Source organism: Salvia miltiorrhiza, chromosome 1, assembly GCF_028751815.1.
Source record: "Salvia miltiorrhiza cultivar Shanhuang (shh) chromosome 1, IMPLAD_Smil_shh, whole genome shotgun sequence".
Lineage (NCBI taxonomy): Eukaryota > Viridiplantae > Streptophyta > Magnoliopsida > Lamiales > Lamiaceae > Salvia > Salvia miltiorrhiza.
Genome location: NC_080387.1, coordinates 73,430,676 through 73,502,764, shown reverse-complemented (window position 1 = coordinate 73,502,764; position 72,089 = coordinate 73,430,676). Strand labels below are relative to the sequence as shown.

The following is a 72,089-nucleotide window of genomic DNA, read 5'->3' as shown; positions in this document are numbered from 1 at the left end:
AGTTAGTGGTGTGCTTTTCTAATCATATGGGCTAATTTGTAAACAATTCCATTTAATAAGATCGATGTAAACCTAGTCAAGTATAGAAAAAGAGAGAGAAATAATAATAATAATAATAATAATAATAATAATAATAATAATAATAATAATAATAATAAGAGCCCACCGTAGTAATCATGAGCAATATATCTTGTGATATGGGCTAAGTAATATCAATTAAGTTTTGTGGGCCCTCTAATATTTACAAATTGGTATTAAGTTGTTAAAATAAAATTAAAATGTCATTTTTTTTAATCAAAGCATATTGCAAAAAGATTAATGTGCAAGAATTTATATCTAATAAATTCAAAGTCATATATAGTCATGCAAAGTTATAAGTATATAGTTAATTTCATAACGAAGCGTGACTCAATTGGTAAAGTTCTCCGCTTCCAATTAATAGATTAGGGATTTGAATCACTATTGGGAAAATGAAAAATCGTTACTAATCTTTTTTTTAATAAAAAAGAGAGTAATAGTTGATTTAAAATATGCCTAGAATTTTGGAGACTAGAAGCCTACAAATGCCCTTTATTTTCAAATCTAAAACTGTTCTTGTGAGCCTAGAATTTTTGCAGACTAGCTTACTCCGACCCATAAGAGTGTGCATTGTCATTTTTGGACACTACTACACCACTAATTTTTTATTTCTTATTCTAATTTTTTAATAAAATCAATCACTTTTTCAACTCTCAATACAATTATTTAACATTTTATTAAAACTCGTGCTACAAAAAATGATGCACATTTTTATGGAACGGATAAAGTATTAATTTACAAGACAACTCAATTTGCAAGTCATTATTTGACTTATGTGACAATGCCGCGTGGAAGTCAAATCATTGAGCCACAAATTTTGACTTCTACTCAAATAACTATTAATTCATCAAAAATATTATAAAAACTTATTTTTGAGGATTAGTTTAGATGGATAAAAGTAAATGTTAATAGATAAAAATGCCCACTTTGTTAATTTTTTTATGAAAGGGTCTTCTTCAATAAAAACATGTATTCTATTGATTCTTAGATAAAATATCATTCAATCAAAAATAGTTTTTATAAAAAATATAGACAACCCAAAATTCTTTTCCATATTTTTGAATTATTTCAAAAACTAAATTATTATTCCAATCAAGTCAATAAAGCATAATTAAAAAAATGGCATAACAAGGTAGTGAAAGCATGAAATTGAATGACATTATCAACTAATTTCTAAAAAAAAATCATGAACGTCAAAGTTGTAAAATTTCTTTGGAATAATATAATTTATTAAAAATGGACATGTAGCAATAATAAACTAAGTAAAGATCTCCTATATTTCTTATAGAAAAGTCGGGATATCACACGAGCTGATAGGATTGCCATATAAATAAATATATTCTATTAACAACAAATTAAAAATAGATGGAGGAAATAGTGCCATGAAAAGAGTTTCCATTTATATCAAGATATATAAATCTATTTCATATTGCACATGGAGTGACAAAGGAATTAGACAAATCGCATATCTTATATGAACACACGTATAGACAAATTTCCTTGCAATTTATTAACACTCAAATTGTTAGACTCAAAAATACACCCTCTCATAAATATTGATGGAATGGGGCCACTAAAGTGATTTGCATTTAGATGAAATATGTCCAAAGATTTCCAAACTGTTATTTGAGAAAATAAGAATTTAAAGGGATGTCATGTTGCACACGGAGAATGGAAGCTCACCATTTAATTTGTTGGAAGGGAGGTCTAGCCACTGCAAATTTGATAGATTCCCAATGGTGGATGGTATTGGACCTAAAAATTGGATAACCCTTCATATAAATCACTTTAAAGATAACACAAATTAGCTAAGTCATACAATTCGAAAAAAAGTGTTTTCTATTTTTTTTTTTTTTTTTTTTAAATATCATTCGTGTTCTATTTCATATTGTGCATGCATTGGCAAAGGAATTAGACAAATCGCATATCTTACTTTGACAGATAATTTGAAATATCTTTTCAACAAATGCATCTAAAACCAACAAATTAGGAAATGGATGACAAATAATTTATGTAATGTTCCGTCTAATTTTTTTTACCACTAAACTGATTTATAATTGAACGATAGATGGCTAAAGATTTGCTAAAGTTTTCATAGCATTGTGGAATTTCTTATTCCCAAGATATACATAATCAATCTCTTTTGGAATATCACCTCCACAATTGCCAAATCGTAAAATAAATTGATTTGATTATTATAACACGACCACAAAAATAATAAGTATTAGAACACTATATTTAATGGTTCGTTTTTGTTAGTTCGAATACATTATTAAGGGAATATTAAATGGTATTTGTCGAATCCACTTAATTTTTACTCGGTTCAATTTATTCTTGGCAATGAATCAATTAAATGGGCCTTCTGATATTTACAAATTGGTTTTCAGTTGTTAAAATAAAATTAAAAAGTCATTTTTTTTTAATCAAAGCATATAGTTTATTGCTAAAACATTAATGTACAAGTTGATTTCCACCAAAGTTGTTGTCTGTCAAGTAAATACTCTCAAGTTGTGTACATTGACCCAAACTCAACGGTATATCTCCCTCCAATTTGTTCGACCACAGGCTAAGTAGTTTGAGTCTTTGAAGGTTGTTATGCGAGCAAATGTCTTTTGGTAGGCGGCTTGATAAAGTATTATGGTATAAAATACACCCTCCGTATGCAAAAATATATACCTAAATAGCTTTGGCACAGATTTTAAGAATTTTGTTAAGTGTATTGTGACCAAATTTTACAAACTCCAGATCATATAATCTCACAAATCAGCTTAGATAATAGCATTATACGAAAAATAATACTATAACTTAATTTAAATTACAATTTAAAATAATTCCAAGTCGAAATACTCACTAGCTTTTTTATATTTGGAGACTATAATACATCAAATCTAGATTTAGGTGCATGCCCGGTTTTGTTGTTAGATCGAAATACTCACTAGCTTTTTAATATTGTAACTTTATAAAAGCAAATAATAATAATAATAATTAAATTTCTTAACTATAAAAAAATTATTGGGGAGCCCTATGGCATCTTCTATATGGAAAATTTCTTTTAATTATTTTCCTTGGACGTGATGATTTTCAAAAATCGATTGAAAGGGAAATATAATATTCATCTCATACACGATGGGCAATAGATTTTGACTTAAGCATAAAACTAAATGTGTATCACGTATTTTTATAATTCCCATGGTTAGTTATGTACGATATATAGTTGTTTTTAAAATTTTGGCTTAAAGAGTAGTGCAGACATACCATTTAAAGAGGCGTCGCTGAGGTATAGTAGACGGAGACTTGTGATGTTCAAGATTTGTCTTGGAAATGGTCCACTAAGATTGTTGAAACTCATGTCTAACATCTCTAGATTATTAAGATTACCAATCTCTTTCGGAATACCACCTGTGAAATTGTTTCAAATCATGATAACTCGATTTGAATCGGGTGTAATAATATGTTACAAATAGTATGAACTGCAAATTAAATCATAAGTATTAGAAAAATAGTTAGTGAAGTGCTTTTCCTAATTAAATGAAAGTGAATATATATCATATGGGATAAATTGTAAACAATTCCATTTAGATCGATGCAAATTGAGTCAATAATAGAGAGAGAGAGACAGAAAGAGATAATAATAATAATAATAATAATAATAATAATAATAATAATAATAATAATAATAATAAAGTCCACCTGTGAAATTGAGCCCACCAACAGTAATGCATGAGCAATATATCTTGTGATATGGGCTAAGTTGTAAACAATTCGGTTTAGAGTCTACTAAAGTAATCATGAGCAATAGTATTAATTAAGTTAAGTGGTCTCTCTGATATTTACGAATTGGTTATAAGTTGTTAACATAAAATTAAAAAGTCATTTATTTAATTTATTGCTAAGGTTAATCCTTTGTTCAACTGTAAACCGAGTCAAAGCAGTAATATACAATGTTCAAAGAACAGAAAATAGGACAGAAAAGTGACGATAAATATGATTAACAATTGGCTTATTAGAAATAACAATAAAGGTGGTTAATGCCTCAGTAAAAAAAATAGCAGAAAGAGTAATGACATACCAATTAAAGAGATGTGGGCAATGTTTAATCCACGAAGAGTCGTGACATTCAAGTCTAATACTTCTAAGTAATTAAGATAACAGATCTCTTTCGGAATATCACCTGTGAAATAATGTCAAATCTAGATTTAGGTGCATGCCCGGTTTTATTGTTAGATTGAGCATCTGAATAAAGAATCAGTATTAATAAAGTTGAAAGTAAAATGAGAAAATAATAATTAAATTGCTTAGCTATATATACATCACGTTAATGAGGAACCGAAAAATATCATTAGAGGCAAGAGCCGAAGTTTTGCCATTTTCACAAAAATCTACGTTTAAACTGAATGGCATTATCAACCAATTTCTAGATTATCAGTAGAAATGAAATAGTAAGGTATCAATCTATTTAAATTTTCTCAGTATAGAGATAAGAACATATATACCTCTCAGTATAAATTCCCCAAAAAATTATTATTATTTCACCTCTTTTGACGCTTGTATGTTCGATTTTCGGTGCTATATCTTGCAATAAGTAATCGGATCTCTCAGGCTCATGGAATGAAAAAAGAATAATTAAATTTCTTAACTATAAACAAATTATTGGGGAGCCCAGTGACATGCATCTTCGATATGGAAAATTGCTTTCAATTGTTTTTCTTGGATGCAATAATTTTCAAAAATCGATTGAGAGGGAAATATAATCATCTCTTACACGACGGGCAATAGACTTTGACTTAAGCATAAGACTAAATTTTATTTTTATTTTAAAAAATAAGTTAAATAAATTAATATTTTTTCTATTCAAGTTAAATTATTAGTATAAAGACAAGAGCATACCTTTCAAATTGTTCCACCTAAGGCGTAATTCCTTAAGCTTTGTGATGTTCCCAATTTCTCGAGGGACATTTCCACCAAAGTTGTTCCATGACAAGTTAATACTCTCAAGTTGTGTACATTGACCCAAACTCAATGGTATATCTCCCTCCAATTTGTTCAACCGCAGGCTAAGTAGTTTGAGTCTTTGAAGGTTGTTATGCGAGCAAATGTCTTTTGGTAGGCGGCCTGATAAAGTATTATGATATAAAATACACCCTCCGTACGCAAAAAAAATATATACTAAATAGCTTCAGCACAAATTTTAAGAATTTTGTTAAGTTTTTGTTAAGTGTATTGTGACCAAATTTTACAAACTCCAGACCATATAATCTCACAAATCAACTTAGATAATAGCATTACGAAAAATAATACTATAACTTAATTTAAATTACAATTTAAAATAATTCTACGTCAAAATACTCACTAGTTTTTTATATTTGGAGACTATAATATATCAAATCTAGATTTAGGTGTATGCCCGATTTTATTGTTAGATTGAGCATCTGAATAAAGAATTAGTATTAATAAAGTTGAAAGTAAAATGAGAAAAGAATAAATAAATTGCTTAGCTATGTATTCATCATGTTACTGAGGAACTGCAGAATATCATTAGATGCAAGAGCCGTAGCTTTGCCATTTACCCCAAAATCTACGTTTAAACTGAATGACATTATCAACCAATTTCTGGATTGTCAATAGAAATGAAATAGTAAGGCATCAAACTAGTTAAGTTCTCAGTATAGAGATAAGAACATACCTATCAAATTGTTGCGTGACAAGTCAATACTCTCAAGTTGTGGACATTGGTACAAACTTGACGGTATATCTCCTTGCAATTTGTTAGACGACAAGTCAAGTAGTTTGAGTCTTTGAAGGTTATTGTGACTGCAAATGTCCTTTGGTAGCCGACCTGATAGAGTTACCGTATAAATAAATAGATTCTACTAACTACAAATTTAAAAATGGATAGAGAAGAATACAACCATGAAAAGAGTTTCCACTCATATCAAGATAAGCGAGGGAAGAAAGATTTCCAATTTCCTGTGAAATGCTTCCTTCGAGTCCCATATCAGAGATATTTAATTTAGTGACCCTGCTACGACGTGAATCACAAGTAACTCCTATCCACGTGCAAAACGAGGTTCCACTGGTCCAATTATTTTTCAACATATTGTGAGGATCAGAAGTGATGTGGGATTTTAAAGCAAGAAGTATGGATTCATCACTTTTGATTTGAGTTATGTTCTGTGCAGCAGAAAGGCTAAGACATGAAAACAATAAGAGTAGCGAAAGAAGGAAAAATGTGGAAAATGTATCCATATTGTGAGTGCTAATTGTGTGAGAAAACAAAAAGCCTACCAATTGACATTTATATTCAAATCTAAAATAATTGTAGCAGAGTCTATTTACAAGTCAAGTCTAAGTCAACTGGAATGCAAATTTTTCACATTTTTGTGGAAATATGAGGGAAGCTTCTCTAATCAATTTTAACTTTATTTTCTTGAGAAATACATTATTTGTCACCATCGTCTACGTTTCATATGAAATTCTCAAAGCTTGAAATGAATTTTTTATATTTGGATACCATAGTGCATCAAATCTAGATTTAGGTGTATGATAGGTTTGATACAATATACTCCCTCTCCCTTATAAGGCCTTTTAAGGGAGGAATGAGCCCAATATCCATTTCTAACAATATTGAATTCTGAGGCGAAAGCAACAGACACTATTTGCGGCGTTTTTGTTTTCCCATTGGAAAATGAGACGAAGCTTTTCTTAACTTATCTACTTTATTTACTAGTCAATGCAAAATACAAGTTTGAAATGAGTTTCTTGATTTTTGGGAAATGATGAATTAATTCACCCTTTTTGAACTAAACATTTATCCATCAGGGCTAATCCTCAACTTACTGGTTTGATTGGTTTAAATGTGAACTGAACATTTGAATATCATGAATTACGTTAGTTGAATTGAAAATATTAGGTTAACAATGGAGTTTTTTTTTTGGTTGCTAAAGGGCGACATATCTTTGATTCTTCTCACTTTTATTTTCTCTCTCTCCTCCACCCTCGGCTCCATACTTGCCGCCGTTTGTGGCGGGAGCGGCGTTGGCTGCGGCAGTGCAAATGGAAGAATAAGAATGTCCGCCAACAATTCGACAGAATGTCTCAGCGAAGAAATCTGCAATTTGAGTGTTGGTATAAGCAAGCTATGTGATTTTTGTATAACAAGTGTTGTTTTGTTATCTCGTTCATCAACCGACATCTAAATTTAACATTTAAATATAACTTTATTTTGGTAATAAAATGTGATTTAATCGAGTGTGTATTGCTATTGTTCTCAATTTCACGATGAATTCACAACTCGGATATAGGTTGTGAATTCAAATTTTAAAGTTAGAATTCACAATTAAAAATAACCATAGTCGCGAATTTGAGTTTAAAACCTAAAATCACCCAAACCTATAATCAATTATGCAACCTGCATGCAAGCGGGACCTCACCACCACCCAAACGATGGGAAAACATCACCACACGCAAGCAAGAAACGCCATGCGTGTGAGGCCTCAGCACCAAACAATACAACACCACCTAAAGTGGGAAAACATCACCACACGCAGATCATAGGTTAGTAGTGAATTGTAAAAAATAAACTAGTAAATGTGATTATTTTTTAAATTTATGATTTTACTGGATTATTTATATTTTTATTATTTTAATTTGATCATTCTTAAATTCTATTCTTATTTTTATTTCAAAATTCTCAAATACACTGCCAACATATAATTGTGCGCCACGTGTACGGCAAAGAAGACCTCAAACCCGTCACGTTTTCTATTTATCATATTATTAATTGCAAAACAACTTTCTTGGTGATAACCCTTTTTTTTTCTTTATAAAAAGTTGTTGTCTGCAACGGTGGGCCTTTGCATAGAGTAGACATTGATTTTGTTATGATCAATGTGCATCTTACTTGGCTTTAGTATATTCAAGAGAAAATGCTTAAGGTGTTACAAATCACATGCTTCAATTTAATTTGGGTGTGTTTACTTTGATAGAAAATGTTAGAAAAAGTATATTTTCCATCATTTTCACATGTTTCCTATGATAGATAATTTTCTCTGGTCAGGCTGGAAAATTTATTCGGGCAGCCCTTTTTCACTCATTTTTTCACAAATGTTGGATACTATTATCCTATTGGGAGGGTGTGAAAATATTTTCCAACATTTCAATTTATTTATTCATCTATTTCTAACAAAGTAAACACATAATAAAAAAAGGAGAAAAATATAATATTATCTTACCTTTTCTTATCCATCATTTTCAAATGAAAATTTTACTACTAAAATAAACACACCCTAAAGCGATATAAAATGCACCCAAATCAAAGTATGTGATTGGCTCTCATACCAAATGTTACAACACCCTAGATAAAATTCATCGTTAAAAGTCGGGCTATTAAAACGAGGGTCTTAAGATATTATAAACCACACGTTTCGGTCTTTATTAAAGCGAGGTGGAATGCAAAAGTAGACGTGTGAATGTTGAGTGGTGTGTGATTATTTGCAAAAGTAGACGTGTGGAAATTAAGACAGCACAGAGCTCAGTTTTTTGGTAATAATTGGAGAGAAAATTATTTCTACCAACTTCTTTTCTTCTCTGTTAGGATGATAATTGATCATGTACAAATATCTAGTTCTAAGAGGGAGCGACACAAATTTTAATAAAATTGGTCAAATATGTTTATAAAGTATGTTATGAGTGGCGAAAGGTTCATATCATAAAAATAGTATTAATAATAATATTTTTTTGATAAATTACATAATTAAATAAAGAAATTCAAAGATCGCGCGATGGAGTACTCGGAACCCAGGATCTCAGGTCTTGGACATTAACCTCCTACCGCTAGGCCAACACCCACACTATTAATAATAATAATAATATTAATTAATTATATTATGAATGGAGAAAGAGTCCCATCATATGACAGAATAGGTAAATAAATTAATATATAGAGGGAAATTTATTGTAGGATAGTATCCATAAATAGAATATGACTATTTCTTTAGAACGCTTCAAAAAAAATTATGACTATTTTTTCAAAGATCACGCGACGGAGTACTTGGAACCCAGGATCTCAAGTCTTGGGCATTAACCTCCAACCGCTAGGCCAACACACACACTATTAATAATAATATTAATAATAATTAATTATATTATGAATGGAGAAAGAGTCCGATCATATGACAAAATAGGTAAATAAATTAATATATAGAGGGTAATTTATTGTAGGATAGTATCCATAAATAGAATATGACTATTTTTTTAGAATGCTTCAAAAAAAAATTATGACTATTATTTTACATGATGGAGGGAGTAACATTTACTAACAATTAAAAAGTGATCTATGTAGTCATATACCTAGAAAAATATATTTTATATGAGTTCCACTAATATTTTGTAAGATTTCTTCCATATTTTTTCTTTATTTAATTTCTCGTGTTTTATAGTTTAACTTTCTATTTATTAATTACTTTTTATATTATTCCGTTGGGGGATATAATTAATTAGTTACAAGAATTTTTTTTAGTGGAATTAGTTATTAAAATTGATATAATTAAGCTATGTAGTTTTTTGAACCAATATAATCAATTTTATTTTTAATTGAATTTTTATAATTTAAATTAATAAATTTAATAGTGGGACACGTAAAATATTGCGACATGGCACATCAACTACTTCCTCAATGCAACCATGTTTCTCTATATTTATAATAATAATTTTTCTTTGTTAGACTATCGTAGACCAAATTGAAATAGAGATCAATTCGATAATTTGGTGTAAAATAAAAAAAAATTGTATGTGTTGTAAATATTCGCAGTTGGGCTAAACTCTTACCAAACCATGTCTTGGGCTGAACTCTTACCAAACCATGTCAGCCCGGCCCATAAGGCTCACATAGTCATATTCGGCCATTATTTTTTTTTTTATAGTGCGAAAAAAAATTAGAATGAAAGTTTGGACAATTGATAAGCTTTTTTTTTTTGTGAATTGAAATTCGAACCGAGTGCCTTATTTAGATCATATAATTGGCCCAATTTTATTTTTTTTTACTTTTTAAATAATTTTTTCTTCAATTTTAATTTTATACTTAATTAGGATATATAATTATTTTTAATTATTTAATTTTTTTATTAGTTAATAATTTATTATTATGATGATAATATATTTTAATTTCAATTTTCTGATATAATAGGTAAGTATTATTCACATTATTATACCAAATTTAATTTTCATTATTTCGTATTAACAATAATAGATAATAGTGAGAGTCCGTGGTACACAAAAAATTATGAAACACTGAATCTCATCCGCCAAAAGGAAGCATCCAAATCTGGTCCCGAGTGAGGTGGCTGAGGGGCGACGAGGGCAGGGCGAGTAGGCTGAAAGTGCAGTGGCAGCAGCAATAGAAGGAATCATTTTTCTGGGGATAATACATCCATTTGCTACAACTCATCATTTTAGTTATTCTGGTACCACCAGAAAATGTGAGTTGTTTTCGTTCAAATGTAAATTTTGGAAAGAGATTCAGTTCGATTATCTAGAAAGTTCGATTCTTTGTTCGCCCAACCCAGTCATAGATTAGAAAGTTCTGTTGATTGGGTTGGGCAAACAAAGAACCGCAATAGTAGTATATGACTGAATTGAGCGAACAAAGAACCAAACTTTCTAGGTAATTGAAACTTACGCCTGGTGAGGTGGACGAAAAACATTTCAGCTCATAAAACGTACTAAGTTAACAATGTTGTTATTAAATACATATCATTTTTTTATTTTTACAACTAAATATTTTATGTTAAGTATTGAATTAAAAATACATATGATGAGTAAAACTTTCTAATGTTGAATTTCTAATATTGAATCAAAATACATTTCACAAACTTTTGAAAAAAAATATCTTATTATACTAATTTTCATAAGCAAAGTAATGAAGTTGAAAATCAAATAATTAACAAGAAATTTTATTGTAAAAAAGTAATGAGAAATTTTCATATAATCAAGCGAACACATTTTTCGGGTCAAGCATGTAGGATTTTGGGTTAATTTCGGACCGATCCTATCGGGTGCTGGGCTATTCGGTTACAGGTCAATCGGGTTGAAAATTTTCGACCATAACACTCTTGATCAGCGAATTAATCGGGTCAATCCACGAGTTTGGAGCTGAATTAACATACCCATCTAACATATTATAACTTGACTGGGTCTTTACTAAAGTGGAGGTGGAGTGCAAAAGTAGACGTGTGAATAGTGAGTGGTGTGTGACTATAAGATTGAGATCCAACATTCAATCACATATAAGAATCATATTTTGTTCCCTTTTCAACTGGCATAACCCTTCGGTCACGCCCAACGACTCATATAGTGTTATTTAGTCAAAGATGTTTGAAGAAAAGCTCTTTTCATGACCAGAAAGTTTGAAGAAAGCAAAAAATATGATTAGACATATTGAAATTATTAACTCCCAAAATTGATCACTAATTAATCTCTTTTTGGGTATTTCTCTTTTATGAAATCAACATAATACAACCCAATCAATTATGTATTTCAGTAAAAATTCAGCCTTTACTACTGAAATTTCTACCCAATTCTAATCGCTTTGAAAGCTACGTATCTTAATGAACAATTACATTAATGAATAACAGCAAATTAACAAATTAATTTGTTTCAGAAAATGATAAGTGGACCTAATTTAGATGAAGAAGGGGAAGAAACTAGGCCAATTTATTAATGAACAAAATTTTCAATCTGTAAAAATTGAGTAAGATCTTCATGAATTTAACATTTAAAATGTGTATAATTTTTTTTTTTAAATATTACTTCATCCGCTCACCATAAGTATGGTGTAAATGGAAGAACATTGGTTTAAAGAAAATTTTGAAATATGTGTATAAAGTAGAGAAATATGTGTATAATATTTTCTCCGTCCCGTGAAACTTGAACAGTATTTCTTTTCGGATTGTCACGCGAAGCTTGACTATTTTTCTTATATGGCAAAAGTTTTTTCCCTTTATTCACCTTTTCACTTTTTCACTTTCCACACTCAACATATAAAATACTAATTCATTAAAACATGTGCCAAAAAGAAATTGTCCAAGTTTACGAGACGGAGGGAGTAATAAATAATGTGTAAGATGAATTTGTTGTAATTATTATGTGTGAATGGGATAAAAGTATAAAATTTTATGTCCATGAAAAAACCACACTATTGTGGACAGATAAAAATGACAAAAAGATAGCAGGGATTGAGGGTCGACCCAACTCGAAAAGTAAACCCACCAACCAAGCTCCGCCCAGTAATCACTATAATATTGTAAATGACACTGTGTATAATTAAAACATACTCCTATATTAATTAACTTCAAATTTAATAATAAAAACATACTCCTATATAATTATATATCATGTGTCAATAATCAAGCACGACCACATAAGTAGCAATAAATACAAAAAAAGAAAAAGAAAAAGAAAGAAAGAGAGAAACAATTGAAGCACAAACACTTACAACAAACTGAAGAAAAAGTGTGATACAAAGATCAAAATAACTCGAACAAGCTTTTAAATTTTTCATGTTGTATCAACTTCTCCTCTGTGTTGGTGTTGCTGTGTTGCGTCTCTTCTTCTTCTTCTTCTTCTTATTATATCCAACACCAAAAAAGAATTCCACTAACCATCTTGGCCTTGCTTTTCTAATGATAATGTAACCAATTCCAATTCCAACTATGAATCCACTTCCATATCCCATCACCACACTTCTCCATCCAAATCCATCTATAAATCCATACTCATCATCTTCTTCTTCTTCTTCTGGCTGCTTCCGCTGCTCATTCTCCTCGTTGCATTTTCTCGTCAACGGAACTCCACACAATCTCAAGTTTCCAATGTATGAATCATTCTCAAATGTGGAAAACTGAGTAGATTGTGGTATTTGCCCCACCAGATCATTCATTGAAAGGTTTAATTTCGCAAGAAATGTCAAGCTTGTCAGTTCACTTGGAATTCCTCCATCCAATTTGTTCGATGACAAGTCCAATGATTCAAGCACACTTATATTTCCAAGAGATGCAGGAATGAGTCCCATGAGATTATTGTGCGACAAATTCAAGTATCTCAAAGAATTCATATTACCTATGGAATGTGGAATAGTACCAGAGAATTTATTAGAGGATAAGTCAATGATTGTAAAGTCTTCCAACAATCTCTTCAATAACTGATCCAAACCTTTCAAGGTGATTATCATCTCCACGTAAATTGAAAAATAGTCATAATCACCATCTGTTTGATTTTCCTTCATATCCATCATTGCTCTGAAATTCTTGAAATATTTTTGAGGTAAAGACCCCACAAATTTGTTCTCTGATATATCTAAAACTTGCAACTTAGGAAATGGAAGGTTGCTTCGTGAAGCCAACGACATGTTACCATCAAACTTGTTAGACTTCAAGACGAGCACTCGAAGCTCAGGAAGAGCTTCCATCCAAAACGGAAATTCATCTTGTATTCTATTATTTCCAACATCGAGGCCCCTCAGACTTTTGCAATTGATTAAGGATTTAGGTAATCTTCCTTGCAATTTATTACCACTCAAATTGATGGACTCAAGACTACACCCTTTGATAAATATTGATGGAATGGGGCCACTAAAGTTATTTTCATTTAAATGAAATATGGACAACGATTTGCTCAAGTTTCGAAAGCATTGTGGAACTGTCCCTTCCAAATTGTTATTTGAGAGCAGAAGAAACTGAAGGGATGTCAAGTTGCAGATGCAGAATGGAAGCTCACCATTTAATTTGTTGGAAGAAAGGAATAAAGACTCCAAATTTGATGGATTCCCAATGGTGGATGGTATTGGACCTGGAAGTTTGAGAAGTCAACGGAGATATATATTGCTTTAGAGACAATCTGGATACATAAAGAAACATGGCAATGAAGAAATACATTTTATGCACGTGAAGTATTTTGATGGAAATTAAATTACCTCTTCTATTCTTATATCACCCATGCATGTTTCATATATTCAATGGCATCTTAATTTAATATAGCATTTGTTTACATTGATCCTTAAAATTAATAGAGTTACAATATGGTTGGAAACAACAAATCCAACTATTGTTAAAGTATTTAGTTAATTAAGCACGAGCTAATTAAATGAGAACAACCTAGCAAGTTGAGAAATCAAAGATTCAAAATTAATTAGATAAGTCATTCTTTTCTATTTCATATGTGGAGTAACAAAGGAATTAGACAAATCGCATATCTTATATGAACACACGTATAGACAAATTTCCTTGCAATTTATTAACACTCAAATTGTTAGACTAAAAAATAGACCCTCTCATAAATATTGATGGAATGGGGCCACTAAAGTGATTTGCATTTAGATGAAATATGTCCAAAGATTTTCAAACTGTTATTTGAGAAAATGAGAATTTGAAGGGATGTCATGTTGCACAGAATGGAAGCTCATCATTTAATTTGTTGGAAGAGAGCCTTAAATACCCCAAATTTGATAGATTTCCAATGGTGGATGGTATTGGAAAATTGGAAAACCCTTCATATAAATCACTTTAAAGATAGAGATGTAAAGCACTCAGATTTTTTGACACAAATTAGCTAAGTCATACAATTCGAAAAAAAGTGTTTTCTATTTTCACTACAAGAGAAAGGAGCTTTAGTGACGAAAAAATTAGTTATGGGATTTTTACCCTCACTAATTGTGTAATTTAACATATTATTAGTGAGAGTAATAATAGTTCTCTAATTAAAGGTCAGAATTATTTCTAAGGAACAATTCCACCGTCATTAAAAGTGGAAACTAATATTTCTTTTTTTATTTTTTGGGGAGAAAAATCATATTTCTAATTAATAGATAAGAATTGATTAATTAATAACAAAAATTCTCTCAAACTTACTCATGCGCCACTCTCTCTCTCTCTCTTCTCTCTCTCTCTCTCTCTCTCTAGCTAGTGAATTCTCCAATTTTCGATAATTCTTCATCCCCAATTCAATTCACCACATATCAACCAATTGAATTTCAATCCAACAATGAGATTAGCTCCATTTTCAATTTCACCTATTTCATACGGGGATTTGGCTTGAGGTTCAATTTCATTTGAGCATATGTGGGTGATACACATCTTAGATTCTTAATTGAAGAGCTTATATGTTGTTTTGCGCCAAATCTGAGCTCTTATGCAGGCGAACTTTTTGTTTTTTCACTAGTTTTCGATAAGCTGATTTTTGCATTGCTGCTGCTTTTAATTGATGACCAGCTTTGTTTACTTCCGGTTTATTGCTTTGTTTACTTCCGGTTTATTGATTTAGATTTAATTAATTACGTTTTAAAGATCTTCCGTGCTAGCTATTTTGATTTTGCAATTTTTTCTTCCAAATTGGGTTTAGTGCGTATTAGGATATGTCAATTAGGTATATGGCTCCCCCAATTTGATTGCCTAGATCAGGTTTAACAACATTTGTTTTTTCGGTGGTAACCGCCTCGCCGCCTTCCCCACCGCCTGCGCTCTTGAAATGGTATGTTTTTTTATAATATTGATGCGAATTTTCTGCTTTTCGTTTTTGCATTTTTTTCTTCAATCTTGTTCAAGTCTTCTATGTTCTCAGATTCTGAATCAGCTAATGCTACTTACGAGCTGTAGTTAGAAACTTTTAGCTATAAAAAGTATTTGTAGCTATACAGGAATCTGTCAAAGATAATAATAACATTTTCTAATTTGAAATTTCTACAAATTGTAAAATTGTTAGGTTTATATCGTTCTAATTTAGAAATCAATACTGCCTTATGCTTATTGGGGCATCTTTGTTGACTTAAATCACATGTCATTGTGTCTTGAATTTTTTTATATATATAAATTAGAGCAAATCCATAAACTAGGAGATGTGAGGATAGGTACCTTGAATCAAACAGACTGCAGATGGGAGCATAATTGATTATTGTTATTCATTGTTGGATAGTATACTTATTTCTTAAGATGAGTTGATAGTTTGCTACAACGGTATGATATAGTATTATACTAACCATGTATTCCACCCTTTAAATCTTGAAATTTGGACTCAGCAGTCTGCACAATTTCATTATGTATTCCCCCAATTTTTATTTATTTATTTAAGGATGATTTTGGTGCTATGTTGATGTTATATTTGTATGAGGTGGACGATTATATATATTCCTCGTTGAGATTGGTTCCATTTACCTCTCGAAAATGCAAAATGCTAAGGGTGTGTTTCCTTGATGAGCTTCAGATGAAAAATATGCTTTTGGTTTTCTTAAGGAATGCTGATGTGCGAGCAAGTAATAACATGATCCTTCTTTTTTTTATGTCTACAGACAACAGTATCATGTGAAATCATCGTAAACACACGCAATCAGACAGTTACTCACCAAAATTGCTACCCGGAGGTAATGCTCTATTCTCCTGTTAATCGTCATTCTTGTTGCTATTGTAGAGCAAATTAGGAAAGTGTAGAAGGGTGCTTGGGATGAGAATTTGGAACCACAATGTTTTTACCCAAACCAAAACCGGCATCTGTTTCCTACCATTTTCTTTCCCTCTCTTTTCATAAAGTAAATTTGGACCAAATGGTGCAACTCGTCAAAACATAGTTAGCATTCTTATAACTAATTTGAATAATTTATATTCTTAAATCTTAACAGTGATGAAGAGATTGGCTCTGCACAGGTGTGAGGACTTAGAGAGCAAGGCAATTTCTCCAGCATCTAAGATCACCAAATAGAAGCGAACCATGTAAATATTCCAACTATACTATCTTCATGTATGTACATGATTCTGTCATGATGCACGGGTTAGTGTTCATATCAATGTATTGTTGCATAGCCTGTCTCATTTGGATCTAAGATGAAGGAACCTCCACCTACTCTGTTGCTATTTTACTTAAAACTCTATTTTTTTTTTCTCCTTTATATTTGTAGCTTAAGGATTCAAAGATATCGAAGGTAGAAGCATTTAAAGTTTCGGGAAAAAGCTGCAATAATTTCCTCTTGAGACAGGTATGCTTCTCCATCATTGCTCGTACTTTATGTGAATATATATTTGCTCTTTTCTAGAAACATCAATAGCCAAGAGGAAAAGAAATGAATGAACCACAGAGTTACACTAGATTTTCTCTTTTCTTTTTAACATTGTTTGATTTTCTTTTAAACATTATTCTGATGTTGCTAATTATCTTACATGATTGTTTTTTAACACGAATTGTCAGGTCAAGCTATGAATGCACCATTTAACAAAGGAATGAGCCACAAAAATAGAAAATTTACAACACCTCGTTTGTCAAAGAAATTACATGAACATGGAAAAAAATATGCTGGTAAGGATACTTTAGTTTCTTCAATAATGTTTCTGAGTTGTTGAAAGTAGTTTTGATATTTGTTTGCTCTTTTAGGAAATGACAAGTTAACAACTCCATCAATTTCTCAAGGCAGAACAGAGCAAGAACCTGAGGCCACATTCAAGTGTAACAGAGTAACTCTTAGACAGGTTTCTTTCTTTCTATTGTATTTTCTCTTTAATTAGATCATATTTGTTTTCAATTTTGGTTAACTTCTCTTTATATGATATTAGAAAACTGAGAAGCAATTGTCTTATACATTCGAATAGACTCTTAGAAAACTTAACTCTGTTTGCAGGTTTTACTTTTCTACTATCCATTTATGTCGTTGAAACCTTGATCGAAGCTTGGGCAGGAAAAGAAAAAACGAAGTGATATCTTAGCTTGAGATAGAGATCTTCATTCTGCTGGCTAATATGTAGGCTTAATAAATGTTTTATTTTCCTGAAGTAGACCCTGTGTAGTTGGAATCTGTTTATATTCTTAACAAGTGATATCTTTCACGTTCACTTTTGTATATCCAACATCTAGTTTTGTATATTTCAACTAATTGAAAGCTGCAAAATCAAAGTGAATAATAAAATTTATGTTTTGTATATCCAACATCATGTTGTTATAAATTCGCATATATACAGACACGATGCAAGAAAAAAAAGAGCATGAAAGTGTAGTCTAGGAACTTGTAATGATATATTAATGACAGTATAAATGTTTTAGTGACGGTAAATTTACTCTCACTAAATACTTATTAGTGACGGTGAAATTACTCTCACTAAATACTTATTAGTGACAGGATGATATCCCGTCATTATTGACCTCTAACTAGAGAGGCAGTAACGAGAGGCCATGACGGGCAAATTCCCGTCACTAATAGTTATTAGTGAGAGTATTTGCACTTTTAGCCACGGTTTTTACCGTCACTAAAACTACTTTTTCTTGTAGTGTTTTTCTTTTTATTATTAATATCATTCGTGTTCTATTTCATATTGTGCATGCATTGGCAAAGGAATTAGACGAATTGCATATCTTATCTTACCAAATGTAAAATATGAAAAAGACTAGTTCAAACAAAAATGGCCAAAGATCCGATCAAGTTTGTAAAGATGTTATGTCAAGCTGAAGATGGAGAATGGAAGCTCACCATTTAATTTGTTGGAAGATAGTTCTAGCCAGGTCAAATTTCTTAGATTCCCAATGGTGGATGGTATTGGACCTAAAAATTGAAGAACCCTTCATTTCAATCACTTTAAAGATGGAGCACAATAAGAAAGACATTTTCTTTTGTACTTGAAAACATACACTGAAACATTATTATTTGCTAAATGCCTTTAAATTATAAATCAATTAGCAATGCACGCAAGATATTTTGTTACACATCTTATATTCCCTATATCACGAAGACATCATAATTTAACAAATCATCTGTTAACACAAATCCAACTGCTGTTAGAGTATTTAACTAAGCATAAATTAGTTATATGAGAAGAAGCCAGCAAGCTAAGAAAACAAAATAAGCTAAAGATCTGATCAAATTTTCCAAGCGTTTCTGCCAAGTTGCAGATAGCAAGGGATGTCAAGTTGTAGATGGAGTGGAAGCTCACCATTTACTTTGGCAGATAATTTGAAATATCTTTTCAACAAATGTATCTAAAACCAACAAATTAGGAAATGGACGACAGATAATTTATGTAATGTTCCGTCCATTTTTTATTTCTTACTTTTATTTTTTAATAAAGTCAATCATTTTTTCAACTCCCAATACACTTATTTAACATTTTATTAAAACTCGTGCTACAAAAAATGATGCACACTTTTATGGAACGGATAAAGTGTTAATTTACAAGGCAACTCAATTTGCAAGTCATTATTTGACTTATGTGAGAATGCCGCGTGGAAGTCAAATCATTGAGCCACAAATTTTGACTTCTACTCAAATAACTATTAATTCATCAAAAATATTATAAAAACTTATTTTTGAGGATTAGTTTAGATGGATAAAATTAAGTGTTAATAGATAAAAATGTCTACTTTCTTAATTTTTTTATGAAAGGGCCTTCTTCAATAAAAACATGTATTCTATTGATTCTAAGATAAAAATATCATTCAATCAAAAATAGTTTTTATAAAAAATTTAGACAACCCAAAATTATTTTCCATATTTTTGAATTATTTAAAAAACTAAATTATTATTCCAATCAAGTCAATAAAGCATAATTAAAAAAAATGGCATAACAAGGTAGTGAAAGCATGAAATTGAATGACATTATCAACTAATTGAATGACGTTTGAAGGGATGTCATGTTGCACATGGAGAATGGAAGCTCACCATTTAATTTGTTGGAAGAGAGCTCTAAATACTGCAAATTTGATAGATTCCCAATGGTGGATGGTATTGGACCTAAAAATTGGATAACCCTTCATATAAATCACTTTAAAGATAGAGATGTAAAGCACTCAGATCATTTGACACAAATTAGCTAAGTCATACAATTCGAAAAAAAGTGTTTTCTATTTTTTTTCTTCTTTTTTTTAAATATCATTCGTGTTCTATTTCATATTGTGCATGCATTGGCAAAGGAATTAGACAAATCACATATCTTACTTTGGCAGATAATTTGAAATATCTTTTCAACAAATGTATCTAAAACCAACAAATTAGGAAATGGACGACAAATAATTTATGTAATGTTCGGTCCAATTTTTTTACCACCAAACTGATTTATAATTGAACGAAAGATGGCCAAAGATTTGCTAAAGTTTTCATAGCATTGTGGAATTTCTTATTCCCAAGATATACATAATCAATCTCTTTTGGAATATCACCTCCACAATTGCCAAGTCGTAAAATAAATTGATTTGATTATTATAACACGACCACAAAAATAATAAGTATTAGAACACTATATTTAATGGTTCGTTTTTGTTAGTTCGAATACATTATTAAGTGAATATTAAATGGTAATTGTCGAATCCACTTAATTTTGACTCGGTTCAATTTAGTCTTGGCAATGAATCAATTAAATGGGCCCTCTGATATTTACAAATTGGTTTTCAGTTGCTAAAACAAAATTAAAAAGTCATTTTTTTTTATCAAAGCATGCAGTTTATTGCTAAAAGATTAATGTACAAGTTGATTTCCACCAAAGTTGTTGTCTGACAAGTGAATACTCTCAAGTTGTGTACATTGACCCAAACTCAACGGTATATCTCCCTCCAATTTGTTCGACCACGGGCTAAGTAGTTTGAGTCTTTGAAGGTTGTTATGCGAGCAAATGTCTTTAGGTAGGCGGCCTGATAAAGTATTATGGTATAAAATACACCCTCCGTATGCAAAAATATATACCTAAATAGCTTCGGCACAGATTTTAAGAATTTTGTTAAGTGTATTGTGACCAAATTTTACAAACTCCAGACCATATAATCTCACAAATCAGCTTAGACAATAGCATTATACGAAAAATAATACTATAACTTAATTTAAATTACAATTTAAAATAATTCCAAGTCGAAATACTCACTAGCTTTTTATATTTGGAGACTATAATACATCAAATCTAGATTTAGGTGCATGCCCAGTTTTATTGTTAGATTGAGCATCTGAATAAAGAATCAGTATTAATAAAGTTGAAAGTAAAATGAGAAAAGAATAATTAAATTGCTTAGCTATATATACATCACGTTACTGAGGAACCGAAAAATATCATTAGAGGCAAGAGCCGAAGTTTTGCCATTTTCACAAAAATCTACGTTTAAACTGAATGACATTATCAACCAATTTTTGGATTATCAGTAGAAATGAAATAGTAAGGTATCAATCTATTTAAATTCTCAGTATAGAGATAAGAACATATATACCTCTCAGTATAAATTCCCAAAAAAATTATTATTATTTCACCTCTTTTGAAGCTGGTATGTTCGATTTTCGGTGCTATATCTTGCAATAAGTAATCAGATCTCTCAGGCTCATGTAATTAAAAAAGAATAATTAAATTTCTTAACTATAAACAAATTATTGGGGAGCCCAATGACATGCACCTTCTATATGGAAAATTGCTTTCAATTATTTTTCTTGGATGCAATAATTTTCAAAAATCGATTGAGAGGGAAATATAATCATCTCTTACACGACGGGCAATAGACTTTGACTTAAGCATAAGACTAAATGTGTATCACATATTATTTCCAATTCTCAATATACTAAACTCTTTTACTAAAGTTTTGGCTTAAAGAGTAGTGCAAACATACCATTTAAAGAGGCGCCATCAAGGAATAGGTAACGGAGACTTGTGATGTTCAAGATTTGTCTTGGAAATGGTCCACTAAGATTGTTGGAACTCATGGCTAATATCTCTAGATTATTAAGATTACCAATCTCTTTCGGAATACCACCTGTGAAATTGTGTCAAATCATGATAACTATTTTTGAATCGGGTGTAGTAATAATATGTTACAAATAGTATGAACTACAAATTAAATCATAAGTATTAGAAAAATAGTTAGTGATGTGTTTTTCCTAATTATATGAAAGTGAATATATCATATGGGATAAATTGTAAACAATTCCATTTAGATCGATGCAAAGTGCAAACTGTGTCAAGAATAGAGAGAGAGAAATAATAATAATAATAATAATAATAATAATAATAATAATAATAATAATAATAATAATAATAATAATAAAGTCCACCTGTGAAATTGAGCCCACCAACAGTAATGCATGAGCAATATATGATACACTCAGCCCAAGCTCTAGTTTAGTCCACTTATGCTCAGCCCAAAGCCCATTAGGTTATCATTATCAATTATATAAATATTGTAATCTCTTAGTTCACTCAAGAAGAAATGAATATTTTGGTTGATAGTTATCAAACCTCTCTCTTCTCTCTTGATTCTGGAGTTTGAGCTACTCGAATTGCTCTACCATTGATACGGATCGTATCAATTGGTGCTTTCATTGAGAGTTCATCTCTCTTTGATTATCCAAAAAAAAAAAATGTCAAAATCCGATATACTCGCTGCCATTGAAGAATTTCAGACCGCCATCTACAGCTGGCCAACCTCCTTCGACGCCTATTTTCAGGCAGCTCCAGATTCCTCCCTGTTTTCATCTTCTTCCCCACCACCCATTACTCCAGCTCCCTATCCACCACGATCGTTTCCCCCAATCTTACATACAACTCACTCCACATCACATCTTCCCATTCGCCGTCTAAGCCGATCTGAAATCGAAGCTAAAAACGACCTCGGGCTGTGTTACAATTGTGACCAAACTTGGTCCGATACCCACCGATGCCGCAGCAAATATTTGATTCTTTTCGGCACCGATGATGAGGATGACTTTGGAGATCCCAAGTCTCCTTATTCCATGGGTGGAGTTGAAGTTAAAGCGAAGGATGTCTCAAGTCCTTCACCATTCCCAACCACTCACAGCCCCTCTCCGATTTTCTCGCCGTCGGCACCCTCCACCACCACCGTTACTCCAGCAGATCTGCCCTTTATTGATGCTCCACCCCATTTGCCGTCCAAAGCTATCCCACCTCACTCTGTTCTGCATTCGCCCACTCCGCTACCATCGATAGTTCTCCAACCGCCGCCGCCGCCGCCGCCGCCAACACCTCCACCGCCAATACCACCTCCACCCACCGAGCCACCCCCAGCAGACTTTCTGCCTTCACCTGTAATACCACCACCACCACCAATAATTCCTCCAGTGAGTCATCAGCCAACCCCCTCCCCACTCAGTCAGTCACCACCATCTCCGACTCTTCCTTGCCACAACAAAAAGTTACTCCTTCTGGGTTATGGAGACGAAGACCTTGATTCACCGGGCAACCCTACTCCAGCAGTCGACAATGAGATTCCTATTGGGCCCAAGTCTAAGAATGAAGAGCCCAACCCAATCAATATATTTGGGCCCAATATGAGTGGCCCTAAAGCATTGATTGTGGCTGCCCACAGCCCAAGTGCCCAGGCTCGTCTGTCACGACCGGCCTTAATTAAGGATAATTAATCCGGGAAAACCATGACTGGGGAAGGGAAATTACGAAGCGGGTTTAGAAAGGGGCGCATAAAAGAATACTCAAAGAGCTTGAATACGCGTGAAATATTCCTTAAAAGGAAAAAGGCATAGTTCGCAAAAAAAGGGTACTCAAAGAACTTGTATACGCGTTATATTCCTTAAAAGGAAAAAGGCATCGTTAGGGGCTTCGCTAAAACATTATCAGAGTTTGCAACGGAAGGCGTAACTGAAATAATCAGTGTTTACAGCGGAATGCATAACTAAGATACATGTATGAAGACATGTATCCTTTCTGAGCCTACTTTAAGTTCGACAAAAACTCCACTCAGCAACAACACTTCATCGCCCATCACAGCTCAACCTGCACAAACATAAACATACGAAGGGCTGAGTACAAGAGTACTCAGTGGGCAGTGCCAAGCATATAACATAATATCAACAACAAAACACAACTTCGCATAAGAGGCATAAGTTTCTTTCAAATCCTTTGCTCATTAAACATTTCCATATTCATAAACAGCATGAGCGCATTCTTCATCATCAACAATCATAACAAGCATCGTGTCGTGGAGAAGGCCTTCCCAAACGAACACGGGCATCGCGCCGTGAGGGGGAGCCTCCCTCAGCGGTCACGGCATCGTACTATTGAGGGAGGCCTCCCCCAATAGACGCTGTAACACTGGCATATTGGCATACTGGCATCGCGCCGCGAGAGAGGCCTCTCTCAGCGGACACGGGCATCGCGCCGTGAGGAAGGCCCTCCTCAGCGGACACGGCATCGTACTGTTGAGGGAGGCCTCCCCCAACAGACGCAAGCATCAATCACAGGCATAAACTTATCAGCGTAAAGCATTCAAGCGTAAATAAGCGTAATCAAGCGTAAATCATTTAACGTAAAGCATAATAAAGCATACCACACTTGAAGATCCAATTTGCATTTTAAAGCATAACACATACATAGCATTTTATTTACGCGTAAGAAATTGCCCACCTGATAGCAAAGTTTTGCTAAGGTACTCTAACTCCTTGTGTAGTTCTTACTCTCGCGCTTGACCTTAATCACGAGAATATAAAATAAGACATTACCTCGAGGAAAATTCTTAATTAATGAGAAATCGTAATTAACTATGCATGAATCTGGTATGCATGAACTAATCTTCTGAGCGATAATCGGGAATTCTACTATTAATCCTTGTTAATAGATTTAGCTAATTCTCGTCTAGCGCGGTCGAATAAAACTGTGATTATTCCTTCCTCATCGGAATATTCTAGTCGTGAAATAAACCTCGCATTTGTACTTGATTGAAAAAGGACTAACTCGGCTTTAAACGAGGTGTGACCTTGTAGAAATTATCGGGCTTTTCGATAGAAACATCATTACTAGCGTAACCTCAAATAATTAATAGGCTCAAAAGAGAGTAGCCAATTAATTAAATAAACCAGTGGCTTAAATGAAATAAACAATAATGGCTTGCTTTAAAGTCGGAAGTCCAAAAACATTAATTAATAAACTGGGCGGCTCATTACTGATAAATAATTGGGCTCCATCAAAAATTGATACTGCTAGGCTTAGCTCAAAGGAGTAACTTCAGCTCAAGCTTTAAAAGAATTAAAGCCCAACTTAAAAAGTCTTCGACCCAAAACAATTAAAATAGGGGTCCAAATAATAATTAATGTGGACTGAAAAGAATTAATCTTAGCCCAAAAAGGCAATTTAATCGGCCCAAATGATGAATTAAACTGGCCCAACGAAATATAAATAAGACTAGAATAATAGCCCATCATAAAATATGCATCAGCCCAACTCCTTAATTAAATCGAGCCCAATAAAAATAATATAACAAAGGCCCAAAGAAAATAACTAGGAGGTCCAATCGGAATAAAATAACAAAGCCCAATGAATTAATTAAATTAGGCACAATTACAATAAATAATAAAGCCAAAAAAATCAGTTGGCCCAATTCAAATAAATAATAAAGCCCAAAAATCAGATGGCCCAATTTAAATAAATAATAAAGCCCAAAAATCAGTTGGCCCAATTTATTTAAAATAAACAAGCTCACAATTTAGCCCAATTAATTAAAATAGGGGTAAGCCCAACATAGCCCAATCCCTCTCTCTTCTCAAGCTCTCGGCTCTCTTTCTCTCTCAACTCTCAAACGTTTTTCTCTCTCTTTTCTCTCTCTCAAGAACCGACGCTCCCTCTCTTCCTCAAGGCCGGCCGATCGGCCTCTTCTCCTCTCACCGAGATTCCGTTCGGCCACCGCCTGCTCCGACCGGCGTCGTCTTCTTTCTTCCTCAAAATCCAATCTCGCCTTTCTCTCTCTGGAAGAGCCGCTCGTCCCCTTCTCCTCAAACCAGTCGAGCCCTAACTCAAGAAGTCCTCGCCGCTGTCGCTGCTACTCCTTCGCCCGAAATCCGGCGATTCAGCTGGCGCTCTCTCATCCTGTCATCTCAATTCATCGATTCCCCAACATCGAGCCCTGATTCTCAAGAAATTATCGCTGCTGCTACCCTTTCGAAATTGGGCAACCGGTCGCCGTCTGGGAGCGGCGTTGCTCCGGCCTGGAGCCCGTCGGCCTCCTCTCCTTCATGGTTCCAGTCGGCCTCAGTGATTCTCCAGCTCCAACGCCCTGAATTTCTGGCGAGTCGCCGCTGCAGAGCAGCCGCTGCTCGGCTCGGTACCGGTCAAGGCAGTCAGCCTTCCCTTCTCGCCGCGACGTCAACAGAGGCCCCGTCGTCACCACCAGTGGAGGCCGGCGAGTCCGCGAGTCAGTGTTGCCGTTTATACTCCGTTGCAGTTGTCGAGTTCGAGCCACGCCGTTGCTGTTGTTCCCGTTTTACGACGAGGTAGCAGGAGCTTGTCGCCGTTATCTCCGTCGTTGCAGCTGGACTGAACAAGGAAGTCGGCCTCTCTTTTCTTCCATAAGCTAAGTCTTTGTTCTATCTTCCTCTTCTTCTTAATTGCTAAGTTAGTAATACTCTACTGTGAATAGGAAATTCTAGTCTGGCAGTACATAACTCAACTCTCTTAGTTTCTATATTGTCGATTATGCAAGGGATTAATGGCGTGTGGCTTTGAAGTTTGGGATTTCACTGATTTGTCTTAGTCACTCAAATAGAGGTAGTCTAGGAATTCATCCTCTACAATCTTATATTCTTAGGGTGCAAAAGTGCAGCCTGTTCTTGCCTTGCATAAGAGTTGTTTTAAGCACTATTGAGTGCTCATACCTATTGTCATTCACATGAGATCTAGTTGGTGTATTTGCTAAGTTCAAGATGTCTATAAGGTCTTCTATATTTAAAACTGATCATGCTCATGCTTTGATATGAATGCTCACTGGTATGAAAAATAGGATAGCATGATTACCTTGAATATGTTTGAACTGATTGCTTGCTGTTGGTGTTGAAAGAAATGTGTAATAATCTTAATGTTTGGTTGGCTGTTGTTGAGGTACTAGATGAACTGGAATAGCTCTGAAATAATTCAAGATTGCTGTTCTTGTATTAATGCAGGTGGAATATGGAAAAAGGTGAAGAAATTGAACCAAGCTTACCTCTGAAATTTTTGGCAGCAGGGCAATGAATGCAGATTTCTCCTATTATTTGGTGGATTCCCTTGTGAAGATTGGGAGTGAAAATGGTACGCGTGGGCTGAAGATGTAGGCTAAGAAGGAGTAGTGGTGCACTTGGTGGTGCACTTGAGTGTGGTGGGGAAAAAGGAGTGTAGTTGGTGGAGAAAGCAAATGGTGGTGGCGTGGAGTGGAGTTGATGGTCGGCTCTTTCCTCTACATTCTCTACTTTTAAATTTTATCTCTTATTGACTAATGTGCCTACACTTGAGTGAAGGCATTAAGTGAGCCACTTTTTCTTTTCTTTCCACTAACTTTGCAATACTTTCTCTCTTGGAACGTTGGTGCTTATTGAATGAATAATTGAGTGGAGAGCAAAGACGTGTACATCGTTAGCAAAAGATGGAAATAATAACTTTATCTAAACTTTAATTGATTGAAGAGCTTTTGCTTTTGTAATATACTAGACGATTTTCCCCAAGCTGGGAACTAGCCTGTAATCTGTGAACTGTAAATAAATACTGACTTCGATTTTCAATCATCGCATTTCTGTATCCGTTTAGTATCTGCTTCCTTGTTTCCAATATTGAAAAACTATAATATGACTTAAATTAAATCCGTAGATTTAATCTATGTTGCAGTCGGAATAATTCCTCGACTTCTAGTAGCACTAATAAAATATAACTGCTTCTGTTTCTCGATTAATAAATAACATGACTTTGCTAAGTCAGTTATAACTTGGAAATAATAATTATTGAATGGCTCAATAATTCTTGTCACGTTTTTCTCATACATTATAAAAGTATAAAGCTAAAATAATAACTCCGTCTCTGATAAAAAAAATCAGGACCATAAACTGGATTCATTTATAAAAATTTGCATTTACTAGTTTTAATCATAATTAAAATAGCGGGCTACTACATACTACCCCTCTTAACAAAAATTTCGTCCCGAAATTTGCATGTCTCTGCTAAAACAGTTCGGGGTATTTTTCCTTCATCTTATCTTCTAGTTCCCACGTGGCTTCTTCTTGACCGTGATGTCTATATAAGATTTTCTCTGATGTGACTGATTTCGCAAGTGTCCACATATTGCTGGCAAGGGGGTGTGGGTGTTCCCAATTGCTGAACCTTGTTGTCTGTTGGGGCATTGCGTGGAGTAGTGACCCTTTTGGCCACAATTGTAACAACCGTTAGTTCCAGCTCGACAGATACCCCTATGCATCTTACCGCAATTTGGGCAAGGTGAAATTCCTCTCTGACTTTGGCTACCTCCAGTTGACTCGAGGTTAGTCTGTGCCTCGTGCCTTGGTTGAATAAACTGTTCGGCCCGTTCATATTCTTGCCATACTTGCTTATTAATCGAATTGATATTGTCTTCATTGTTGTCCCACTTGCGCTTCCCTTTGAGAGTATGCGAGGCTGCTGGTGGATCGTTTGGCGTTGAGATCAATGGTGGGGTTGACTTGTCCGACGGCATTGCAGCTTCAACGTCAAGTGCCCTGTTCAGAGACTCCGTGTATGAAAGTCCTCCGTGGCTTGCTAGAGCCATCTTAATTTCGTACCGCAGACCGGCACAAAATTTCTCTGCCATCTTCTCATCTGTGTCCACTTGTTGCGGAGCAAACCTAGACAGGTTGCAGAATTCCTTGTCGTATTCAACCACATATTTCTTTCCTTGTTTCAACTCGTAGAACTCAGCTTCTTTCTTCTTCCTATAGCTTTTCGGAATATATTTATCATATAATCCTGTCTTAAAATCTTCCCAAATGTAAATTGCCCATTGTTCTGGTGTCAGAATTTTTCGACGTGCTTCCCACCAGAAGTCAGCCGATCCTGTTAGCTGGAATGAGACGCAAGATAGGCGCTCCTCATCAGTACAACGTAGAAAGTTGAAAATGCGTTCCATTGTACACACCCAAATCTCAGCTTCAGCTGGTTCACTCGTTCCGTCAAACGTAGGTGGATTTTGCCTTAAAAAGAGTTCTTCGACTCTCCTAGTTGGGGGCGGAGGGAATGGGTTATGTCCTCGAGCATCTTGTGGTTCTTCTGGTACAGCGTTACGGTTTCTGCGATTGTTATTGTTTCTCGCAGGGCGTCCTCTCTTAGGCGGCATTCTAGTAGCAAAGATGTGCCAATTAGTACACTCTAGCATAATCTAATACAAGCCTCAAAAGAATTCTTGTACAGGTTAACTTATTCTAACTTGTAAACAAGTCATAACTCCAATGACAACATTGATGTAGTAAGCTCTAAGGGTCCTTAGCATCTCAAATCCATGAGTCATAAAAATTTCTTAAGTATATAATATCACATCATCTAAATTGGATACTTAGGCATAAGTCATGGAGATTCATAGCGGCTATAAAATCATAAGCTTAAAAATTATTCTATACGCATCACTTATCTTGCTGCCTTCACTATAGCCACCAAAAGATACAATCTAATTTCTTCTATGTTTGCTTCTATGTTCTGTCGTAGTGGTGATCTCATATCTTAATAGCTCTACGTTCATAGGGATTCATTCCATAGGCATACTTAATCGTGCTTGCGTAAATCATTTCATTCAATAACAACATAACATAGCTATTAACAGTTACTCACTTTGCTATTACGATAATTCTCACTTTTTGTAAACATTAACTCAAAACTTGGAATATCATTCTGCTTCGTTGAGTGTGATGCGATGAAGTGCTGAGCTTTGTCGATTGAACTCTAGACACTTTAGTGATCCATTCAAAGTTTGGCTTAAATAAACTCTTAGGCTCAGAGCAAACGAACTGCTCTGATACCACTCTGTCACGACCGGCCTTAATTAAGGATAATTAATCCGGGAAAACCATGACTGGGGAAGGGAAATTACGAAGCGGGTTTAGAAAGGGGCGCATAAAAGAATACTCAAAGAGCTTGAATACGCGTGAAATATTCCTTAAAAGGAAAAAGGCATAGTTCGCAAAAAAAGGGTACTCAAAGAACTTGTATACGCGTTATATTCCTTAAAAGGAAAAAGGCATCGTTAGGGGCTTCGCTAAAACATTATCAGAGTTTGCAACGGAAGGCGTAACTGAAATAATCAGTGTTTACAGCGGAATGCATAACTAAGATACATGTATGAAGACATGTATCCTTTCTGAGCCTACTTTAAGTTCGACAAAAACTCCACTCAGCAACAACACTTCATCGCCCATCACAGCTCAACCTGCACAAACATAAACATACGAAGGGCTGAGTACAAGAGTACTCAGTGGGCAGTGCCAAGCATATAACATAATATCAACAACAAAACACAACTTCGCATAAGAGGCATAAGTTTCTTTCAAATCCTTTGCTCATTAAACATTTCCATATTCATAAACAGCATGAGCGCATTCTTCATCATCAACAATCATAACAAGCATCGTGTCGTGGAGAAGGCCTTCCCAAACGAACACGGGCATCGCGCCGTGAGGGGGAGCCTCCCTCAGCGGTCACGGCATCGTACTATTGAGGGAGGCCTCCCCCAATAGACGCTGTAACACTGGCATATTGGCATACTGGCATCGCGCCGCGAGAGAGGCCTCTCTCAGCGGACACGGGCATCGCGCCGTGAGGAAGGCCCTCCTCAGCGGACACGGCATCGTACTGTTGAGGGAGGCCTCCCCCAACAGACGCAAGCATCAATCACAGGCATAAACTTATCAGCGTAAAGCATTCAAGCGTAAATAAGCGTAATCAAGCGTAAATCATTTAACGTAAAGCATAATAAAGCATACCACACTTGAAGATCCAATTTGCATTTTAAAGCATAACACATACATAGCATTTTATTTACGCGTAAGAAATTGCCCACCTGATAGCAAAGTTTTGCTAAGGTACTCTAACTCCTTGTGTAGTTCTTACTCTCGCGCTTGACCTTAATCACGAGAATATAAAATAAGACATTACCTCGAGGAAAATTCTTAATTAATGAGAAATCGTAATTAACTATGCATGAATCTGGTATGCATGAACTAATCTTCTGAGCGATAATCGGGAATTCTACTATTAATCCTTGTTAATAGATTTAGCTAATTCTCGTCTAGCGCGGTCGAATAAAACTGTGATTATTCCTTCCTCATCGGAATATTCTAGTCGTGAAATAAACCTCGCATTTGTACTTGATTGAAAAAGGACTAACTCGGCTTTAAACGAGGTGTGACCTTGTAGAAATTATCGGGCTTTTCGATAGAAACATCATTACTAGCGTAACCTCAAATAATTAATAGGCTCAAAAGAGAGTAGCCAATTAATTAAATAAACCAGTGGCTTAAATGAAATAAACAATAATGGCTTGCTTTAAAGTCGGAAGTCCAAAAACATTAATTAATAAACTGGGCGGCTCATTACTGATAAATAATTGGGCTCCATCAAAAATTGATACTGCTAGGCTTAGCTCAAAGGAGTAACTTCAGCTCAAGCTTTAAAAGAATTAAAGCCCAACTTAAAAAGTCTTCGACCCAAAACAATTAAAATAGGGGTCCAAATAATAATTAATGTGGACTGAAAAGAATTAATCTTAGCCCAAAAAGGCAATTTAATCGGCCCAAATGATGAATTAAACTGGCCCAACGAAATATAAATAAGACTAGAATAATAGCCCATCATAAAATATGCATCAGCCCAACTCCTTAATTAAATCGAGCCCAATAAAAATAATATAACAAAGGCCCAAAGAAAATAACTAGGAGGTCCAATCGGAATAAAATAACAAAGCCCAATGAATTAATTAAATTAGGCACAATTACAATAAATAATAAAGCCAAAAAAATCAGTTGGCCCAATTCAAATAAATAATAAAGCCCAAAAATCAGATGGCCCAATTTAAATAAATAATAAAGCCCAAAAATCAGTTGGCCCAATTTATTTAAAATAAACAAGCTCACAATTTAGCCCAATTAATTAAAATAGGGGTAAGCCCAACATAGCCCAATCCCTCTCTCTTCTCAAGCTCTCGGCTCTCTTTCTCTCTCAACTCTCAAACGTTTTTCTCTCTCTTTTCTCTCTCTCAAGAACCGACGCTCCCTCTCTTCCTCAAGGCCGGCCGATCGGCCTCTTCTCCTCTCACCGAGATTCCGTTCGGCCACCGCCTGCTCCGACCGGCGTCGTCTTCTTTCTTCCTCAAAATCCAATCTCGCCTTTCTCTCTCTGGAAGAGCCGCTCGTCCCCTTCTCCTCAAACCAGTCGAGCCCTAACTCAAGAAGTCCTCGCCGCTGTCGCTGCTACTCCTTCGCCCGAAATCCGGCGATTCAGCTGGCGCTCTCTCATCCTGTCATCTCAATTCATCGATTCCCCAACATCGAGCCCTGATTCTCAAGAAATTATCGCTGCTGCTACCCTTTCGAAATTGGGCAACCGGTCGCCGTCTGGGAGCGGCGTTGCTCCGGCCTGGAGCCCGTCGGCCTCCTCTCCTTCATGGTTCCAGTCGGCCTCAGTGATTCTCCAGCTCCAACGCCCTGAATTTCTGGCGAGTCGCCGCTGCAGAGCAGCCGCTGCTCGGCTCGGTACCGGTCAAGGCAGTCAGCCTTCCCTTCTCGCCGCGACGTCAACAGAGGCCCCGTCGTCACCACCAGTGGAGGCCGGCGAGTCCGCGAGTCAGTGTTGCCGTTTATACTCCGTTGCAGTTGTCGAGTTCGAGCCACGCCGTTGCTGTTGTTCCCGTTTTACGACGAGGTAGCAGGAGCTTGTCGCCGTTATCTCCGTCGTTGCAGCTGGACTGAACAAGGAAGTCGGCCTCTCTTTTCTTCCATAAGCTAAGTCTTTGTTCTATCTTCCTCTTCTTCTTAATTGCTAAGTTAGTAATACTCTACTGTGAATAGGAAATTCTAGTCTGGCAGTACATAACTCAACTCTCTTAGTTTCTATATTGTCGATTATGCAAGGGATTAATGGCGTGTGGCTTTGAAGTTTGGGATTTCACTGATTTGTCTTAGTCACTCAAATAGAGGTAGTCTAGGAATTCATCCTCTACAATCTTATATTCTTAGGGTGCAAAAGTGCAGCCTGTTCTTGCCTTGCATAAGAGTTGTTTTAAGCACTATTGAGTGCTCATACCTATTGTCATTCACATGAGATCTAGTTGGTGTATTTGCTAAGTTCAAGATGTCTATAAGGTCTTCTATATTTAAAACTGATCATGCTCATGCTTTGATATGAATGCTCACTGGTATGAAAAATAGGATAGCATGATTACCTTGAATATGTTTGAACTGATTGCTTGCTGTTGGTGTTGAAAGAAATGTGTAATAATCTTAATGTTTGGTTGGCTGTTGTTGAGGTACTAGATGAACTGGAATAGCTCTGAAATAATTCAAGATTGCTGTTCTTGTATTAATGCAGGTGGAATATGGAAAAAGGTGAAGAAATTGAACCAAGCTTACCTCTGAAATTTTTGGCAGCAGGGCAATGAATGCAGATTTCTCCTATTATTTGGTGGATTCCCTTGTGAAGATTGGGAGTGAAAATGGTACGCGTGGGCTGAAGATGTAGGCTAAGAAGGAGTAGTGGTGCACTTGGTGGTGCACTTGAGTGTGGTGGGGAAAAAGGAGTGTAGTTGGTGGAGAAAGCAAATGGTGGTGGCGTGGAGTGGAGTTGATGGTCGGCTCTTTCCTCTACATTCTCTACTTTTAAATTTTATCTCTTATTGACTAATGTGCCTACACTTGAGTGAAGGCATTAAGTGAGCCACTTTTTCTTTTCTTTCCACTAACTTTGCAATACTTTCTCTCTTGGAACGTTGGTGCTTATTGAATGAATAATTGAGTGGAGAGCAAAGACGTGTACATCGTTAGCAAAAGATGGAAATAATAACTTTATCTAAACTTTAATTGATTGAAGAGCTTTTGCTTTTGTAATATACTAGACGATTTTCCCCAAGCTGGGAACTAGCCTGTAATCTGTGAACTGTAAATAAATACTGACTTCGATTTTCAATCATCGCATTTCTGTATCCGTTTAGTATCTGCTTCCTTGTTTCCAATATTGAAAAACTATAATATGACTTAAATTAAATCCGTAGATTTAATCTATGTTGCAGTCGGAATAATTCCTCGACTTCTAGTAGCACTAATAAAATATAACTGCTTCTGTTTCTCGATTAATAAATAACATGACTTTGCTAAGTCAGTTATAACTTGGAAATAATAATTATTGAATGGCTCAATAATTCTTGTCACGTTTTTCTCATACATTATAAAAGTATAAAGCTAAAATAATAACTCCGTCTCTGATAAAAAAAATCAGGACCATAAACTGGATTCATTTATAAAAATTTGCATTTACTAGTTTTAATCATAATTAAAATAGCGGGCTACTACATCGTCTCTGTCGCTTCCTCCGAGATTATAAAATTGGGGTTCTTCCACGGCCTCAAGGCTTGTCTCTGCTATTAACCGCGCCACATCACGCCGTCGACGTCAAGGAGAAGGATCGTGGACTTGGTCAAGAAGTCCAGCTATGTGGCGAACCGCCGCCGGATCTCGTGGGCATGCCTAGCTGGTCCGCATCAGTTTTTAGCTGAAACTTTTGTCGAGCACATGGTGGGCGTAGTTTTATCAAGCTTCTTATTTGATTTTCAGTTGTAGCTTTTATCGAGCATGTGTAGGGCAGTTGTATTTTGGCACTATTTAGTTTTGTTTTTGCAATTAGCGGGCCAAATCATCTCCCATAGCTGTTTTTCTTTCTTTACAACTTCACCTTGAGGACAAGGTGATTGTGAAGGAGTGGGGAATGATACACTCAGCCCAAGCTCTAGTTTAGTCCACTTATGCTCAGCCCAAAGCCCATTAGGTTATCATTATCAATTATATAAATATTGTAATCTCTTAGTTCACTCAAGAAGAAATGAATATTTTGGTTGATAGTTATCAAACCTCTCTCTTCTCTCTTGATTCTGGAGTTTGAGCTACTCGAATTGCTCTACCATTGATACGGATCAATATATCTTGTGATATGGGCTAAGTTGTAAACAATTCGGTTTAGAGTCTACTAAAGTAATCAATAGTATTAATTAAGTTAAGTGGTCTCTCTGATATTTACGAATTGGTTATAATTTGTTAACATAAAATTAAAAAGTCATTTATTTAATTTATTGCTAAGGTTAATCCTTTGTTCAACTGTAAACCGAGTCAAAGCAGTAATATACAATGTTCAAAGAACAGAAAATAGGACAGAAAAGTGACGATAAATATGATTAACAATTGGCTTATTAGAAATAACAATAAAGGTGGTTAATGCCTCAGACCAAATATCTCAATAAAAAAATTTAGCAAAAAAGTAACAACATACCAGTTAAAGAGATGTTGGCAATGTGTAATTCACGAAGAGTCGTGACATTCCAAAGTTGTCTTGGTAATCGTCCACTGAATTTGTTGTTGCTCATGCTCAATACCTCTAAATAATTAAGATAACCAATCTCTTTCGGAATATCACCTGTGAAATAATGTCAAGTTAATAAATTATGTTTGATTATAAAGTATATTAGTGGTATACCACTTCAAACTGCTCCCCTATCTTGCAAATGCAGAAAAAGGAGACTATAATCCGAATTCCATACATAGATATACGAAAAGAAAAAGAATATAAGTAAAATTTTAGGATATCTCAAGACCTTGATAAATACTATTATATGAGCTAATATCCCATTACAAGGGTGGGACTGAAAAAATTCAAATAATGAAAATAAAAATATTCATACATCTTATCAATTATGAAATGTAAATTAACGTTGTCCAACTATATGAAATTAATTGAATATAAGTATCTCTTGTGATATTTTGAGTACTTAACGTGATCTTGTAAAACTTGTTGAACCTATAATGGTTAGGGTTAATTGCCTATAAATACACAAACTATACCCAAATTTTGGTTTTTAACCAAATCTATCTTTTTGGTCAAAAAATACATAAACTTTTAATTTTTTGGAATTTGACATGACCCCAAAAGTTCGTTGGCCAATAACTTGATTATCTGAATTCTGATGGCCAAACTGAAGGTACAATTGGAAAGCTATTGACGTTGTCTTTCTAATGATACTTATATCGTTGGGTTTTGGTAACTGAAAGTGGTCGAAAAAAGGAAAAAATATAGAGTTTCGTGACCTCGACTTTCATGCCATTTTTTTACTACTTCCGATTATCAAAACCGAACAATATAAGTATCATTAGAAAAATAACATTAAGAGCTTTCCAACGGTACCTTCGGATTGCCTATCAGAATTCAGATAATCAATTTATTAGCCGACGAACTTTCGGCTCCGGTCAAATTCCAAAAATATAAAAGTTTAGGTATTTTTTGACCAAAAAAATAGATTTGGTCAAAAACCAAAATTTGAGTATAGTTCGTGTATTTATAGGCAATTAACTCTAATGGTTATTAGATTTGACATCAAAATCCGTTTCTTCTCAAACCCCAAAACGAGAAAAATGAGTAATAATTATGACAAAATGGTAAATTCCAATAATCTTTTTTCATATGATGGATATAATGTAAAGAGTAATGCTAAATAGCCAAATTGTGGCCACCCACAATTCACTTAAATAGAAAAAAAAATTAGTTATTTTATTGTATTCTCTACATTGTAGTTATTTTTTTATAATTTTTTTGTAACTTTTTATTTTTATTAAAAAATAAATTAAAAATAAAAGTTGCAAAAAAATTACAAAAAAATAACTATAATGTAGAGAATACAATAAATTAAATAACTAAATTCTATTTTTATTTTAAAAAATAAATTAAACAAATTGAAATTTTCCCTATTAAACTAAATTGTGGGTGGCCACAATGTGGTTGCATAGATTTATTGAGCTGTAAAACAATGCAAAGCTTGAAAACAAAGCATGAAATTGAATGATGTTATATATCATCAATTGATTTCGAGATAATTAGTTAAATTATTAGTATAAAGATAAAACCATACCTTTCAAATTGTTCTGGTGAAGGTGTAATTCCTTAAGCTGTGTGATGTTCCCAATTTCTCGAGGGACATTTCCACCAAAGTTGTTCCTCGACAAGTCAATACTCTCAAGTTGTGTACATTGACCCAAACTCAATGGTATATCTCCCTCCAATTTGTTCCACCGCAGGCTTAGTAGTTTGAGTCTTTGAAGGTTGTTATGCGAGCAAATGTCTTTTGGTAAGCAGCCTGATAAAGTATTACCGATAAAATACATCTTCCGTACGCAAAATATATATGCCTTAATAGCTTCAGCACGAATTTTAAGAATTTTGGTAAGTTTTTGTTATGTGTATAATACTACTATAATTTAATTTAAATTACAATTTAAAATAATTCCTCGTCGAAATACTCACTAGCTTTTTATATTTGGAGACTACAATACATCAAATCTAGATTTAGGTGCATGCCCGGTTTTATTGTTAGATTGAACATCTGAATAAATAATCAGTATTAATAAAGTTGAAAGTAAAATGAGAAGAGAATAATTAAATTGCTTAGCTATATATACATCACGTTACCGAGGAACCGAAAAATATCATTAGAGGCAAGAGTCGTAGTTTTGCCATTTTCCCAAAAATCTACGTTTAAACCGAATGACATTATCAACCAATTTCTGGATTATCAATAGAAATGAAATAGTAAGGTATCAAAGTAGTTAAATTCTCAGTATAGAGATAAGAACATATATACCTCTCAGTATAAATTCCCAAAAAAATTATTACTATTTCACCTCTTTTGAAGCTGGTATGTTCGATTTCCGGTGCTATATCTTGCAATAAGTAATCGGATCTATTTCACCTCTTTTGAAGCTGGTATGTTCGATTTCCGGTGCTATATCTTGCAAAAAAATTATTACTATTTCACCTCTTTTGAAGTATGTTCGATTTCCGGTGCTATATCTTGCAATAAGTAATCGGATCTCTAAGGCTCATGGAATGACAAATGAATAATTAAATTTCTTAACTATAAAAAAATTAATGGCATCTTCTATATGGAAAATTGCTTTCAATTATTTTTCTTGGATGCAATGATTTTCAAAAATCAATTGAGAGGGAAATATAATCATCTCTTACACGACGGGCAATAGACTTTGACTTAAGCATAAGACTAAATGTGTATCACATATTATTTCCAATTCTCATGGCTAGTTACGATATACCAAACTCTTTCACTAAAGTTTTGGCTTAAAGAGTAGTGCAGACATACCATTTAAAGAGGTGTTGCCGAGGTATAGTTGACGGAGACTTGTGATGTTCAAAATTTGTCTTGGAAATGGTCCACTAAGATTGTTGGAACTCATGGCTAATTTCTCTAGATTATTAAGATTACCAATCTCTTTCGGTATACCACCTGTGAAATTGTGTTAAGTCATGATAACTCGATTTGAATCAGGTATAATTATATGTTACAAATAGTATGAACTCCAAAATCATAAATATTATATAATTAGTACGCCTTCTCATGCATCGCGATACACGAACTAAAGTGATTGTTGGCCAATATTTTAATCCAAAGAAAATTTGGTGACGGTTGGCGAAAAGAAATAAACTCAAAGAAATAAAATGTGAACGTCAATGGGGGAAGTTGTGGATATAAACAAAAGGTGTGTTGATAATTATTGTTTACGATTATCTTAGATAAATAAAAATAACATAAGCAAGATTTTAGGATATCTCAAGACCTTCATAAATACTATTACGTGAGCTAATATCCTATTACAAGGGTGGGACTAATATAAAAAATTCAAATAATGAAAATAAAAATATCCATACATCTTATCAATTATGAAATGTAAAGTAACATTGTCCAACTATATGAAATTAAATGAATGTATGTATGTATCTCTTGTGATATTTTGAGTACTTAACGTGATCTTTCAAAACTTGTTGAACCTATATAATGGTTATTAGATTCAATAAATCTATGTATCCACATTTTGGTCACCCACAATTTAGTTGAATAGAAAAAATTTCAATTAATTTAATAGAATTTAGTCGTTTTATTGTATTATCTATATTGTAGTTATTTTTTTTGCATCTTTTATTTTTAATTTATTTTTTAATAAAACTAAAAAAGTTACAAAAAATTATAAAAAACTACAATGTAGAGAATATAATAAAATAACTAAATTTTATTTTTATTTTAAAAAATAAGTTAAATAAATTAATATTTTTTCTATTTAAGTTAAATTATTAGTATAAAGACAAGAGCATACCTTTCAAATTGTTCCAACTAAGGCGTAATTCCTTAAGCTGTGTGATGTTCCCAATTTCTCGAGGGACATTTCCACCAAAGTTGTTGAATGACAAGTCAATACTCTCAAGTTGTGTACATTGACCCAAACTCAATGGTATATCTCCCTCCAATTTGTTCCCCCACAGGCTAAGTAGTTTGAGTCTTTGAAGGTTGTTATGCGAGCAAATGTCTTTTGGTAGGCGGCCTGATAAAGTATTATGGTATAAAATACACCCTCCGTACGCAAAAAAAAAAAAAATATACCTAAATAGCTTCGGCACAAATTTTAATAATTTTGTTAAGTTTTTGTTAAGTGTATTGTGACCAAACTTTACAAACTCCAGACGATATAATCTCACAAATCAGCTTAGATAATAGCATTACAAAAAATAATACTATAACTTAATTTAAATTACAATTTAAAATAATTCCACGTCAAAATACTCACTAGTTTTTTATATTTGGAGACTATAATATTTCGAATCTAGATTTAGGTGTATGCCCGGTTTTGTTGTTAGATTGAGCATCTGAATAAAGAATTAGTATTAATAAAGTTGAAAGTAAAATGAAAAAAGAATAAATAAATTGCTTAGCTATATATACATCATGTTACTGAGGAACTGCAGAATATCATTAGACGCAAGAGCCGTAGCTTTGCCATTTACCCCAAAATCTACGTTTAAACCGAATGACATTATCAACCAATTTCTGGATTATCAATAGAAATGAAATAGTAAGGCATCAAACTAGTTAAATTCTCAGTATAGAGATAAAGACATACCTCTCAAATTGTTCTCACTAAGGTCTAATACTTTAAGCAGTGTGATATTCCAAATTTGTGCAGGCACATATCCACCAAAGCTGTTGCGTGACAAGTCAATACTCTCAAGTTGTGGACATTGATACAAACTTGACGGTATATCTCCTTCCAAGTAGTTTGCCGATAGGTTAAGTAGTTTGAGTCTTTGAAGGTTATTGTGCATGCAAATGTCCTTTGGTAGCCGACCTGATAGAATTACCATATAATTAATTAAAATAGATTCTACTAACAACAAATTAAAAAATGGATAGAGAAGAATACAACCATGAAAAGAGTTTCCACTTATATCAAGATAAACGAGTGAAGAAAGATTTCCGATTTCCTGTGGAATGCTTCCTTCAAGTCCCATATCAGAGATATCTAATTCAGTTACCCTGCTACGACGTGAATCACAAGTAACTCCTCTCCACGTGCAAAAAGAGGTTCCACTGCTCCAATTATTTTTAAAAATATTGTGAGGATCTGAAGTGATGTGGGATTTCAAAGCAAGAAGTATGGATTCATCACTTTTGATTTGAGTTATGTTCTGTGCAGCAGAGAGGCTAAGACATGAAAACAATAAGAGTAGCGAAAGAAGGAAAAATGTGGAAAATGTATCCATATTGTGAGTGCTAATTGTGTGAGAAAACAAAAAGCCTACCAATTGACATTTATATTCAAATCTTTTGAATTTTAATTTAACGGTTTGATTATGATAATGGCAAAATAACTGTATATTTTCCTTATGAAAAATTGCGCCTTGTATTATTTTCTTGAATGAGATAATTCTCTGAAATTGATTGAAAGGGAAATATATTTTTTTTTATTACTTTTTAAAGTGTATGATTGCGTGATATAGTCAATAATATTAATTATATTAATGGTCTCCACATGCCCATTTCAATATTTCATAGCCGACCGGCACTAGGGTCAATAGACTAAATTAAATGTGGGTGAAATTCATTTATTATCGAGACAATTTCGAGAATAATTTATTAAATATATTTGATATTACTTGAGAGACTATACGAACTTTGAAGATATAAATTAGACGAACTGTTTTCCAATTTTTTTTATCATTTTTAATTCTTCTTTATTTTTATTTTTTTTCATTATTTAGAAAAAACAAATTCATTTTTTCCATCGTCACACCCCACTCTCCTAATTCTGCCTTCCAAATCCCTCCTTTTCTATTCAACTTCCATCGTCACAATTTAACACATCAAATCTCTTGAATTTTAATTTAATGGACGTTTTGATCATTATAATGGCAAAACAACTGTATATTTTCCTTATGAAAAATTGCGCCTTGTATTATTTTCTTGAATGAGATAATTCCCTGAAATTGATTGAAAGGGAAATATATATTTTTTTATTACTTTTTAAAGTGTATGATTGCGTGATATAGTCAATAATATTAATGGTCTCCACATGCCCATTTCAATATTTCAGAGGCGACCGGCACTAGAGTCAATAGACTAAATTAAATGTGCGTGAAATTAATTCATTTATTATCGAGACAATTTCGAGAATAATTTATTAAATATACTTTGATATTACTTGAGAGACTATACGAACTTTGAAGATATAAATTAGACGAACTGTTTTCCAATTTTGTATCATTTTTAATTATTTTTTTTTCATTATTTAGAACAAATTTATTTTTTCCATCTTTACACCTCACTCTCCTAATTCAGCCTCCTCCTTTCTATTCAACTTCCATTATTGTTGAGCTCACAAAGTCTCTCTATTTCCCTATCAGTTTAAATTAAAGTTAACATTATAACTTATATTGAACCTTCGGAACTATAATTATATCAATCATGAAATGCATTAAAGCATCATTTCTAAAAATGTATTCGATAGTAGATGTTTCAATCAATGTGACACAACCAGAATAATTTATGTTAAGAGGCCTAGTTCAAGCAGCAAAACTGATGCACCAAAAGATTCTATCTCATCAACCGCGTGTAGATATTGAATTGTATTTGTTTGGAAAGTGGTAGTATATAAGTCGACCTAATTCAAAAAGATAAAAGAGAAAGAGAGAAACAATTAAAATGAAGAAAAAGTAAGAAACAAAGATTAAAATAACTGGAGCAAGTATCATCTCTTCACTTTAAAGGCAATTTTCATCTCCAAAAAGAAATATGTGAAGAATATGAGTGTATGTATGCGTCTGAATAGTATGTGGTGTGTGACCATCTGCAAAAGTAGAGTTCCCGCGTGCGTGCGAATTACTTATTTGATTATGTAATAAATACCTCTTGTAATTCTCAGAAAAAAGAAAATATATATTTATATAGGGAATATATCGATAGAGAATGCTAAATGTATAGAGAGAAAAAAAGACAGTCTGAATATATATTTAAAATCCAAAAAAATCCAACAGAATTCCAAACCAATACACACAATCTCGTGCATTTATTTGAGCATTCCCTATGTCTAAATATATATTCAATAAGACAATACCCTTGTATAGTAATTATGAATCAATTCTAACCTTATATACGTCTGAATCAAAAGTTGGGCTGATCTCTGACCAAACCATGTCAGCCCGGCCCATAAGGCTCTCACATTGACATATATATATATTTGGCCTTTATTTTTAAAAAATATGTGGACAAAAAAAAGGAATAAAAGTTCGGACAATTGATAATTTTTTTTTTCTTTTGAAATGAAGTTCGAACCGAGTGCCTTATTCAGAGCACACATTATTGGCCCAATGTTTGGTCTAATTTGCATCCACCCATAATCAAATCTTAATTATAATTATTAAATTCTAAATGGAATTTCATGAAATAAAGTTTGTCTAAGTTTATTTTAGAGAGTATATAAGCTCCAACAGCTTATAACATTTTTTTTTTTACTTGGGGGAGTTGGGGAGGGGGAGCAGTGGGAATTGAACCCGAGACCTCACTATTCAAAGACAGGAAGGGCTTATAAAATTTAATATGTCAAAAGCTTATAAGTTATTATAGTATTTGAATAATTGAATTTATAAGTTGTAAAAAGCAAATTAACAACTTAATTTGTTTCAAAAAGTGATAGTATATATATAAGTCGACCTAATTCAGATGAAGAAGGGAAAGTACCTTGAATGGAAGAGCAGAAGCGATGGCGGAACGATTTAGTCGGAACGGGTGATGCGCACTGAGATGATGGCTTACTTACTGATGTTCCAGACACTGGCGGAGAAAACGCGGCCATGGAGAGAATTGGGAGAAACTATATTAAATATTAACCTCTCAACTTCATTGAGATGTGATTTTAAATAAGGGTAATTGCCTATACATAACCTTTCATTTTTGTCTCAAATTTGTCCGCTCACCGGTTTTTTATTACGTCTGCGCCGAAAATTACACGGTGGCAACCGAAATCGACAAGGTGGTAGTCGGAAATTGACACATGGACATAGTATTGACATGAGGGAAAAAAATTTGAAAAAAAGAAAAGAAAAATATGCCATATCATCATCTTCCCCAACCCCTCACTCTCCTAATTCAGCCATAAATTTATTTTTTCCATCTTCACACCTCACTCTCCTAATTTAGCCTTCCAAATCCCTCCTTTCTATTCAACTTCCATTATTGTTGAGCTCACAAAGTCTCTCTATTTCCCTATCATTTTAAATTAAAGTTAACATTATAACATATTGAACCTTCAGAACTATAATTATATCAATCATGAAATGCATTAAAGCATCATTTCTAACAATGTATTCAATAGTATATGATTCAATCAACTTGACACAACCAAAATAATTTATGCTAAGAGACCTAATTCAAGTAGCAAAATTGATGCACCAAAAGATTCTGTCTCACCGACCACGTGTGGATATTTGGTCTAGTGTACAACAAAATTAAATTCAGGAAAAATTCAGCCTCAACTCCATGAATTATTACGGAATTGCAATTACAAAATATCTTAGCACGACAGAAGTCTCACAGAGCAAACTAAACTAATGAATTACAACAAATTAACAACTTAATTTGTTTCAGAAAGTGGTAGCATGTAAGTCGACCTAATTCAAAAAGATAAAAGAGAAAGAGAGAAACAATTAAAATGAAGAAAAAGTAAGACACAAAGATTAAAATAACCATCTTCAAAACAAAGTATCAACTCCTCCTCTCTGTTGGTGTTACTCAATTGAGTCTCTTTTTCTTCTTATTATATCCAACGCCAAAAAAGAATTCTACTAACCAACTTGGCCTTCCATTTCTAATAATAATGTAACCAATTCCAATTCCAACTATGAATCCACTTCCATATCCCATCACCACACTTCTCCATCCAAATCCATCTATAAATCCATACTCTTCTTCTTCATCATCTTCTTCTTCTGGCCCGATCAGCTGCCCATTCTCCTCGTTGCATTTTCTCGTCAATGGAACTCCACATAATCTCAAGTTTCCCACGTATGAATCGTTATCAAAGGTGGAGAACTGGTTAGATTGTGGTATTTGCCCCACGAGATCATTCATTGAAAGGTTTAATTTCTCAAGAAATGTCAACCTCGTCAATTCACTTGGAATTCCTCCATCCAATTTGTTCGATGACAAGTCCAATGATTCAAGCACACTTATATTTCCAAGAGATGCAGGTATGTGTCCCATGAAATTATTATGGGACAAATTCAAGTATCTCAAAGAATTAAGATCACCTATGGAATGTGGAATAGTCGCAGAGAATTTATTGGAGGATAAGTCGATGATTGTAAAGGCTTCCAACAATCTGTTCAATAACTGATCTTGACCTTTCAAGGTGATTGTCATCTCCATGTAAGCTACAAAATTCAAATCCTCATAATTGTATATTTCAGTTTGAATTTCCTTCACATCCATCATTGCTCTAAAATTATTGAAATATCTTTGAGGTAGAGATCCCCCAAATGCATTCCTCGATATATCTAAACTTGCAACTTGGGAAACGAAAGGTAGCTTTGTGAAGGCAACGACATGTTACCATCAAATTTGTTAGACTTCAAAACTAGCACTCGAAGCTGAGGAAGAGCTTCCATCCAAAATGGAAATTTGTCTAGTATTCTATTATTTCCGACATCGAGGCTCTTAAGACTTTTGCAATTGATTAAGGATTTAGGTAATCTTCCTTGCAATTTATTACCACTCAAATTGATGGAGATAAGACTACACCCTTTTATGAATATTGATGGAATGAGGCCACTAAAGTGATTTGCATTTAAATGAAAGATGAGCAAAGATTGGAAGTTTTGAAAGCACTGTGGAATTGTCCCTTCCAAACTGTTATTTGAGAGAAGAAGAACATCAAGGGATGTCAAGTTGCAGATGGAGGATGGAAGTTCATCATTTAATTTGTTGGAAGAGAGCCATAAACCCCACAAATTTGATAGATTTCCAATGGTAGATGGTATTGGACCTGAAAATTAGAGAACCCTTCATACAGATCACTTTAAAGATGGAGCAGAAGAAAGACATTTTTAAAAAAATTTAAAGATGGAGCAGATGTACTTGAAAACAAACATTGAAACTTGCAGATGGATGATGGAAACTCACCATTTAATTTGTTGGAAGAGAGCCGTAAATACTGCAGATTTGATAGATTTCCAATGGTGGATGGTATTGGACCTGAAAATTCGAGAACCCTTCACACAAATCACTTTAAAGATAGAGCATAATAAATTTATGAGATCGAGGAATATCTTGGTCAACATTAATTCACATGAAGTACTTAATTATTAAATGATCTTTTTTTACAAATCTTATTACATCTTCTATTCCTATAGCACCTATACACACCACGTATACTCCACAACATCATAATTTAACACATCATTTGGTAACATTGAGAAAATAGAAGATCCAGTATGTACGGAAACAGAAAATCCAACAATGGTATGGAGTATTTAATCATATGAGAACAAGCCAGCAAGCTAAAAAACAAAATTAGAAACATATGATAGTTTCTAAAAGTTTATATCAATCATGTTCTATTTCATACAGTACATGCAATGACGAAGGAAATAGCAAAATTTGTCTATTATCTGAACTCGCACTTGAAAGAAAAAAAGGGAAAATAATGTTTAATAAATCACCATTTAATTGGTTGGAAGAGAGCTCTAGCCACTGCAGATTTGATAGATTCTCAATGGTGGATGGTATTATACCTGAAAGTTGGTACCAAACCTTCACAGGAATTACTTGACAGATAATTTGGATATATAAGAATACAAATCTACTTCCTTTATAGAAAAACTTGCACATATCATTTTACCAATGCTGGTCGACAAACAAAGTCTTGCTTATGAATTTAAGAGGCATCATGTTGTGAAAGGGACATACCATATAAAGAGGCATCACGAAGGTGTAGTTTACGGAGAGTTGTGATGTTCCAAATTTGTCTTGGAAATGGTTCACAAAGATTGTTGTAACTCATGTCTAATATCTCCAAATTATTAAGATTATCAATCTCTTTTGGAATACCACCTGTGAAATTGTGTTAAATCATGACAACTCAATTTGAATAAGGTATAATCATATTTTACAAATAGTATGAGCTCCGAAATCATAAGTATTAAAAAACTAATTTTATGAAAGGGAACATACTTGTGACATACAAATCTGCAAGTAAATGGGCTGAGCTGTAAACAATTCATTTTAGAGTCAAAGCGATTATATACAATCCAAAATCCTAATCAAGAAAGTTAATTAGGGAGCAAAATTGAGGAAACATATAAAACCTTTTCAAACGAATTTAAGATTTATACTACAATACTGAATTTTCGTTGCTCAAATTCAAACGAACTATATATAAAAGTGCCAATTCACAAGATCACAATTTTTCTAACATTTTCACTGAACACCCAAACATTCCTCTATATATATCTGTTATAATGAAAAAAAATAGTTACCCAAAACCTAATATATTTCTTTTACCTCGCATCTATTTTGACTATGTGCTCGTTTGGTTCAAGTAGAGGAATAGAAAGAGAATGGAATCAAATAAAGGAGTGGAATGGTAACAATAACCATTACTTTTATTAAGTATTTGGTTTAACAATGGAAATGAATCATTAGTAAGGGATTTTCTTTTTTTTATTTCCCCTCTATTTTGAGGGGTAACAAATTGGGTGATTGGGTTACTTTTATTTGAGGGTAACCCAAATCAAACAACAAGTAATGGATTCAATTAATTGAGTCCCTTTTCAACCTTTAAAAACACCCAACCAAACGTGGGCTACATCCCAATCCCTCATCTACACACAATGTTCAAAGAACAAAATAAAGGATAGAAACCAGAAGATTAATATCATTAACACTTGGCCTATTAGAAATAACAATAAATGCAGTTGATACCTAGACAAATGTCTCAAGTTCGAATCCAAGCAATCTTTAAAATTATTTGTTTAAAAAAAAAAAAAAAAGAATTAGCTGAAAGAGGAATGACATACCAATTAAAGGGATGTTGGCAATGTATAATTCACGAAGAGTTGTGACGTTCCAAAGTTGTCTTGGTAATCGTCCACTAAATTTGTTGTTCCTCATGTCTAAGACCTCTAAATAATTAAGATAACCAATCTCCTTCGGAATATCACCTGTAAAATAATGAGTATAAAAAAAATAGTTGAAGTAGTAAAAGAAAATAAGAGCAAACCAGAGCCACCATGGGCTCGAGTTAATATATGCCACATGAGCATGAAAGTGCAATTATTGAGCCACTAAATTTGATTTATACCCAAATTACTATTAATTCATTATCATATTATAAACACTTACTTTTGAGGAATAATTTAGAGTAAAAATAAGTGTCAATGGGGTAAAATGGTCATTTTCTTAAGTTCTATATGAAAATGTCCACTTTTATAAAAACATGTAATATGTGCCAAAATTGAGGTGAATGAACTAATATACCCTTTGAGGAACTAATAAACACTTGCTTACACTATTGTACAATTGTACTCGCGTAAGAAAATTGTAAGAAAAGTTGTAATTACAACACAATTATTGTATTGCTAGATCAATGATTTTTTTTTTTTTAATTAATTTTTAAATAATGTATTCGGCCATTTATACTAAAATGTCAAAATGATATATGTCAAAATGTCCCGGCTAACATGATCAACTTCTTTTCAGCACGAAATTTAAGAAATTAATGTTTAGTGTTTAAAATGTGTTTGGTCATAAAGTGAATAGAGTGAATAAAGTGAAAAAGTCATTCCATATAAGGAAATTGATCAACTTAATTGGGACAACCCAAAAAGAAATATTGATCTATGTTAGTTGGGATGGAGAGAGTATGATTTTCTACAATAAAATTTATTTCCCGTCGAAAAATAAAAATGCACGGCTGAAAATGATTTGCACACGCCCGAGCGTGCAAATCATTTTGGTGGTTTCAGTTCGATTCTTCCAAGTCCTGGCCGGGTTTGGGTGGTGGGGTTAGCATTCACACAAAATCAACTCGTGTTCAAAAATCTGAAATTAAAATTAATGATGTGCATGCATACAAGAGATAAATGATAAAATTGAAATGACATTAACAACTAATTTCAAGAATATCAATAGAAACGAGATTAGTAAGGGATCAAAGTAGTTAAATTCTCAGTATAGAGATAAGAACATACCCCTCAAATGGTTCGAACCAAGGTCTAATTCCTTCAGCAGTGTGATATTCCAAATTTGTGGCACATATCCGCCAAAGTTGTTGTTTGACAAGCGAATACTCTCAAGTTGTGGACATTGGTACAAACTCGATGGTATATCTCCTTCCAAATTGTTAAAGGATAGGTTCACTAGTTTAAGTCTTTGAAGGTTATTGTGCGTGCAAATGTCCTTTGGTAGCCGACCTGATAGGATTAGCATATAAATAAACAGATTCTACTAACAACAAATTTAAAAAATGGATAGAGGTATAGTACCATGAAAAGAGTTTCCACTCATATCAAGATAAGCGAGTGAAGAAAGATTTCCAATTTCCTGTGGAATGCTTCCTTCGAGTTCCATATAAGAGATATCTAATTTAGTCACTCGTATCCAGACGTGAATGATGAATGATGAAATTAACATGCATACAAGAGATACATGATCAAATTGAATGACATTATCAACTAATCTCTAGATTATCAATAGAAACTAGTTAAATTCTGAGTAGAGATATAAGAACATACCTCCCAAATTGTTCCAACTAAGGTCTAATTCCTTGAGCAGTGTGATATTCCCAATTTGTCTTGGCACATGTCCACTAAAGTTGTTGTTTGAAAATATAATGCTCTCAAGTGAAGAAAGATTTCCAATTTCCTGTGGAATGCTTCCTTCGAGAAACATGTATGAGATATCTAATTTAGTCACTCTGCTACGACGTGAATCACAAGTAACTCCTTTCCATGTGCAGATAGAGGTCCCATTGGTCCAATTATTTTTCAAGTAATTGTAAGGATCTAAAGTGATGTGGGATTTTAAGGCAAGAAGTATGGATTCATCACTTTTGATTTGATCAGTTGTGTTCTGTGCAGCATAAAGGCTAAGACAAGTGAACAATATGAGTAGCCAAAGAAGGAAAAATGGGGAAAATGTATCCATATTGTGAGTGAGAAAACAAGAATCCTACCAAATGCCATTTATACTCAAACCTAAAACAATTGTGGCAGACATTTTACAAGTCAAGTCTAAGCCAACTGGAATGCAAATTTAATTTCCACATTTTTTGTGGAAAAATGAGGGAAGCTTCTCTAATAAATTTTAACTTTATTTAGTTGAGAAAGACATTATTTTGTCACCATAATCTACGTTTCATATGAAATTCTGAAAGCTTGAAAAGATTATAAAACTAGCTTATAGGTGGAGGGATACCTCACCATTATAAATTGGTTCATGCCTCTTTCTCCAACCAACGTGGGACATTTTAACAAATTTAATGGTTTGATCATGATAATGGCAAAACAACTTTACATTTTCCTTATGAAAAATTGCCTTGTATTATTATTTTCTAGAAAGTGACAATTTTCTGAAATGGATTGAAAGGGAAATATATATTTTTTTATAACATTTCAAAGTGTAAAATTGTGTGATAGTCAATAATATTAATTGCCTATAAATGACCGGCACTAGCATAGAATAGACTAAATTAAATGTGAATCTCCTATTTTCTACAATAGGAAATATTATGTTTCTTCACATATTAATGGTCTTCACACCTCACTCTTCCAAATCCCATTATTATTGAGCTCACAAAGTCTCTCTATTCAACCACCTCTTCACATGAAGGGATTTTCACAACAAATGATGCATTATTCTGTTTCTGCTGCTCAGGATCACCTCTGTTTTCCATCTTCTCAACTCGCTCTCCTAATTCACCCTTCCAAAATCCCTCATTTCTATTTCCTTGATCAGTTTAAATTAAATTTAGCATTATAATTTTACCCAACCTTTTGATCTGTAATTCTATTCAATAAACCTAACACAACCAAATCAATTTCAGTAAAAATTCAGCCCTTACTACAAAAAATTCTACCGAATTCTAATCGCTTTGACAGCTATGGAAGAAGTCGTAAGGAACAAATTACATTAATTTACAGAAAATTGGCAACTTAATTTGTTTGAGAAAGTGGCAGCATATAAATCGCCCTAATTTAGATGAAGAAAGGGAAGTACCTCGAATGGAAGAGAAGAAGGCGGCGGAGAAACGCGGCCAAGGAGAGAACTCGAAGAAACAATATTAAATACAATTGTGAAAGCTGAGTAAGATCATCTTGAATTTAACATGAAAAATATGAGTAGAATTTTTTAAATATTACTCTCTCCCATTAAACATGACTCGTTTCTTTTGGGTACGAAGATTAAGGAAATAATGATTATAGTGTTTTAAGTAGGTAGGTAATAAAGTAAAAAAGTGCTTATATATGCAATCTGTGTTTTTTAATCCTTTTTCATTTTATTTTTCAAAATAATTTGTAATTAACTGAATATATTAATTTAAATTTAATTTTTAATTTTTTTCCGATTAGGGTTTACAATGCTTGGAGAGTAGGGGTTTGCAGAAACCGAACCGACCGAAAACCGGCAAAAAAATAACCGAACCGATCGATTTTCGGTCGGTTACATATTTACTATAAATAGAAACGTAACAAGTATAGTAGGACAGTCTAGAAAGGAATACGACTCATATTTCATTGGGGATAGGGAGTACATAAGTAAAGGCATCAGAAGGGTCAACCCAACTAAAAAGTAAGTCTACCAATACAGCCCGGCCCAATAGTACAAAAAAAATATACCAGGCTAAAATAGGCTATATGATTTTTTGCTTTGAAATCTTTTTGGGCCTGAAGCTCTATGGCCCAATCTAGCTCGGTCTATTCAATTTTGACAATTTTATATTGGATGATTCTATTTACAGCCTCCACTTTACTCCATATAGCCACTCATATAAAATAGGGTTAATTGCGTGTAATATCACGAACTTTGTTTAAAATCCATTTTCCCCACGAACTTTAAAAATTCCACAGATTATCAAATACTTTTAAAACTGTTCAAACTCCCCATACCAACTTTTATGATAATTACAAGCCTACCCTATATTCATATAAAATTATAAAAAGACCCCCACATCTATTCAATATTTTTACAAAATAATAAAAGAACCCCAACATGATATTATTCAGATTGAATTATTCTTATGAGTTTTATATATTTATTTATTTTCGATTTTTTAGTTTATTTATTTTTTGAAAAATTTATTTATATTTTATTTATTTTCCAGATTATTTATTTATTTTTTGAATTTTAAGTTTATTTATTTATTTATTTTTGAATTTTAATTTTATTTATTTTCTGAAAAATTTATTTCTATTTTATTTATTTCCAGTTTATTTATTTATTTTCTGAATTTTCAGTTTATTTATTTATTTTCGAAATTTTAGTTTATTTATTTTCTGAAAAATTAATTTCTAGTTTATTTATTTTTCAGTTTATTTATTTATTTTATGAATTTTCAGTCTATTTATTTATTTATTTATTTATTTTCGAGTTTTCAGTTTATTTATTTTCTGAAAAAATGATTTCCAATTTATTAAGTTTTCAGTTTATTTATTTATTTTTTGAATTTTCAGTTTATTTATTTATTTATTTTCGAATTTTCCAGTTTATTTATTTTCTAAATTTTCAGTTTATTTATTTATTTATTTATTTTCAAATTTTCAGTTTATTTATTTTCTAATTTTTTTTTCAGTTTATTTATTTATTTTATGAATTTTCACATCATTATCTATAAATAAATAAACTGGATTTTTTTTAGAAAATAAATATACTGAAAATTTGAAAATAAATAAATAAATAAATAAACTGGAAAATTCGAAAATAAATTAATAAATAAACTGAATAGTCAGAAAATAAATAAACTGGAAAATTCAAAAATAAATAAACTGAAAATTCAGAAAATAAATAAATAAACTGAAAACTTAATAAATTGGAAATCATTTTTTCAGAAAATAAATAAACTGAAAACTCAAAAATAAATAAATAAATAGACTGAAAATTCAGAAAATAAATAAATAAACTGGAAATAAATAAAATAGAAATAAATTTTTCAAAAAATAAATAAAATGAAAATTAAAAAATAAATAAATAAATAAACTTAAAATTCAGAAAATAAATAAATAATCTGAAAAATAAATAAACTATAAATAAATTTTTCAAAATATAAATAAAATGAAAAATCGAAAATAAATAAATATATAAAACTCATAAGAATAATTTAATCTGAATAATATCATGTTGGGGTTCTTTTATTATTTTGTAGAAATATTGAATAGATGTGGGGGTCTTTTTATAATTTTATATGAATATAGGGTAGGCTTGTAATTATCATAAAAGTTGATATGGGGAGTTTGAACAGTTTTGAAAGTATTTGATAATCTGTGGATTTTTTAAAGTTCGTGGGAAAAATGGATTTTAGACAAAGTTCGTGATATTACACGCAATTAACCCTATAAAATAATAATAAAGAATAATTATAAGTTTACAATTTTATCCTTAGTTTATATAGTCTCAAATTAAATATAATTTATTTTGCAGTTAAATTAAAATTTAATTGTTTGTATAGCCCCTACATCTACATCAAAAAATCACAGTTCTATTATATAGTGAATAGAGTTTCTGGCAAGCCTCCTTGTTTTCTCTATATTAGCATCATGTGCTTTCAAGTTCATTGGCTTTACCATATTAGGATTTTCAATTTAGACAACAAACAGAGCTATGAGCAATCTTTTCTTCAGTAATGGAGAAATGCATGGCAGCGGCCACCTTCCTTCTACCTATTTTATCTCACTCATACTCATAATTGTTTAAAGGGAATAGAAGGCTACTATAATTGAAGAGAGAAGCAGATTCAAGAAGGCTTATTTGTTGGTGTATGATCTATAACCACATAGACAAAATTCATACATATTGCAAAACGCTTGTCCTCTGTCTTGGCCATTGCTGTTGGCCGACAGCACCGATGGCGGTTTTGCTCGCCATTGTTGCTGTTCGGAGCGTGAGAGGGTAAAGGCAGTGGCCTTCGTTGAAATAATTTTATAGGTTAAAATAGTAAATTTGTATATATTTTTAATATTAATTTATATAAGGGGTTATAGGGAGTAAAACGGGGGGTTATGAATAGAATTACCCAATTTTGTAAATTCCACGACTCTAGCAAATTGTTCACATACTGTGCTACGCACAGGTGCCACACTAGTTAAAGAGTAAAAAGATAAAAAACGGTGGAGCCCACTTTTATTTTGTGAGAGGAATATAATTTAATTAGGTGGAAATAATTAAAGTATAAAAATGTGGAACTTACTTTCTTAAAATGTGGATGTTTGTTATGGGAGAGAGAGAGGGAGAGTAGCTTTTTTTCATTTAAAAAGGTTTAAACTTAAAGCTAAATATATACCATTAGAAGATATGATCCGGCTCTTGGGTATTTTAATGGAACTCATGTAAAAGTTACTTTCTAAATTAACATTATACTAAAGAAATCAATTTCTAATTGTTATTAAATTTTAACATTTAGCTAGCATTTGTATCCCTGCAATACACGAAAAACGTTTTTATATTTCTATATTTATATAAATTTTATACCAACTCGATCATCATATTTATATGTTACGAATCAAATACGTGCTTCTTTAACTAACAAAAGTGCATAAATTTAAATTCTGAGTAGAGATATAAGAACATACCTCCCAAATTGTTCCAACTAAGGTCTAATTCCTTGAGCAGTGTGATATTCCCAATTTGTCTTGGCACATGTCCACTAAAGTTGTTGTTTGAAAATATAATGCTCTCAAGTGAAGAAAGATTTCCAATTTCCTGTGGAATGCTTCCTTCGAGAAACATGTATGAGATATCTAATTTAGTCACTCTGCTACGACGTGAATCACAAGTAACTCCTTTCCATGTGCAGATTGAGGTCCCATTGGTCCAATTATTTTTCAAGTAATTGTAAGGATCTAAAGTGATGTGGGATTTTAAGGCAAGAAGTATGGATTCATCACTTTTGATTTGATCAGTTGTGTTCTGTGCAGCATAAAGGCTAAGACAAGTGAACAATATGAGTAGCCAAAGAAGGAAAAATGGGGAAAATGTATCCATATTGTGAGTGAGAAAACAAGAATCCTACATTTATACTCAAACCTAAAACAATTGTGGCAGAGATCGACATTTTACAAGTCAAGTCTAAGTCAACTGGAATGCAAATTTAATTTCCACATTTTTTGTGGAAAAATGAGGGAAGCTTCTCTAATAAATTTTAACTTTATTTAGTTGAGAAAGACATTATTTTGTCACCATAATCTACGTTTCATATGAAATTCTGAAAGCTTGAAATGATTATAAAACTAGCTTATAGGTGGAGGGATACCTCACCATTATAAATTGGTTCATGCCTCTTTCTCCAACCAATGTGGGACATTTTAACAAATTTAATGGTTTGATCATGATAATGGCAAAACAAATTTACATTTTCCTTATGAAAAACTGCCTTGTATTATTATTTTCTAGAAAGTGACAATTTTCTGAAATGGATTGAAAGGGAAATATATATTTTTTTATAACATTTCAAAGTGTAAAATTGTGTGATAGTCAATAATATTAATTGGAAGTTATATTAATGGTCCTATTTTCTACAATAGGAAATATTATGTTTCTTCACATATTAATGGTCTTCACACCTCACTCTTCCCAATCCCATTATTATTGAGCTCACAAAGTCTCTCTATTCAACCACCTCTTCACATGAAGGGATTTTCACAACAAATGATGCATTATTCTGTTTCTGCTGCTCAGGATCACCTCTGTTTTCCATCTTCACAACTCACTCTCCTAATTCACCCTTCCAAAATCCCTCATTTCTATTTCCTTGATCAGTTTAAATTAAATTTAACATTATAATTTTACCCAACCTTCAGAACTGTAATTCTATTCAATAAACCTAATACAACCAAATCAATTTCAGTAAAAATTCAGCCCTTTCTTCAGAAAATTCTACCGAATTCTAATCGCTTTGACAGCTATGAAAGAAGTCTTAAGGAACAAATTACATTAATTTACAGCAAATTAGCAACTTAATTTGTTTGAGAAAGTGGCAGCATATAAATCGCCCTAATTTAGATGAAGAAAGGGAAGTACCTCGAATGGAAGAGAAGAAGGCGGCGGAGAAACGCGGCCAAGGAGAGAACTCGAAGAAACAATATTAAATACAATTGTGAAAGCTGAGTAAGATCATCGTGGATTTAACATGAAAAATATGAGTAGATATTTTTAAATATTACTCTCTCCCATTAAACATGACTAGTTTATTTTGGGTACGAAGATTAAGGAAATAATGATTATAGTGTTTTAAGTAGGTAGGTAATAAAGTAAAAAAGTGTTTATATATGCAATCTTTGTTTTTTAATCCTTTTTCATTTTATTTTTCAAAATCATTTGTAATTGACTGAATATATTAATTTAAATTTAATTTTTGATTTTTTACCGATTAGGGTTTACAACGCTCGGAAAGAAGGGGTTTGCAGAAACCGAACCAACAGAAAAACCGGCAAAAAATTAACCGAACCGATCGATTTTCGGTCGGTTACATATTTACTATAAATAGAAACGTAACAAGTATCGTAGGACAGCCTAGAAAGGAATACGACTCATATTTCATTGGGGGGTAAGGAGTACATAAGTAAAGGCGTCAGAAGGGTCAACCCAACTTAAAAAGTAAGTCTACCAATACAGTCCGGCCCAATAGTACAAAAAAAAATATCAAGCTAAAATGGGTTATATGATTTTTTGCTTTGAAATCTTTTTGGGCCTGAAGCTCTATGGCCCAATCTAGCTCGGTCTATTCATTTTTGACAATTTTGTATTGGGTGATTCTATACAGTCTCCACTTTACTCCATACTAGTATGTGCCCGCTCGTGCGATGCACGACTTCATCGAAATTGAACAATAGTTTAAATAAATAAATATTAAATATATATATATATATAAGTAAATATAAACATATATGATCTCAATAAAAAATAAATTATCCACAATATAATCTCAATAAAAATATCAATCTGAAAACATTCGAATTTTCAATTTTTGAAATAGCAATTAACCGATTTAATTGATAATGTGTATAAATATATAAATTATGAAATATCAAAAGCAAGTATAGATGATAATAAGTATCATTATGGATCATATAGTATTCTAAGATGTACAAAACTATTTATTTACATATTGTATAACTATAGATTAATATAGTTTTCGAATACATATTTAAATCATATTTATGTGGTCATTTTGTTTATGCTCAAATTTTAAAATAAAGTTACTATCAACATATACAATTTTTTATCAATTGGAAAGCGGAAAAATAAAGGGTTTAACATGAGATATGTATCATTCATTTTCAAAAATAAAATGCATACAATTTCAGTAAATTTAAATAAATGTGCTACTATAAAATTAAACTCTTCAATTTACTAATATATAGTAAAAACATAAAAAAATAAAATGAAAGAATATGGAAAAAGGAATGAAAGAACCGTAACATTTTAAAAATGAGAAATGAGAGAGGATATGATAGAGGAGAGAAGAGAGAGGAGAGAGAGAAAAAATAATTTTGTGACTTTAAACTATAATAACTTATTGGTTTTAAATTTATTTTTTATAATTTTTACATTAAATTAAAGATATCGTCATTATTTTTAATTTAACATCCATATTGAATATTTTTTTATAAATTAAAGTTGATGATTTTAAAAGAGAATCAAAAACTACAAAAAGAAAAATAAAGAGAGAGAAATTTTGGCGGGAAAAAGTTTACCTTGAACTCCTCTTTTATATTATATATAGATAGCCACTCATATAAAATAATAATAAATAATAATTATAAGTTTACAATTTTATCCTTAATTTATATAGTCTCAAATTAAATATAATTTATTGTATTGGGTGAAATATGACCAAGGATTTGCTCAAGTTTCGAAAGCATTGCAGATTTGCGAGGAAGAAGAGGAATGAGAGTCTTGGGCCCTCTTTTCATTCATAGACTTGGGCTTGCCTCAATCTTCTAAAATTGACGTTGGGCCTCAAGGGCCCAAGTCTGCATATTTCGATTTATGATAAAATATTTAGAGATTAATGTATTTATTGTAATATTACATATAAAATATTTAAATTTATTTAATAATTACAATTATCGTTATATTTTATATAAAATTGAAAAATTTTATGTTTCCAAATTTAGGTTCTTATTGAATAAATATTGTTGTGGATTTTTATTTTTATTTTTACATTTTGATTCTATTTAATATTTATTTATTTAATATACCGTTTGATTTTGATGCTCATCGTGCATGGACAGACGAACTAATTTCGTTCACTTTGTATTGTTTTATTTCATTTGCTTTATACTATTTCTTTGTCGTGATAATTTCATAAATTTGCATTATGCAAAAATTTATGTGCATCCAGAACTACGGTACATTAATTCACCCTAAATTTATTGATTTTTTTATTGGAGTTTATTAATCGTGTATGATTTAATTAGTGAAGACCATATATTAAAATAACTTCCAAAAATGTTATAGAAACTCACACAATTAGATCACCATGTTATAAATCTTCAAAAAGAAATCTGACAAGATCAAAATCACCTGGTAAGGATCAGGTCTAAAATTAAATTAATGCATAAGTCCTTCTTTACATTCATATACTACAAATTATAAGCAGCACAAACATGGCATACTATCTAACAAAGTAATCAAAACTCTATTATATACATACCAATTAACAAATACTAATATTTATGTTATGTCACACACTACCTCTATTGCCTCCATCAAAAAATAGTTTCACCAACCATGTTGGCCTTTCATAGCGAATAATTAGATAACCCCAAAAAACTCCAATTATAAACCCACATCCATACCCCAAAACAACTGCTTGCCACCCAAATCCACTTATAAAACTAGACTCATCTTCATCATCATCTTCTTGTGGTTTTTCATCAATCCTTTCACATAACTTCGTCAACGGAAGTCCACACAGTCCTACGTTCCCCACATACGAGTCGTTGTCAAATGTGGATAACTGAGTAGATTGTGGAATCTGGCCCGAAAGATTATTCATTGAAAGGTTTAATTTCGCAAGAAATGTCAATCTGGTCAACTCACTCGGAATCTCTCCGTCCAGTCTATTAGATGACAAGTCCAACGATTCAAGAACGCTCATATTTCCAAGAGACGAAGGTATATGCCCCGTGACACTATTATGAGACAAATTCAAGTATCTAAGAGAATTAAGATTCCCTAAAGAAGGCGGAATATTCCCAGAGAATCTATTCGAGGATAAGTCAATAGTTGTAAAGGTGGTCAACAATCTCTGCAGTGGCAATTCCAAACCCTTTAACGTGAGAGTCAGCTCTATAAATACTCTATCATTCGTCTTATTTTCCTTAGCATCAACCATCCCTTGAAAATTTTTGAAATATCTATCAGGTAATGAGCCATAAAAAGCGTTATAAGATATATCTAAAACTTGCAACTTAGGAAACGGATGCTCCGTCGTCTCTGAAGCATTCAACGTCGTACCATTGAACCTATTAGACCTCAAGACGAGGACCCGGAGCTCGGGGAGCGTTTCCATCCAAAATGGAAACGCGCCCCGTATTTCATTATCACCAATGTCAACAACTTGCAAGGGTTGGCAATTGAGTAGGGTTTGAGGTAATGTGCCTTCCATTTTGTTACCTTTTAGGGTGAGGAATTGGAGGGTGCATCCCTTGGTAAATATTGTGGGTGGGATGAGGCCAGTGATTTTGTTTGCATTCAAATGAAGGATTGTCAAAGAAGTGCTCAACTTTCCCAAACAATTTGGGAGGGATCCTTCCAAATTGTTGTTTGATAGATAGAGGATTCTGAGGGATTTCAAGTTGCAAATGGATGAAGGAATCTCTCCACTTAAGTTGTTGGATTGTAGTGCTAGATTCCCAATCCCTGATTGATTCACAAAGGTGGAAGGTATTGGACCTGAAAAAATTTAGGAAAAAAATTGGGTATTAAGTGACAAGAAATTTGTCTCTTATATAATTTTATTATTTTAAGAATATATTTTATAAATAAAAATTATTCTCATATAGTGAACCTTAATTAATATTATTATCCAAAATTGAAGCTCCAAAAAATTTCATACCCTAATCATGGAATAAATCAATCCTAATAATTAATTGTTAATTGAAAATTATATACCTTGAATAATAATAATAATAATAATAATAATAATAATAATAATAATAATAATAATAATAATAATAATAATAATAATAATAATAATAATAAAATGGGCAACATTTACATGAATGGCATTATGAAATGAGAGAAAAAAAAAACATACCGCTTAAATTATTGAAGTGAAGCCACAAATCTTCAATGGTTGTGTTACCAATTTCTCCCGGCAATGATCCACTGAGTTGGTTGCTTCCGATGTTCATTTGCCATAAATTTTTAAGAAGGAATAATTCTTTTGGAATGTTACCTGTGAAATTATATATAATATCATCTCTATACTTGAAGATATTCGAATTAAGTTAATAATAAATAAAGTGACAAAAAACTCGTACCGCTCAAACTATTGTCGTTGAGCAATAAGTAGGTGAGGGCTGTTATGTTCCCAAATTCTTTTGGTAACGATCCATTGATAAGATGGTTTGCTTCCAACTGCAGCTCCACTAAATTGACAAGACGACCGATTTCTTTTGGAATCGGACCTGCAATATTATCAAATTTTAATTGATTTAATTATCAAGTGGTAATCATATGTTAATTAAGCTTCTACCTAAGAAATATTCATTGATTCTAAAGAACTAATCATCCCAATTTTAAATATACATAATCATGTTTGTGATTGGAGTTTAGTTAAACATTGTACATTTGTAATTGAAATCTCAATCCAGTTTCATATATTTGCATCTCTACATACATAGAGTAGCAAATTAAATAAACAAAAATAAAGCTTGGTAATAAAAGGAATAGAAAAAGGGTTTGAATGATACCACTTAAAGCATTGTTGTGAAGATAAATGCCAATCATGGCTGTCAAGTTCCCAATTTCTCTTGGAACTGATCCACTAAGTTTATTGCAACACATGCTCAATCGCTCGAAATTTGCGATACCTCCAATCTCTTTTGGAATATCACCTACAATTAAATTCATAAGTTTAGCTCAAATTGTCATCAATAATATTTATTTTTTCACACTTGGTAAAATTGTACATGTGGCCTTAAACTCTTGATAAACCTTTGGTGTCATTTATCCATTGGCCTTCTTCTACATTCACATAGACTCATGAAATTTGACACTTTTTTTTTAATCAAAAATGTCATCATGCTCTATAACATAGCAATTTTGTACCCTTTTTCTGTTCAAGTTTTAGTTATCATGTAAACTATAGAGGAAGCCGTAGATGAGCTAATTGTTTAATTAAACAGGGCCGTAACTTTCAGTATTTTTCAAAAAGTGGCCTATATGTTACGGAATTTCAAAATGAGGACTATAGACTTTCTCTACACTACTTGTCTGTACAGTCCAACACACACATACTTTATACTCCCTCCGTCCCAACTTAAATGGTGCGTATTCTTTATTTGAGCCGTCCCAACTAAAATGGTGCATTTCCATTTTTGATAATAATTTTACATTACAAACAATGTGGTCCCACGCAACTTTAAAAACTTTCACACTACAATCTTATTCTCCTTAAATTCCGTGCCGAAAAGAAGTGCACCATTTAAGTTGGGAAGAAGGGAGTAATTCATAACTGTAGAGAATGACGAAATTTATACTAGTAAAAACAACTACACATACCAGTTAAGCTGTTGAATTCAAGTCCTATTCTGCGAAGGGATGTCATGTTTCCAATATCTCTTGATAATGATCCACTTAGATCATTGGAAGCAAGGTCAACATATTGTAAGGATGGCATGCCAAAAAAAGATGAAGGTAAAGAGCCATTGAACTTGTTAGAACTCATGTCCAAAGTTTGTAAATTAATAAGCCGCCCAATCTCTTCTGGAATATTACCTGCGAACATAAAATTATTAAATCAAAATATAATTATATACGCAGATAAATGATATGCTACATATCTTAACATATAGTGCCCCTTAAATGAGTATGTTTATTTTAATTCTAATATCTAGAAAATGGTTCTTGAGATTTTTTTTAATGAGGTTATTGAGACTATTAATTTTATAAATTACATAAAAGTCAGAGCTCGTTATTCACTTTCCCTTTAACTTCAAATAGCTAATAAAAATAACAAATTGAACTTTATTTTTTTATGTAATTTATAAATTAATAATCTTAATACTAGTTTATGAGATATTAGAATTAAAATAAATGTATATAAAAAAAATTATATATATAACTATAATATAGGCCAAACGTGAGCGATATTCACATCATATAAGTGTTATTTTATTTTATTCATTAATATTTTTAACTAATACATCATATATTATATTGTTACATAAAAATCAAAATTCGATTTGTTCATTTTTACTTTAACTTCAAATAGTAATAAAAAGACTAACTTGAACTATAATTTTTATGTAATTTATAAAATTAATAAATCTAAATAACACGGTGTTTTTTTTTTGAAGTTACAAGTCACAAGAGGTATCTGAATACAATTATTAATGCAACCCGTACGCAGACGGGACCTCAACACCACACAACGGTGGGAAGACATCACCGCACGCAGGCGAGAACGCCCTGCGTGTGGGACCAACAAACAATCAAGCAAACAATAATACACATCGTTTGGGAAAACATCGCCGTAAAGCGGGATCGAACCCAAGACCTCTCACAAAGGAGAGTCTTTGGGTGCCTCAACTTTGCCACTAGAGCAAGGTCTCATCGGCCTAAATAACACGGTGTTGATTAGTAAGTATATATATTGTGTGTTCAGCCTTTTTCTAACGGTTCGAAATTTGCATAGTGAACTTTTATTTTTAAGGATATATTTCTAGCCAAAATATTCAATGAACGTTGTTTAATAAGGATAAGTTTGTACTTATATAGTAAGTGTTATTTGATTTTTCCAACTCACTTGATATGGACATGGTTGAATAAATATCTTTGCATTACCAAACTATATGACAATGACTTTGATTTGTACAAGCCATTCAAATCAGTTACGCCATTATTTTGAATATTAGACGTACACGTCTCAAAAGCCACATTGGATACCAAGCCGATTTAAGCTCATAATATAATGAAATAAAGTGATTGATTGATGTTAGAGAATATTGTTGAAAAAAATAATACCAAAGAGGGGGGGGGGGGGGGGGGGGGGGGGCAGGTTAATTAATTAGGACGGCAAAATATATTGATTTTTTATTGGAGTTTATTAATCGTGTATGATTTAATTAGTGAAGACCATATATTAAAATAACTTCAAAAAATGTTATAGAAACTCACACAATTAGGTGTATGATTTAATTAGTGAAGACCATATATTAAAATAACTTCAAAAAATGTTATAGAAACTCACACAATTAGATCACCATGTAATAAATCTTCAAAAAGAAATCTGACAAGATCAAAATCACCTGGTAAGAATCAGGTCTAAAATTAAATTAACGCATAAGTCCTTCTTTACATTCATATACTACAAATTAAGCTGCACAAACATGGCATACTATCTAACAAAGTAATAAAAACTCTATTATATACATACCAAGTAATAAATACTAACATTTATGTTATGTCACACACTACCTCTATTGCCTCCATCAAAAAATAGTTTCACCAACCATGTTGGCCTTTCATAGCGAATAATTAGATAACCCCAAAAAACTCCAATTATAAACCCACATCCATACCCCAAAACAACTGCTTGCCACCCAAAACCACTTATAAAACTAGACTCATCTTCATCATCATCTGCTTGTGGTTTTTCATCATTCCTTTCACATAACTTCGTCAACGGAAGTCCACACAATCCTACGTTCCCCACATACGAGTCGTTGTCAAATGTGGATAACTGAGTAGATTGTGGAATCTGGCCTGCAAGATTATTCATTGAAAGGTTTAATTTCGCAAGAAATGTCAATCTGGTCAACTCACTCGGAATCTCCCCATCTAGTCTATTTGATGACAAGTCCAACGATTCAAGAACGCTCATATTTCCAAGAGACGAAGGTATATGCCCCGTGACACTATTATGAGACAAATTCAAGTATCTAAGAGAATTAAGATTCCCTAAAGAAGGCGGAATATTCCCAGAGAATCTATTCGAGGATAGGTCAATAGTTGTAAAGGTGGTCAACAATCTCTGCAGTGGCAATTCCAAACCCTTTAAAGTGAGGGTCAGCTCTATAAATACTCTATCATTCGTCTTATTTTCCTTAGCATCAACCATCCCTTGAAAATTCTTGAAATATCTATCAGGTAACGAGCCATAAAAAGCGTTATAAGATATATCTAAAACTTGCAACTTAGGAAACGGATGCTCCGTCTCTGAAGCATTCAACACCGTACCATTGAACCTATTAGACCTCAAGACGAGGACCCGGAGCTCGGGGAGGGTTTCCATCCAAAAGGGAAACGCGCCTCGTATTTCATTATCACCAATGTCAACAACTTGCAAGGGTTGGCAATTGAGTAGGGTTTGAGGTAATGTGCCTTCCATTTTGTTACCTTTTAGGGTGAGGAATTGGAGGGTGCATCCCTTGGTAAATATTGTGGGTGGGATGAGGCCAGTGATTTTGTTTGCATTCAAATGAAGGATTGTCAAAGAAGTGCTCAACTTTCCCAAACAATTTGGGAGGGATCCTTCCAAATTGTTGTTTGATAGATAGAGGATTCTGAGGGATTTCAAGTTGCAAATGGATGAAGGAATCTCTCCACTTAAGTTGTTGGATTGTAGTGCTAGATTCCCAATCCCTGATTGATTCACAAAGGTGGAAGGTATTGGACCTGAAAAATTTTAGGAAAAAAATTGGGTATTAAGTGACAAGAAATTTGTCTCTTATATAATTTTATTATTTTAAGAATATATTTTATAAATAAAAATTATTTTCATATAGTGAACCTTAATTAATATTATTATCCAAAATTGAATCTCCAAAAAATTCCATACCCTAATCATGGAATAAATCAATTCTAATAATTAATTATTAATTGAAAATTATATACCTTGAACAATAATAATAATAATAATAATAATAATAATAATAATAATAATAATAATAATAATAATAATAATAATAATAATAACAATAATTTATGAGAGAACGTTATGGCTTAGTGAGACTTGTGGACATAAATTAAACAATCCAAACATAAGCATATACATAATTTTTTTGTTATTAGTTAATCTAATTCATAAATAATGACACTTTGGTATTCTTACATAATTTAAAATTTTAAAAATAAACAAATATATCGTGCATCGCACGGGAGCACGTACTAATTTTACTTAATTTTGCAATTGTGACATAAATGAGGCTTAATAGCTAATCATACGATGGTACAACCAGCAACATCACTAATTATTTCTAATAATTATTTCAACAACGTGAACTGATCTCTCATCACGATTTTATATGGTTAAGAGACAATAATAAATGGGCAGCATTTACATGAATGGCATTATGAAATGAGAGAAAAAAAAACATACCGCTTAAATTATTGAAGTGAAGCCACAAATCTTCAATGGTTGTGTTACCAATTTCTCCTGGCAATGATCCACTAAGTTGGTTGCTTCCGATGTTCATTTGCCATAAATTTTTAAGAAGAAATAATTCTTTTGGAATATTGCCTGTGAAATTATACAAAATTAGCTAGAATCATCTATACTTGAAGATAATTGAATTAAGTTAGTAATAAAATAAAGTGACGAAAAACTCATACCGCTCAAACTATTGTCGTTGAGCAATAAGTAGGTGAGGGCTGTTATGTTCCCAAATTCTTTTGGTAACGATCCATTGATAAGATGGTTTGCTTCTAACTGCAGCTCCACTAAATTGACAAGACGACCAATCTCTTTTGGAATAGGACCTGCAACATTATCAAATTTTAGTTAATTAATTTAGTTATCAAGTGGTAATCATATGTTAATTAAGCTTCTACCTAAGAAATTAATCTTCATTGATTCTAAAGAATTAATCATCCCAATTTTAACTATACATAATCATGTTTGTGATTGGAGTTTAGTTTAAACATTATCTCAATCCAATTTCATATATTTGCATCTCTACATACATATAGTAGCAAATTAAATAAATTAAACAAAGCTTGAAATAAATGAATAGAGATAAAAGTTTAGAATGATACCACTTAAAGCATTGTTGTGAAGATAAATGCCAACCATGGCTGTCAAGTTCCCAATTTCTCTTGGAACTGATCCACTAAGTTTATTGCAACACATGCTCAATCGCTCGAAATTTGCAATACCTCCAATCTCTTTTGGAATATCACCTACAATTAAATTCATAAGTTTAGCTCAAATTGTCATCAATAATATTCATTTTTTCACACTTGGTATAATTGTACATGTGGCCTTAAACTTTTGATAAACCTTTGGTGTCATTTATCCATGGTCCTTCTACATTCACATAGACTTATGAATTGACACTTTTTTTTAATCAAAAATGTCATCATGCTCTATAACATAGCAATTTTGTACCTGATTTTTTTTTCTCAGTTCAAGTTTTAGTTATCATGTAAACTATAGAGGAAGCCGTACATGAGCTAATTGTTAAAACAAGACCGTAACTTTAAGTATTTTTCAAAAAGTGGCCTATATGTTACGGAATTTCAAAATGAGGATACAGTCCGACACACGCATACATTATACTCCCTTCGTCCCAACTTAAATGGTGCGTATTCTTTATTGAGCCGTCCCAACTAAAATGGTGCGTTTCTATTTTTGGTAATAATTTTACATTACAAACAATGTGGTCCCATGCATCTTTAAAAACTTTCACACTACAATCTTATTCTCCTTAAATTCCGTGCCGAAAAGAAGTGCACCATTTAAGTTGGGACGAAGGGAGTAATTCATAACTGTAGAGAATGACGAAATTTATACCAGTAAAAACAACTACACATACCAGTTAAGCTGTTGAATTCAAGTCCTATTCTGCGAAGGGATGTCATGTTTCCAATATCTCTTGATAATGATCCACTTAGATCATTGGAAGCAAGGTCAACATATTGTAAGGATGGCATGCCAAAAAAAGATGAAGGTAAAGAGCCATTGAACTTGTTAGAACTCATGTCCAAAGTTTGTAAATTAATAAGCCGCCCAATCTCTTCTGGAATATTACCTGCGAACATAAAATTATTAAATCAAAATATAATTATATATATACGCAGATAAATGATATGCTACATATCTTAACATATTATGCCCCTTAAATGAGTATGTTTATTTTAATTCTAATATCTAGCTAGAAAATGGTTCTTGAGATTTTTTTTAATGAGGTTATTGAGACTATTAATTTTATAAATTACATAAAATCAGAGCTCGTTATTCACTTTCCCTTTAACTTCAAATAGCTAATAAAAATAACAAATTGAACTTTATTTTTTTATGTAATTTATAAATTAATAATCTTAATACTAGTTTATGAGATATTAGAATTAAAATAAATGTATATAAAAAAAATTATATATGTAACTATAATATAGGCCAAACGTGAACGATATTCACATCATATAATTATATAAGTGTTATTTTATTTTATTTTATTCATTAATATTTTTAACTAATACATCATATATTATATTGTTACATAAAAATCAAAATTCGATTTGTTCATTTTTACTTTAATTTCAAATAGTAATAAAAAGACTAACTTGAACTATAATTTTTATGTAATTTATAAAATTAATAAATCTAAATAACACGGTGTTTTTTTTTAAAGTTACAAGTCACAAGAGGTATCTGAATACAATTATTAATGCAACCCGTACGCAGACGGGACCTCAACACCACACAACGGTGGGAAGACATCACCGCACGCAGGCGAGAACGCCCTGCGTGTGGGACCAACAAACAATCAAACAAACAATAATACACATCTCAACACCACACAACGGTGGATAGACATCACCGCACGCAGGCGAGAACGCCATGCGTGTGGGACCAACAAACAATCAAACAAACAATAATACACATCACCACCTTAAAGTGGGAAAACATCGCCGTCAAGCGGGATCGAACCCAAGACCTCTCACAAAGGAGAGTCATTGGGTGCCTCAACTTTGCACTAGAGCAAGGTCTCATCGGCCTAAATAACACGGTGTTGATTAGTAAGTATATATATTGTGTGTTCAGCCTTTTTCTAACGGTTCGAAATTTGCATAGTGAACTTTTATTTTTAAGGATATATTTCTAGCCAAAATATTCAATGAACGTTGTTTAATAAGGATAAGTTTGTACTTATATAGTAAGTGTTATTTGATTTTTCCAACTCACTTGATATGGACATGGTTGAATAAATATCTTTGCATTACCAAACTACTATATGACAATGACTTTGATTTGTACAAGCCATTCAAATCAGTTACGCCATTATTTTGAATATTAGACGTACACGTCTCAAAAGCCACATTGGATACCAAGCCGATTTAAGCTCATAATATAATGAAATAAAGTGATTGATTGATGTTAGAGAATATTGTTGAAAAAAATACTCCGTAATACCAAAGAGGGGGGGGGGGGGGGGGGTGAGGTTAATTAGGACGGCAAAATATACGAACATGTGTCAAATGTGTATGGCATATCTCGAGTGGGTCTTTGTACAAGATGGAATTCATGAACACACTATCTCATAAATGAAATTTATAAAGAACACAATTAAAACAAGATTTTAAATATCAAATTCAAAATAGAAATTAAAATTAGTGTAAGCATGCACTCAATATTTTTACAAATTTTAAAAGTTAAACCACCAATTAATCACTCTTAAGCCCCATTAAGAAATTATGAAGCACTCAATAATTTTGTTCACAAAAAATATAGAGTTTCCACTTTGCATTTCATGTTTCCTTGGTGTTAAATAAATACATACCCTATCAAAATGATAGTGTACACTTGGTATGTTTAACTTATCAATACTCCATACAACGAAATGCAGCTCAGTTGCTAACATAACATATTAGGATGACAAAATTTCATGTATTTTTTTTTTTTTTTTGACAAAACATTTTATGTATTTTTTCGGAACCGAAAAGTTTTAGAGAATTTTAATACTTCTAACCACGCATAATATTGATTCCAAATCTTGTCAAAAAAAAAAATCTTAGACAAACGTATCAAGTTTTATCACATACTGTGTACCAAACGATCCGGAAACTCATGTGTGTGTGTATATATATATATATATATATATATATATATAGGGAGAGGTTCAGGAAAGAACCATAAATAAAAGAAGACCGAAGAACCATTTTCAGCCATTCGATCATCAAGATCTACGGTGGATGCATCATCTTGTTGGATGAATGCAGATCCTTGGTTCGAATCCTGAAGGGAGCATTTTTTTTATTTTTTTGAGTGCATTAATTTTAACAGCGGATGCATTAATTTTTATAGTGAATGCATTAGATTTGATGATTCTCTCGTTCTCACAAATAATGTAGTTCTCTCTAGAACCACACCCTATATATATATATATATATATATATATATAGGGTGTGGTTATAATGAGAACCACACTTATCGTGAGAACATAAGAACCACTAAAATCAATGCATCTGCTATATAAATTAATGCATTCGCTATTAAATTTAATGCATCCGAAAATAATAAAAATTTTGCTCCCTTCAGGATTCGAACCCAGGATCTGCATTCATCCACCAAGATGATGCATCCATCGTAGATCTTGATGATCGAATGGCTTAAAATGGTTCTCCGTTCTAATTTTATTTAGTGGTTCTTATTTGAACCTCTCCCTATATATATATATATATATATATATATATATATATATATATATATATATATTTCAGCAAAGCAATATCATTCAAATAAAGACATACCAGTTAAATCGTTGCTACCAATGCTCAAAAACTGAAGCAGTGTGATGTTCCCAATTTCTCTCGGCATCTCTCCACCAAACTTGTTGTCGTAAAACGAAACATACTCCAAATCCGAACATTCCCCCAAACTCAACGGTATGTCTCCAAACATCTTATTGTAAGAAATTCGAAGCCTCTTGAGTTTGTGAAGACTGTTCTTGCACATATCACTTGGTAGACTACTCGATAAACTATTATTTCGAAGAGACAAAATTTCCAACGACGAGAGGTTGAAGATGGATGGAGGGATCGGACCATGAAAAGAGTTCTCACTCATGTCTAGAGAGACAAGAAAAGAAAGATTTCCGATTTCCGGTGATAGGGTTCCGACAAGCCCCATGTTCGATATGTTCAACTGAGAAACCCTATTGTAACGTGAATCACAAGTAACTCCGACCCAACTGCAAACAGAAGTTGCAGTGGTCCAATTTTGGATCAATATGTTGTTAGGGTTTGAGGTTATTTGAGATTTCAAGGAGATTAGGGAAGAGATATCTGTGTTGATATCACTATTTGCAAGGATGGGAAAGGTGTATAGGAGTAAGAGTGCAAGAAAGAAATATTGGGAATATCTCTCCATTTTTGGCTTTTGCTTTGGGAAAATAGGATTTGAAGGTTGGTGACACTATATATATATAAACATTAGAAAAGTAATTGTGTCAAATCAAAGACTTGTTGGTGTTTGATTGGATGTGAGTATGACCAATGGTTTTGGGGTTGCGATAAATAATTGCGTAAATATAAACGTAAAAAATATTTATTATTTAAACTATATATATTTTTGCAAAAAGTAATTGGATCAAATGGAAGACTTGTTGGTGTTTGATTGGATGTGAGTCTGACCAATGGTGAAGTTAGGAGATTTTATATTTAGGGTTGCGATAAATAATTACGTAATATAAACGTAAGAAATATTTAATATTAAAACTACATATGTCTTTGCAACGTTGTTCAATTTTAAAGTCATGCATACTAAAATTCAAAAGATAATTGTAGTGCTTTTTTTTTTAGAGTAAAGATACGGCATTATATTAACTCAAATCCCGACAAACCAACTCCAGGAGCCAAACCGGGAAATTGGACTCCCAAATAATCACATCATTACAAGAAATTGCATGATGAGCTAAAGAGTGAGCTAAATTGTAGTGCCTTTGAACTTAGCATTTTATCAAATAGGTTATGGATGCTCCCGTGTTATAATAAAATAGAAATAATATTTAGAATTTTATAATAATTTTTAGGAAAGGAAAATAGGTTTAATTGGGAATTGTAATTTTAAATTTTGAGAATGTAACTTTCTTGCAATTCAATTTGGAGAGTGGGTTTTAATTTGCACGGCGATTCGCACAAAAATATCAATTATTTAATATAATAATTCTCTAAAAATAAAATAATTGGTATTTTTTGCGAATCACCGTGCAAATTAAACCCATCCGACGAATCTTAACACATCAAAGAGAAGAGCTTTTAGAAGAAATTGTGAGACTCTTTGCAAGAAAAGTCAATACCAGCAGGAGGTGAATGTGGAAACAAATCAAAAATATATTTTTCAAAGTCTTTGTCACTGCATTCATCATGTTTAATTAATTATGCATAACTTTGTAATTAATAAAGCATTCTCTAATTCCATATAGTATATATTAATTTGACTAATTGCATAACAAATCACGAATCATAGGCTGCCGGCCTTAATGATCAACTGTTGATGATGGGATCTCTTCATATATTTATAATTGGAAATTAAATTCCAGTTGCACGACAATTAATTTTATATATGAGTAGGTATGACTTAAATTGTCATATGTAATTTAGTCTATTAATTAGTTGAAGAAACACTATAAGTTGAGCTAAGTATTCATATTAGGTAGGTGTCATTTGGGGCAATACAAAACCTAATTAAAGTATTTTTTTTCTCTGGATTTTATCTAATTATTCAAGTAATAAATCTATGCAGTCACATTGTGGCTACCAACAAATAATTTAATTAGAAATTTTTAAAATTTTTTAAAAAATAAAAATATGATTTAATTGTGGTATTATATTGTCTATATTGTACTTATTTTTTTAATTTTTTTTATAGTGTTTTATTTTTATTTTATTTTTTAAAAAAATAAAAGGTTATAAAAAAATAACTACAATGTAGATAATACAATAAAATAACTAGATCTCATTTTAATTTTAAAAAATAACTTAAATAAATCAAAGATATTCCTATTTAACTATTTTGTGGGTGGGTACATTGTGGTTACTATTTAGCATCACCTTTATTCAAAAAAACATTGTATAAAATGCATCATAAGAATTTATATTGGAAAGTAAACATCGAAAAGAAAATGTAGGAATTGAGAAGCACACGTTACGTAGAAATAGTCATGACAACGAACCTTTAACAAATTACAACGTGACATCAAGATTTTTTTTTAAATTTTCCAACTAACCCTTTCTAATGGAATCAAGCTGTCTCCCTCTTTTGGTATTTT

The 72,089-nt window shown here is 32.6% G+C and overlaps 7 protein-coding genes and 2 long non-coding RNA genes across 9 annotated transcripts; 1 reads left to right on the top strand and 8 right to left on the bottom strand.

The window, feature by feature from the left end:
• Positions 1-1,756: 1,756 nt before the first annotated feature.
• On the bottom strand, positions 1,757-6,329 carry LOC131005999 (LRR receptor-like serine/threonine-protein kinase ERECTA; the record flags this gene model as incomplete). The annotated part of the gene is made up of 3 exons (XM_057933151.1): positions 5,988-6,329; positions 5,762-5,914; positions 1,757-1,833 (listed from the first exon to the last, which is right to left on the bottom strand). Coding segments are annotated over exons 1-3 (567 nt in total), but the record flags the coding sequence as incomplete, so codon positions are not given.
• A 6,311-nt stretch (positions 6,330-12,640) lies between these two features.
• Positions 12,641-13,540, bottom strand: LOC131012930 (receptor-like protein 7). The gene has a single exon (XM_057940904.1). The coding sequence runs from the start codon at positions 13,538-13,540 to the stop codon at positions 12,641-12,643; it is 900 nt and encodes a 299-aa protein (XP_057796887.1).
• An 8,883-nt stretch (positions 13,541-22,423) lies between these two features.
• LOC131012922 (pollen-specific leucine-rich repeat extensin-like protein 3) lies at positions 22,424-23,430 on the top strand. Its single transcript, XM_057940894.1, has 2 exons — positions 22,424-23,275; positions 23,389-23,430. The coding sequence occupies exons 1-2, from the start codon at positions 22,424-22,426 to the stop codon at positions 23,428-23,430; spliced, it is 894 nt and encodes a 297-aa protein (XP_057796877.1).
• Positions 23,431-23,514: 84 nt separating this feature from the next.
• On the bottom strand, positions 23,515-24,615 carry LOC131006051 (uncharacterized). The gene is made up of 2 exons (XR_009095405.1): positions 24,441-24,615; positions 23,515-23,810 (listed from the first exon to the last, which is right to left on the bottom strand). It is a non-coding gene; the product is annotated as an uncharacterized LOC131006051 (long non-coding RNA).
• Positions 24,616-29,923: 5,308 nt separating this feature from the next.
• On the bottom strand, positions 29,924-31,024 carry LOC131006052 (uncharacterized). The gene is made up of 2 exons (XR_009095406.1): positions 30,850-31,024; positions 29,924-30,219 (listed from the first exon to the last, which is right to left on the bottom strand). It is a non-coding gene; the product is annotated as an uncharacterized LOC131006052 (long non-coding RNA).
• Positions 31,025-43,886: 12,862 nt separating this feature from the next.
• Positions 43,887-55,719, bottom strand: LOC131005958 (receptor-like protein 12). The gene is made up of 10 exons (XM_057933086.1): positions 55,666-55,719; positions 54,219-54,348; positions 49,170-49,313; positions 48,921-48,992; positions 48,627-48,848; positions 47,454-47,597; positions 46,345-46,488; positions 46,098-46,169; positions 45,559-45,630; positions 43,887-45,421 (listed from the first exon to the last, which is right to left on the bottom strand). Exons 4-10 carry the CDS (start codon positions 48,940-48,942, stop codon positions 44,934-44,936), a joined length of 1,164 nt encoding a protein of 387 aa, XP_057789069.1. The 5' UTR covers positions 48,943-48,992; positions 49,170-49,313; positions 54,219-54,348; positions 55,666-55,719; the 3' UTR covers positions 43,887-44,933.
• On the bottom strand, positions 44,170-44,871 carry LOC131012913 (receptor-like protein 9DC3). The gene has a single exon (XM_057940888.1). It carries the CDS (start codon positions 44,869-44,871, stop codon positions 44,170-44,172), a length of 702 nt encoding a protein of 233 aa, XP_057796871.1.
• Positions 55,720-58,160: 2,441 nt separating the features above from the next.
• LOC131005885 (receptor-like protein 9DC3) lies at positions 58,161-62,280 on the bottom strand. The gene is made up of 5 exons (XM_057932996.1): positions 61,381-62,280; positions 60,570-60,713; positions 60,138-60,284; positions 59,912-60,052; positions 58,161-59,547 (listed from the first exon to the last, which is right to left on the bottom strand). The coding sequence occupies exons 1-5, from the start codon at positions 61,604-61,606 to the stop codon at positions 58,334-58,336; spliced, it is 1,872 nt and encodes a 623-aa protein (XP_057788979.1). The 5' UTR covers positions 61,607-62,280; the 3' UTR covers positions 58,161-58,333.
• An 830-nt stretch (positions 62,281-63,110) lies between these two features.
• On the bottom strand, positions 63,111-70,262 carry LOC131005868 (receptor-like protein 53). The gene is made up of 6 exons (XM_057932972.1): positions 69,571-70,262; positions 66,636-66,851; positions 65,857-66,000; positions 65,434-65,580; positions 65,201-65,341; positions 63,111-64,497 (listed from the first exon to the last, which is right to left on the bottom strand). The coding sequence occupies exons 1-6, from the start codon at positions 70,187-70,189 to the stop codon at positions 63,287-63,289; spliced, it is 2,478 nt and encodes an 825-aa protein (XP_057788955.1). The 5' UTR covers positions 70,190-70,262; the 3' UTR covers positions 63,111-63,286.
• Positions 70,263-72,089: the final 1,827 nt, after the last annotated feature.

Excerpts from the sequence above, each read along its gene's own strand:
- LOC131012930 (XM_057940904.1), bottom strand. The coding sequence starts at position 13,540 with ATGGAAGCTCTTCCTGAGCTTCGAGTGCTCGTCTTGAAGTCTAACAAG.
- LOC131012922 (XM_057940894.1), top strand. The coding sequence starts at position 22,424 with ATGTCAAAATCCGATATACTCGCTGCCATTGAAGAATTTCAGACCGCC. Across the intron at positions 23,276-23,388 it reads CGGGCAACCCTACTCCAGCA|CCCAAGTGCCCAGGCTCGTC; the intron begins GTCGACAATGAG and ends GGCTGCCCACAG.
- LOC131012913 (XM_057940888.1), bottom strand. The coding sequence starts at position 44,871 with ATGATGGATGTGAAGGAAATTCAAACTGAAATATACAATTATGAGGAT.
- LOC131005958 (XM_057933086.1), bottom strand. The coding sequence starts at position 48,942 with ATGAGTGGAAACTCTTTTCATG. Across the intron at positions 46,170-46,344 it reads TCGTGATGCCTCTTTATATG|GTATAATACCATCCACCATT; the intron begins GTATGTCCCTTT and ends ACCAACTTTCAG. Across the intron at positions 45,631-46,097 it reads CTCTTCCAACCAATTAAATG|GTCCAATACCATCCACCATT; the intron begins GTGATTTATTAA and ends TCGAATTTTCAG.
- LOC131005885 (XM_057932996.1), bottom strand. The coding sequence starts at position 61,606 with ATGTTCGCAGGTAATATTCCAGAAGAGATTGGGCGGCTTATTAATTTA. Across the intron at positions 60,285-60,569 it reads TCACAACAATGCTTTAAGTG|GTCCGATTCCAAAAGAAATC; the intron begins GTATCATTCAAA and ends ATAATATTGCAG. Across the intron at positions 60,053-60,137 it reads CAACGACAATAGTTTGAGCG|GTAACATTCCAAAAGAATTA; the intron begins GTACGAGTTTTT and ends ATAATTTCACAG.
- LOC131005868 (XM_057932972.1), bottom strand. The coding sequence starts at position 70,189 with ATGGAGAGATATTCCCAATATTTCTTTCTTGCACTCTTACTCCTATAC. Across the intron at positions 65,342-65,433 it reads CAACGACAATAGTTTGAGCG|GCAATATTCCAAAAGAATTA; the intron begins GTATGAGTTTTT and ends ATAATTTCACAG. Across the intron at positions 64,498-65,200 it reads TCACTTCAATAATTTAAGCG|GTCCAATACCTTCCACCTTT; the intron begins GTATGTTTTTTT and ends AAAATTTTTCAG.